The following is a 72,089-nucleotide window of genomic DNA, read 5'->3' on the forward strand; positions in this document are numbered from 1 at the left end:
TCACCACTGGTCCACAGTCCTTCAGAACAGAGTTTTGAGCTTTGGAACAATGATTCTGTGGGAGGAATGGAAAAATGACCTCTTTGCCTTTTACCTTCCGCTCCTTTGTGAGCAATCTCTTTGCAACTCTAAAGTTTACAAACCAGGAAGTTAGAATTTAAATCTTTGTAAGAGTTAGACAACTGAAGAGCACCATCTAGCAATGTCCTCAAAAAGTAACGTCCACAATATTCAAGCAGTAAGGAGTGGAGTCGGTGTAGTTAAACTATCAATGAAAAGTAGTAACATTAAGGTCTGTCTGTGCATGACTTGTGGCATTATTTAAAAAATCCCGTTGAACTATTTTCCTTGAAAAGCAGTATTTATTTCCTACAAAATGGAAAAAGAAATATTCTGAATATTGAAATTGTTCTTTGACAATGGCTGTTTCCTGTTTTCACTTCTGTCTGACTGCAACTCACAGAGATATAGCTTGATACAAATAAAAATCTTCATCTGAAAATGGATGTTATTTTGTGTAACTTAGCCATTTTAACATTAGACAAAAATTGCTGCTGTAATTCTATATAGAGCCCGATTATCTATCCTAGTTTCCTGATGCAGTCATATAAAGTATTTCATAACATACTGGGGTGTATCTATTCTTGGTGTTGGTTTGTCATCTGTTTTTGATCCTTATGTGATCAATAAATACCCTATAAACTTGTCATGGTGAACCTATGGCACATCTGCCAGCCCAGTTCAGTTCCACTGTACATCTACATGCGTCTCCTGCCGGCCAGTTAATTTTTGGGTCCCTGCCGTGCATGCGCAGGGGGTGGTGAGCATGTGGTAGATGTGAGCGCATGTGTGGGTGGGGGAGCCTGGGGGTCACACGTGCATGGGGACAGGGCATGCTCAGGGGTCACACATGCACGCAGGGGGTTGTGCATTCATGGGGTGGGGCACATGCGAGAGGGGTCATGCATGCATGCACAGGGGGCAGGGTGATTTTACACACAGGGAGCAGGGAGTAGGGAGAACACGGTGTTCATGCACAGGGGTGTGGTATGCATTGCATTATGGGTACGGGCATATGTATGCGCTTTCAGCCTGCAGCGACGAAAAAATGAGCCATCACTGCTACAAACCAACGTTTTTATCTGCCCATGTCTAACTTGTGAGCGCAGATAATTATCCTGTTATTTTCAATCAGAAAGTTGAGACAGAGAAACCTTTAGCTCAGTCTGTAACACAGTAAAAGATGCAGTGTTTTTAGTGGTTCTGAGTAGAAAATTAAGAATTCAACTGTACTTCAGAAATATAATTCTGAAAGCAGCATAAGCAGCCTTAGCACCCATGTTGCTCTTTTGAGTTGTGGGAATATGACTATTGGCACTGATTGCTTGCAATTCTGGGACCTGTAGTTTCAAGGCGGCTGGGTTTAATTGCACCATGGTGTCTTTCAACTGTATTGGAGGGTTAGATAAACCTGGTTTAAATATGTCCTATACCGCCTCTTTAATACTAGTAATATTAGAGCAAAAGGAAATCCCTCTTTCAACCAGCAGGTGCCTCTCCTCTCCTGAAGTATCAAAATTACACAGAATAAGGTTGAAAGATTCCTTGGATGAACTTTCAATTGTAAATTATGGTAGATAGAAAATTACTCTGTAGTTTATTGTATATAAATTGAGAGCATAATGTTTGATGCGTGTTTCATTAAAAAAAATAAAACGTCAATACTCATTTGTGAACCATTAATTCATTATTTTAACAAAACAAGATATAAAATTATTTATTGTCAGAAAAAAGAAACATTTAAACACACAAAGCAAATATAATATTTCTGAAAGTTTTTCATCCAAAATTTTAAAAAAACACCTCCAAAATGTTGGCTGGGTTTATTTATTTATTTATTTGTTTGTTTGTTTGTTTGTTTGTTTGTTATATTTCTAGGTTGCCCAATCCCGGAGGACTCTGGGCGGCTTACAAAGAAAGAAAAAGAAAAAAAGAAAAAGAAAAAGAAAAGAAAAATTTAAAAATTCCCAACATGCATACATTCTAATCGGGGCTGGACCTTAACAATAAGGTCAACAGCCCCAGGCCTGCTGGAACAGCCAGGTTTTAACAGCTTTTCTGAGGGCCATGAGAGTGGGTAAGGTCTGGACCTCTGGGGGTAGCTGGTTCCACAGGGCCAGAGCAGCCACAGAGAAGGTTCTCCTCCGGGGGGCCGCCAGCCGACATTGTCCGGCTGATGGCATCCGAAGGAGGCCCACCCTGTGGGATCTTATCGGCCGTTGGGAGGTGTGTGGCAGTAGGCGGTCTTCTTGTTAAAAAGTCATCTTAATGGACCTAAGATCTAAAATGAAGAAGAATAATTTACTATTTGAAATGAAATGAAATAAGAGGAGATCAATTTTCCTCAAATGGATCTTCTCACTGTTTTGAGTTCTGTTTCTCTTACAGAACCAAATCCACATTTTCTAGTATATTCAGAACTCATTTCCTTTTAGAAAGAAGATGGGTATCTTGCAAACTTTAAAGTTAGGAGCAAATTATCCCCCTTGCCTCTCTCTGTGTGTGAGTGAGAGTTATTATCAGCTCAAATCAATCTATCATCATCTTCTTTTAACCACCCCATAATCCCTTGCAGGGTAGAATCTGGGCAACTGAATGGAGCTAGTAGACTGTTTTAATGGCGGAATGCCCTTTGTTAGGTAAGCTCCCCGTTGGGAGAGCGAGTGCGTTCAGAGAAGCGTTGTGAGAGTTGTGTTGGAGAACACACAAACCAGCATACAGAGACACTGCAGTTTAAATAGGCGTTTACTTTCATGGAAATAGAGGTATCAGAGTCCATCAAACAGTCCAAGTCATACACGGATAAGACAGTCAGTCATCAATGTCTTTCAGTTAAGGGATAATCCAAATAACATAGTCCAGTATCATATAATCAGTCTGGTACTCAAAGTTTGCTAGCAGTTGCAAAACTTACAATAGCTCATGGCACTTTATAACAGCCAGCTTCCAAAACACTCAGATCAGATCAGCCCAGCATCTAACAAACAGAGAGCTAACAGTCATTCTGGCTCCCTCTTATGGCCGATTGAGGAAAACAGCAACCAATCACATTTTACAGCATGATTTAAAGAAACAGGTGCAACATTGTTACATGATTTATATATTGCCAACCCAACCATTAGATTATATTCTTCCTAACACTCTTCCTGTCACCAATGTGGATGTTTGTTCATCAGATGTATGCTCAATATGCCCAGAGGGAGAAATATCTGCCTAGGATCGAACTCACAGCCTCCTGATTGTGAGGGGTCAGCTCCACAGCTAGGCCACTCCCAGCTCAAATCAAGGATTCAATTTTTTTCACTGCAAGTTATAGACCCATGATGGGGAACCTATGGCACTGTGTCACAGGTGGCATGCAGAGCCCTCTCTGAGGACACGTGAGCTGTCACCCCAGTTCAGCTTCACCATGCATGCGCACACTCCTGCCGGCTGGCTGGTTTTCGGCTCTCTGCCACGAATGCATGAATGGTGGGGTCATACAGGGGTCACATGTGCAGGGGTGGGGCATACATGTGGCTCACGTGCGCATGCACAGAGTACATGTGTGGGTCACGTGTGCATGTGCATGCATAGGGGGAGTGCAGGGGTTGCACGTGCATATGCAGGGGTTGGGGCACATGTGGAGGGTCTCACACGCATTAATGGGGTGGGGCACATGTGCATTGCATTATGGGTGCGCATGCATGCGGTCGGCACGCAACAACAAAGAGATTAGTCATCACTTTTATAGACTACGACAGCATTCAAAACAGTAATATAAGTTCCCCAGGATGGGAGCAACAGCACATTAATTAACTACCAGCATTGCCTTAGCAAGAGATTCCAAATGATTGTCAAATTGTCAACTATCAAGTAAACTCACTAAGAATAATTTAGTATTATTATGTATTTATTACACTTACATTGCTGACATCTAAGATCAGTTGGCAGGGTGCAGTGCTAAAATGACTATTCTTGATCCAATATGTGCACCTCTTGATGTTTTCACAGAGGCAATAACACTGGAACTATTGTCATAACTACCTGTTCCATTGTGTTTATGACCCCACTAGAAACATAGATTCTCTGTTGCACTGTAGTATTTCAAGCTTCATCAATTTCCAATTAGTTTTCTTTCTGCCTTGGCTTAAGAACTGGGGTATTGATTGACACTGGTTAAGGTAAATGAGAGCAACAGCCTGTTCCTAAGAAAAGAATATCTTCAAGGAATTGCCTTCTCTTACATGACATTTAGCTGACAGTCCAGCGCACTTTGGAATGAATAATAGAAGGTTACTAACAAGAGAGCAAGTAAAGCATTCAAAGTTTCAATACTGAACTCTTTTGCAATCACTAAATGCTCCACAAGGAACCCAACACTTACGTGTGTGTGTGGGGGGGCGATCCCAATGAATTACACAGCTTGAGACTTATATAGTGCGTTGAAATATTTTGTAACAATGTCACAGTTAATAGCAACTCCAGAAAATCATGATTAGTAGTACCGCCAGAAAATGGAAATTACCAGCATGTTCACCACCTAAATGTAAAATTGGACAAGCAGCAACTTCTATAATACGCAAACCAAAATTTCATCTCTTCAAATAATGACAGCAATTCTCTCCTCACTGCCTGTGCATCTATTTGTTTGTTTCCTACCTATAGCTTAGTTGTACCATGGAAACGAACATACGCAGATTAAAAAAAAAACAGTACTATCCAGAAATATCCTTCAGGCAGATAAAAGCTAAAAATTATGACGTTGTTTCGGCAGGTCTCACCTATTAATTTAACTTTTCTCACCATTCTGTGGGACTTCAATGAATGTGATAATAACTTTCATCAGAAGAAAGGCATGCTTATAGGGAGCCCTGTGGCCCTAAAATATTCCTTTCATTTGCAGGATTCCTATCCTGCTGACCCATGAAGAAATTGCACAGGTAGCCCTCGACTTACAACAGTTCATTTAGTGACTGTTGAAAGTTACAATGGCACTGAAAAAGGGACTTAAGACCATTTTTTCACACTTATGACTTTTTTAGCATTCCCATGATCATATGATCAACATTCACTGCTTGGCAACTGACTCATACTTAAGACTGTTGCTGTGTCCCAAGGTCATGTGATCACCTTTTGCAACTTTTTGACAAGCAAAATCAATGGGGAAGCCAGATTCACTTAACAACCATATTATTAAGTAATGAACTGTGGTGATTCGTTTAACAACTGTGGCGAGAAAGGCCATAAATGAGGCAAAACTCACTTAACAAATATCTCATTTAACAACAGAAATTTGGGGCTCAATTGTGGTTGTAATTCAAGGACTACCTGTATAGCATCAGTCACAAATGGAATATCTGATATTCCCATTTATCTCACCCATGTTTGCCAAAACAGGGTTGGGCTGAAGATGTCAAGATGGTTATAATAAGGGGCACAACTACCAGTTCAAACTGCTTTAAACTTCTGTGCTTCTCCATCTGCTGAGTTTGACAACAGAGTCAATTTCTATCTCTGTTGCCATGTAACCCAAATCAGACACTGGGGGGGGGAGGACAAAGAGAGAGTGGAAGATAGGAGGGAGAGGGAGAGAGAGAGAGAGAAAGAGGGAGAGGATTCAATCTATTCTTGCCTTCTTGCCTTAAACATTGGTTGAAATAAAATGAATGACAAGTATTATTCATAGAAATATATTTAGGTTACTGAAAGAAATATATGAAATGCCATCCTCACCACCATACCAGACTTTTTGCTATTCCACTAGCTGCAAATAAATAAATAAAATTAGCTGGACACTCCAGGTGCAGAGCCACACAGAAAAGGAGGGAGGCTTATTTTGCCTTTTTCAACATTTATTTGTCTGAGGGACAAAATAACTATTGCCCAATTATCAAGAAGGCCTCCGGGAATCTGGAATGTCCTGAAGCCACTACACTTGGGCTGTGTAAGTGATCAAAACATTTGCCAACTGGCAGAAATTCATAAAAGTCAAAGAAAAGTTGTTATTATCGTCATCATCTCCTCTAGACTACCTTGATGCTGCCATGATGAAAATCAGCTGTTTCACCAGCTAATCACTGAGAAATATCCAGGATGCAGTTATATTTTCATAATTAAAATCATAATTAAAAGCAAGGGTAGTTAGCAAGTTAGGTTAAATGATTAAATTGTGTAATTGTATGTGTGTGTGTGTGTGTGTGTGTGTGTGTGTATGTATGTATGTATGTATGTATATATGTATGTATGTATGTATGCATGCTGCATTAGAAGACATCATCAAGTAGAGGAACTATATGCCATAACCAGCATCTAAAATCTTTTGTACATATTTAACATCTTATAAAGCATTTTAATGTATTGCTGTAGGTCTGAAATAGACATTGTTTCTTTAAAAATGCTTTCAGGTTATAGAATATGCAATAGCAGAGTTGAAGGAACCTTGGAGGTCTTCTAGTCCAACCCCCTGCCTAGGCAGGAAACCTTGTACCATTTCAGACAAATGGCTATCCAACATCTTCTGAAAGACTTCCAATGTTGGGGCATTCACAACTTCTGGAGGCAAGCTGTTCCATTTGCCTAACTCCACCTCCTCTTTTATTTGGTCTATTCTTTTAAATAATTTAAATCCTTCTAGCTTCCATTTGTGGATTTTATCCCACCAAGTCTCTGTAATGGCAACAATATCATATCTGCCCTCATTTACTTGAATTTCTAATTCACCCTGTTTATTCCTCATACTCTGTGCTATTAGTTACTATTTTCACTATGCAATTAGCACAAAAAGTCTAAATAATTGACATTCTTTTTGGGGGGGGGTTCAAAAGTTTTATTTTCTTTTAAAACAAACATTTCATCATTCCTCAATCAGTAAGACATCGGAGTACAATTTTTTTGTGTGTCAAAATAGTTCTAGTTTACCACCAAATTCTTGTCTAGCCTAACGTATACCCCTCCCTCCCCCCTCCCCCCTCCCCCCAACCCCCCTCCTCCCCCCCCGAATTCCCAGAACCCGTACACGGTATGGATTTTTAACAAACACAGTCTAAAATCTATTGAGAAAAAAGAAATAAAGAAAATAATGACATCTCTACATTGATCTTAGCTTCTTCTTGCTGAGCTAACTTTAAACAATTTAAATCATTTCTGATCTTAAGCATAGGCTAACTGGAATTTCTTGGTCCCGTATTTATTTTGTATATAGTCAATCCATTTTTTCCAGTCTCGTTTATATCTCTCATTTGAGTGATCTTTAAGATATGCCGATATTTTAGCCATCTCGGCTAAGTTTGTAACTTTCAATGTCCATTCTTGAATTGTAGGCAAGTCTTCCTTCTTCCAGTATTGCGCCACCAACAGTCTTGCTGACGTTATTAGGTGCAGAATCAAGTTAGTCTCTACCACTGTAAAGTCAGTACATATACCTAGTAAGAATAACTGAGGAGTAAACTTTATCCTTCTTTTAAAGATATTTTGCATAATCCACCATATTTTTATCCAAAATGCCTTAACCTTTTGGCAGGTCCACCATATATGAAAATATGTAGCATCGAGAGAACCACACCTCCAACATTTAGGCTGTACATTCGGATACATAGAAGTCAGCTTTTTAGGATCTAAATGCCATCTATAGAACATCTTATAAAAATTTTCTCTCAGGTTTTGAGCTTGTGTAAATTTCACATTTGTTACCCATATTCTTTCCCATGTATCCAACATTATTGGTTCTTCAATATTTTGAGCCCACTTTATCATACAATCTTTAACTAATTCTGTTTCCGAATCCATCTGTATTAATACATTATATATCCTCTTTATATGCATTAAACTTTGATCTCTTATTTGTTTAAACAAATTATCTTCAGCTTGGATAAAACCAATTTTTTGATCTATTTTCCACCTGGCCTGTAATTGCCCATACTGGAACCATGTTTGAACTACCTTCTCCTCTTTTAATACCTCTAAAGATTTTAGTTGTAGTACCCCCCTTTCCAAAATGAGAAGCTGTCTATAGGTAGTTCTATCCTGTTTTTGTGCTATGTTCATATTTTCAATTGCATGTCTAGGAATTGCCCACAGGGGTATCTTGTCATTTAATTTATATTGGTATTTTTTCCAGACCCGCAGTAAAGCATTTCTTAAAATATGACTTTTAAACTTCTTATCCAATTTTTTGTTGAATAATAGGTAAGCATGCCAACCATATACCAGATTGTGTCCCTTGATATTCAGTATTCTATCATTAGTTAAATGAGTCCAATCACTAATTACAGATAGCGCCACTGCATCGTAATATAGTTTTAGGTTAGGTAATTTCAATCCTCCTCTCTCGCATACATCTTGCATTATTTTCATCTTTACCCTCGGCTTCTTTCCTGCCCATACAAATTTGTTGATACCCTTCTGCCATTCTAAAAGATTCACATCTTTTTAAAGTATAGGTAACATTTGGAAGAGAAATAAAAATTTTGGTAAAATGTTCATTTTCACTGACATTCTTTTCATTGACATTCTTAATGTTAATATATTTATCTCACTGTATCTAACATCTGTGATCCATCCTACAGAAAATATATTAGTTCTTTCTCAAGCTTCTTTATTGAAACACATTTGTTGTCATCCTTGAATTTTTTTGTTGAAACATATTCGTTATTCATTTTTTTTAGGGCCAGAATTTTTCTTTGTATACTGTATTCTCATATTTTTCTTGCTGCTGCATCATACTAAGGACAGATTTCCAATTTTTCTTTCTTTTTCAAATGTCTCTTAAATAAGCCGGGAAGAAAAATGGGAAACTGATTATTCACCCACTTTAAAAAATCATTTCCTTTTATTAATAACTCTTACTTGAAGAGTTACTTTAAGGAAAATATTTTTCTTTTTGACATTTCCATAAATTTTTGTTACATTTCTTACATTATTTAACTATTGTTGGTTGCCATGCACTGAATAAATAAATAACATTGTTGATTTAATACTTATAGGCATATCACAGCATATTAACATATCACCCTTGAAATTATCCAAAAATGTGCCTAGTGAAGTGGTAACATGCTATTTTTCTCACCATGCTTTTTTAATGCTGGAATTGAGAACAACTTAGTGTAACTGTTGATGTTAATAGGATCTGGCTTTGGCTTTTTGTAAAGTTGGGAAGGTTTTGTATAACTTTCTGATAGGCAATTGTTCAATAGCACCACAAATTATGCATGAATTCAGAAAGAAAAAAAGAATAGCGTTTATTTAAAAAGCAACTCTACAGCAATTCTGTCTGTTCAAAAATAAATCTCAATCCTAGACAGTCTTTGCCCCCCAGATGAATACACTTAGAATCATAATCTTAAAAATCCTTTATTTTTCTCAGACTGGATCCCATTGGCCATGCTTCCTGGTGCTGACTGAAGATGGAATCCAGCACAGTCTGGAAGATTCTGTATGTCCCAGTGGTTGTTCCAATGCAAATTTAGTTTAGTTTAGTTTAGTTTAGTTCAGTTCACTTTAGGTTTTAGTTTAGTTTAGTGTCATTGCACCTCATACAACAAAATTAAATGCCATCTTCAGTGTATATTAGACATCTATATAAATAAAAATGTAAATGTTCGTTTGTTCAAAATCTTAAATCTCCGAAAGTTCTTCACCGATTGCTTTGAAATTTTGACACAACGTTGCATTCGAATACACACGTGTTTTTATATACCTGTATTATGTAGATGTCATAGCTGTGACAGGTAAAAACATGATTTGTTGAAAACCAGCGCCATCTGTTGGACATAAAAGCAACACACTCTATACTAAATATTTCACGATTCCATTTCAATGTTTCTGATTGCCGCAGCGGCGGTGTCAGCCTGAGGTGCAGCAGGGCTAGGGCGGCCGCTGGGTCCCCCATGAGGTGTGGCAGTGCTGGCAGCGGCAGCAGCATCTCTGGATGGGGCCATGGCCGGCTGAGGCTACTTCGCCTCTGCATTGCCCGGGGCAGCTCCTTTCTCCTCCTCCTGCTCCTCAGGGGATGCCGGCTGCCTCTTCTCACTGCTGCCACTGAGGGAAGCCGGGTCGGGGGCAGCAGCCTCCTCCTCCTCTCCTCCTCAGCCCGCCCGGGCCAGCGCCTAAGAGAGGCGTTGTCATCGTCGGTGGTGGCGGCAGGCCTTCCTCCCGCTGGCCTCAATGCAGCAGCAGCAGCAGCAGCCTGACTCAGCGGCAGAGGCGCGGGAGAGGAAGAGGATAGCGTAGACCGCAATGCTGCCTGGGTGGGCCGGCAGCAGCTGCAGCAGTGGCGCCGGCTTGAAGGACTTCCCACCCGGCCTGCTGGCCCAGCCGATGCCGCCTCCCCTGGCCTCCGCCAGCCTCTGCCGACGCCTCCATCTCTGTCTCCTCCTGCCCTCCCGGGGAGCCTCCAACTTCTCCTCCTCTGAGATCCTGGACGTCTCGCTCTCCTGGGCCACCGACTTGGGGAAGCCCAAGTGCAGCTCCTACGAGGAGAACAGCCCCGGCGCCATCTTCCCCAACCAGCCTCAACTGGCCCAGCAGCCCCGAGGCCTGACCAACGGCAGCACCCACCCGCCGCCCCACTACGCCCATGGGGGACACCCCCAGCCTCCCTCACACACTGCCCCCCGCCCATGTCTGGAGGCAATATTCCCTCTAATTTTTTTTCAGTGTGTATGGAAAAGTATAGTGTTTGAGAGGCATATTTTCATGCCTGAGCACCTAATTTTTTTTCACAGATGTTTCACAGAGCAATTGATTTATAGGATCCGAATTGGAATGGAGAAAAATGGTTTTGTGCGTGTGTGAGTGTGAGTGTGTGTGTTTGAGTGAGCGAGGGATCCGGTAAGGGAACTGCACCTATATAGAAAAGAAGGTAAATTATTGCAAACATGATCAGTCGAAGATAAGTATGGGGACAGGTAGTGCAGTAGAGAGAAAGTGATAGAAGAGTGGGAGAGAGGGAGAGAGGAAGAAAAAAGAGGGAAGAGAGACAGAAAGAGACAGAGAAGGAGAGAGAAAGTGACAGAAGAGTGGGAAAGGAGAGAGAAAGAGAAGAGAGACAGAAAGAAACAAAGAGGAGAGAGAAGGGAGGAGAGAGAAAGTGATGGAAGAATAGAAAAGGAGAGAGAAAGAGAAGAGAGACAAAGAGAAAGAGGATGAGAGAGACAGAGAGAGAAGAGAGGAAGAGGAAAGAGTAAGAGAGAACATCTCATTTCAATCCTGAGGTGCAAATATTCTCTTTGATTGGTAATTTTATTTGTCCATTTACTATCCAATACTCTCATTTCTCTTTAAATTCATCAAGAATTCTCTTCTTTTTATTGAATTTATCACAATACCTTAAGAACAACTTTTTCAGCATAGCTTTACAGCTATTTAAAATATATAGTAATTTAGGTCAGGTTTTCAGAACATTAGTCTATTTATAAGTCACTAAGTGCAAAGAAACAGAATTCAGAAAGTTGGCTTCCCTTTTTGTAATTGTCTATTGCCTGCTTAATTTTCTACCTACATTTTTGATAACTGATATTCACTGTTGACCCAAGAAGCCCATCATAGAAAGAAACCCTCCCTATGAACTTTGTTGGGTTTCCATGGAATGAAGTTTGATCTTTTTCTCAACCATACAGTAGCATATTCTTTCTAAGGAGGATATAATCAAGATAGTCCATAATTGCTTATCAATCTAACAGTATGGCAATTGACAATCTCTTTATATTTCAACTCTAACTCTTTCAGTCTTAAAGGTTTGGTGAGGAGAAATCCAAAAATTCTTTTAAAGAGGAAAAAAAATGCTTGTACAATTGCACCCATGGAGACATGTATATATACACAACACACAGAGAAACAAACTTAACAAAGTGCTAAGTCTGCCCACCAACTAACTAACCCTCCTTCCTTCAGCCCAACACTCTCACTGGCATCCCGGCCAGACGAGAGGGACTGCAGAGGGTTTCCTAGATTCTAGGGCAGCGAGTCATTCGATGGGAAAGTTGCCTTTTGGAAGGAATGACCTGGCTTGGCTCTCGCTTTCGATCTGCCACCCAACGACCAAACGGAGAAGCGAAGAGGCAGGAGAGATGAGGCAGGAGAGACGAAGTGGAGCCAAGCTGGTCATTCCTTCCAAGAGGCAACTTTCCCATCGAATGACTCGCTGTCCTAGACTCGAGGAGACTCTCTGCAGACTCTCTCGTCTGACCAGGATACCAGCGAGAGTGTTGGGTTGAAGGAAGGAGGGATACACACACTTGCGCTCTCTCTCGCTCTCTCTTTCTCTGTCTCTCTTTGGCAAATGGCAAATCTGAGCAGCCGCTGCTCGGAGCCTGTCCCATGCCTTCTCCCAACCCCCATACCCCTTCTCTCAGCTTCTTTCTGCTTTGTGGACCTAGAACTGATTGCTGTCTCCAGGCTGGCTCTCCTCTCCTATTATCGTGGAAGGCATCTCACAAAAACCACTGCGCGGCAGTTGGAAACGGCTGTGCGATGTTTTGTTGCCACGTGTGCAGCCGCGCAGCTGCGCAGCTTAGAGGGAACATTGTCTGGAGGGGGCCCATCCAGCCCGTCATTCTGGAGGTTGCCCATTGTGGGGAGCATGGAGGGCGCCAGACCGGGGCCTGTGGAAGCATCCTCCATGGCAGCTCTTGCAGGGGCCACTGAGAATCTCTTCCATGTGGGGGCCGGCTCTGCTGAGAGAGCCGTGGCCGGTGCAGCGAGTGGCAGGGCCCGCCAGGTGGGCAAGACCCTCATGAACCTTGTCGCTGCTGCCCGGAGGGAACCACCCTGGGAATGTTTCTTTCTTTGCATGCTGTTGGTAAATGTACCTGGTCCAATGCCTTTCCAGCAATTGAAAATTGTTTCTCACATGGACAATTATATGTTGCGTGTTCTAGAGTCAGCAAACCAGACAATCTCTATATCTGCACAGACAATGGAACAACAAAAAATATTGTATACCCACAAGCATTGTGAAATTAAACATATTAGAAACTTGAGCTTTCTCTTTTCTTTCTTTTCCATTTAACCAGACTGGGCCACAGCAACGCGTGGCCGGGTACAGCTAGTAAAAAATAAAACAAAAACACACATCCTTCATATTCTATACAACTGTATTGAAAACCCCTGATATTACATTAATATTGCACTATACAGTATATAGTTACTGCTTTGGAGTAGAAGCAGTATTTCAGCCTATTTATCCTTTTTATTGACCTGTACTGTCTGCCAGATGGTAATAGTTCAAAAAAAGGGTGCCCAGGATGAGATGGATCTTTAAGAATGTTTTGAACGTTCTTAAGGCAGTGGGAGCTCTTCCAAAGAGGGGAGAGGGCAACCAATGATCCTCTGGGCAATGATATTAACCAGATAAACATCTGCAAAAAAAGGGTACCAACTCATAACTAATACTACATTTCTACTACAATACTACACGTATGTACGTGTTCCAGGATAATGTTTCAGGATCCAAACTGGGTCAGTCACTGGGACCAGAGCTTCAGTCTTATGAGCTTCTGGACTCATGCTGAAGCCCATCTTCAGACCAGACCAAACCTCTGATCCCAGTGACTGTTCCAGATTGGATCCTGCAATAATCCTTCAGTTAAGCATATGGGCATAGAACCCTACTTCCCTGGCAAGTCCTTCTCCAAATCCGATCTCCTTACAATACCTTTGAAAAGCCACTTTCTTTTACAAAGCATCGTTCTGTTCTTCTGCTTCTTCAAGAGATTGGCTGGCAGAAGGATTAGCATCAAAGACCTGCCCTCTTCTCGCTGTTATGTTTACATCGCTGTCCCCTCTGCCACTATCGGTATCATCATAGTCGTCCTCTTCCTCAGCAGCACTGTCACTGTCACTCCCAAGCCTGTTCTGTTCTAGGTCACTGTCCTCGTCAATAATTACATCATCAACTTCTGTCACATCTTCTTTAAACCACACTGCCTTGTAGCCATCGTCTTCCATTTTCCTGTCTTTTGTCAGGATGGATCTCACTTCCTTTTCACTGTTTATATCAATTTCTTCCTGGATTGTTTTAAGAGCTGGCTTTGTTTTCTTGTTTCCTGATTCCTTCTCTGCATAACTCTTGGAGATAAGGCTTCCGGATGATTCCTCATTGTTTCCATCTGAGTTAGGGTTCTCGTCATCCTGGAAGTTGATATTAGAAACGCTTTTCATCAGCTGCAAAAGAGAGACAAATGTTTGTGCAATACTGCAAAGATAAAGGGAAGCTGATGATCAGATAAGACAACTAATCAGCTTAGAAATTACATTATTAGATCTGTTCCTTTCGTAGTTATATAGCTGGGTTATTTCTGAGGTAAGGGAATTGCCAGTGTCCTTTCCCTTTCAAGATACATTGGAAACATACTATCTGCAATTCCCAGCTAATTTCTTCACTGGCAATGCTGTTTTGCCATAATTACAACTTTGCAAGTTGGAAACAACCTAAATGTTCTTATAAAGTCCACAGCATTGGGTTTTTTTAATTTAAAAAAGTCCACTTCCTGAAATAGAGAAAGAAGCCCAACTTACTTGTGAATTCTCTTTTTCGAGTTCTTTTTTTAATTTGTAATACTTGTAGGAGATCAGGGCAAGCAAGGCTAGTGCAATCGCCAATAAGGTCCCCAGGGTGGCTCCCAGAGCAGCCATGTCTTCTATGCTGTAGAGTCCTTCTGTCAAGAAAACAAACAGACCTCCTGATATCCCCAAGTACATCAGATGGCTATTTCACAGCAGCTAAAAAGGAATCCTTTGACTTTGAAGAAGCAGGGTGGAAAGTATTGACACTTTTAAGTGTTGATGTGGCAGAAGCCTGCTGAGAATGCCATGGAGAACCAAGAAAACAAACTAATGGATCATCAAACAAAGCAACCCAGAGTTCTCACTCAAGACAGAAGTCACCAGCTCAAATTAACCCATGACCTGACAAATGCGCGCCTGACAAATGCGCACTGACAAAACCGCGCCCACAAAAAGCGTGCCATCCACAAACAACATACTGGGACACGAAAACAACGTTTTAGGGTTAGGGTTATAAACATTGTTTTTGCGTCCCACTATGTTGTTTGTGGATGGCACGCTTTTTGTGGGCGGTGGTTTTGTCGGCACGGTTTTGTTGGTGCGCATTTGTGGGGCGCACATTTGTCAGTGAACCAAATTAACCTACTTCAGACACATTATGTGAATGCTGAGTCCTCTGGGGAAAGTTCTAATGCCAGGAGAAGTGGAAGGAAAGAGAAGAGGATGATCAACAATAAGGTAAATAGACTTAGTGGTGGTTCACCATTGGAAGATCCAAAGGATTAGATTAGGGACAGAACATGATGGAGAAAATCTCTGTGGTTGACACTAAATTGATGGCACATACAGGTCATCCACAACCTTACAACAGTTCATTTAATCACCATTCAAAGTTTCAACAGCACTGAAAAAAGTGACTTAACGACTGTTTTTCACAGCAGTAACCCCATAGTCAAGTGATCAAAATTCAGATGCTTGGCAACTGACTCATATTTATGATGGTTGCAATGCCCTGGGGTCATGTGCTCACCTTTTGTAACCTTCTTACGGGCAAAGTCAATGGAGAAACCAGATTCGCTTAATAGCCATGTTACTAACTTAACAACTCCAGTGATTAACTTAACAACTGTGGCACAAAAGGTCGTACAATGAGACAAAATTCACTGAACAAATGTTTCATCTAGTAACAAACATTTTGGGCTCAATTGTGGTTATAATTCGAGGACTAGCTGTAATCCGTCAAAGGTGAATCTTGAGGGAGCCATGATTTGGTTTGATAGAATTTCCTGTGCCCCTTAAATTTCAGCATGACAAATTAAGAGAATAAACTGAGTAACATTTTTCCTGGCAGGGAGATAAAACTATATGGAAAAAATATGTATACGTAATTTCTCCATCAGGTTACTGTTAAAGACGTTATAGACAATGAACAAATGAAGATTTATTTTTGGCTTCTGTGGTCATTTTGTCTGTATAATAAACTAAAAGCCTTTGCATTAAGATACCTTTCCACAACCGTTATAATTCCCCATTAGCACAGCCAATAGTTATACTGTCAAGCAATTTTGGAAGCTAAAATATTAACTCGTCTTAAGACCACTGTTTTGGGAGACTGAATTAAGACCCTGAATGCTAAACCGGTCATCAAATGGCCGTGCCACAAGTTTTCATCTTGCTGGAAGCAAAGGTCAGTGCTGTTTTCTACAGAGATTTGTACTTTCTCATATCACAGTTCACATCTCTACACTATAATTACAAGGCAATTTTCCTGAATGTTTTATGGTATTAATAACAATATGACTATAATACCTTGCAAAGTGAACTCTGAAATAAGTGCAAGTTTCAATTACTCCTAAGAGTTTATCATTAACATGAGCTGAAATAATTAGTTCGTAGAGTCATATTCATTCCAGAAATAACATCAGTACCATCATATCATAAAAGGATTCTCTGCTGCAGAAGTATTAGCAACAAATAACAGCTCAATTGGATTAAAAATGTGATATATTGTATTAATAATTACATTAACTTGCTTTCCAAGTCCTTGACTTACAACCACAATGGAGCCCAAAGTTTCTGTTGCTAAGTGAGACAGTTGTTAAATGAATTTTACCCCATTTGACGACCTTTCTTGCCATAGTTGTTAAGTGAATCATTGCAGTTAAGTTAATAGCATGGTTGTTAAGTGACTCTGGCTTCTCCATGAACTTTGTTTGTCAGAAGGTCGCAAAAGGTGATCACATGACCTTGGGATCCAGCAACGCTCATAAATATGAGTCCATTGCCATGTGTCTGAATTTTGAATCGCTCTACATGGGGCTGCCCTTGAAGAGTGTTCCAAGACTTCAGCTTGTCCAGAACGTAGCTGCGCGAGTGATTATGGGCTGCATTGTTCAAAGACATTTCCATGGTCGTACAGCCAGCATAGCTATATGCTGAAGTGCACCGCACACAATGCTACTACTTTCCCACCGAAGTGGTACCTATTTATCTATTTGCATTTGCATGTTTTCAAACGGTTAGGTTGGCATTCAACATCATATCACAGTAACCACAATGTATACAGGCATACTCTATGCAGATTGCAATGATTCAGATTAATACTAGGTGACTACAGACAGTTTTCTAACATCCCTTGGTTGCCCTCTAATCATTGTAGGGATATTTTTAGCCTAAATATAATATGCCTAGATTAGGACATACAGTACTTCTATTTTCTTCTTACGAACTGAGGAGAAGTTCAAGGATATTCTTATTTCTATATGCATGATTTACTATGACCCCTCAATGTACACTTAATAACATAGACTCTACCTTCTGAATTAGTTGTGGGAGACATTGAAGGTCTGCCAGGTTCTCCTGGGTTATTTACTGATGGAGTTGTTTCCTCTTCAATAATAGGCTTTGTAGAAAACATAGAAGTTGAAGTTGAAGTAGAAGAAGTTGATCTACTAGACTTAGATGTAAGGCTGGTTGCAAAAGTATTTGCTACAGAAAGTGTGTTTGTTGCAGTTGGGGAAGATAATGAAGCAGAAAAAACATAGTCACTTTTTGTTGTAGAAATACCTGTTGGGGAAGGCTTAGTGATTCCAGGTAAGGGAGTAGTAGACTGTCTATCACCATCTGGTATTGAGCTTGTAGTGGGAGTCTTCGTGATTACAATTTTGGAAGAGGTTGATGACTGGACACTCCCACCAGTTGTTGCAAAATTACCTGGTGGGGTAGGTTTGGAAGCTCCAGACTGAGGAGGTGCTTGAGTGGTGGTGGGGCTTGAGGTCTTGATGGATTCCACTGTTCGTTGGCTTCTCTCTGTTACAGGAGAATTTGTGGTCAGAAACTGTGTAGAATTACCTGGGATGACAGGAGGTTTTAGTGTAGTTACAAAAGATGGAATAACGGAGCTAGATACAGAAACAGTCACAGGATTTCTTGTAATGTCTGTAAGGTTATCCTTCCCAGTTGTACTTGAAAGAGGTGATGTGGACTTTGTGGATCCAGAAGGTTTAGGACTACTTATTCCAGGTGGCAAAATGGATGGCTTTTGACTAGTGGTCCCTTTCCCTAGGTTGGTAGTAGAGGTTTCAGTGAAAGTAGCGGTAGTTACAGGTGGAACAGTTGGAGTTGGAGCTGTAAATGTAATAGGCAAAGGGACTGTTAAATGTGATGCTTCTATATCATCTAACAGTCAAATCCTTCATGCTTTCAAGGCACCAAGACCTAAGCACGGCAATCATTATGCAGAAATAATAACATTGGAAGAGTTTTACAATGCAAGAAGCTGCACAGACCCTATATAAACTGAATTGTGTGAGCAGAATCTTTATCCCAGGTGGTACAACATCACCCCAAGACAAAAGAGGGAGTTGATTTAGTGTAAGAGCTAGATTGCTCTCCCACAAACCACCAATGAATTGAGTAAAAGCCAGTCTCTCTCTAACTCTCCCATCACATTTCTTATATTAGATTACCTTTGACAAATAATTCTGTCTGCTTCTGGACTTTGTGCTCAAGGTGGAAAAAAATGAAACTTTGATTTTGGGTTTTACTGATTAGATATGTTTGTTGTTATAGAACTGGTGAGTTTATACTATTATGTAAAAGTAAAAGATTGAGGTTTGATGTTATTATCTTATTCTACTGCACCAAAGGGAGTTGGAAGTCAATGCCTTTTCTTTCTTTCTCTCCCTTTTTTACACTTTTCCTTTCCCTTTTTCCTCCCCTATCTTTCTTACTAGTTTCTTTTTTATTTTTGTATCTTATATTATTAATAAATAAATACATAAACAACAAAAAAAGAGAAATAATCATGCCTAGCCTGTTCCTATAGAAAAGAGCATTTCTCTTAACCCTTGGGAATGCTCTGCCTTTGAGCACAGGAATGGGGTGTGTGCAGTGGTGGGTTTTAAATTTTTTTAGAATCTCTTCTGTAGGTGTGGCCTGCTTTGTGGGAGTAGCTTGCCAGCCATGTGACCGGGTGGGAGTGGCGTGCTGGCCCTGTTACTGGGTGGGAGTGGCTTGCCAGTCATGTGACTGGGTGGGTGTGGCCAACTTGTAAAATGTGGTAAAACTCACTTAACAACGCTCTTGCTTAGCAACCAAAATGTTGGCTCAGAAACTCTGGCATTTGAAGCATGCAAGTCTTAAAGCTGTCAAGTTACAAGACCCTTGCACCCCTAACCCTTTAGAAAAAAACCCCCAAGGGTGTTCAAACTTGACAGCTTTAAGACTTGTGGACTTCAACTCCCAGAGTTCCTCCTCTCGCTCTTCATTTTGATGATGTGCGGACGGGCAGTGGGAGGGAGCTGGAATCGGTTCTAAACGGCACTGTAGATTTGTGAAACCTCTTCTATAGAAGAGGTTAGAACTGGCAGAAACCCACCCCTGGGTGTGTGTAAAATTGCTTCAAAGTGCAGAAACAGAGCCTCTCCAAGCAGGGATATATAATAGAATAGAGCTGGAAGGGACCGTAGAGGTCTTCTAGTCCAGCCCCTTGTTCAAGCAGGAGAACCTATACCATTTCAGATAAGTGACTGTCTAGACCAGAGTAGTCAAACTGACGGTCCACAGGCTGGATGCATCATGCGCTAGCTATGCCCATGCCCAGCTTAGCAAAGGGGGGGGGGAAGTCATGATACGTCACGTGATGCCGCCATGACGATGTGAGTTTGACACCCCTGGTCTAGAGTCTTCTTAAAAACATCCAGTGATGGTGCGCCCACAATTTCTAGAAGCAAGCTGTTCCCCTGGTTAATCGTCCTCACTGTTAGGAAGTTTCTCCTTAATTTCAGGTTGCTTCTCTCATTGATTAGTTTCCAATTATTGTTTCAATGAAGCATAGTAGATCACATCCATGGCAGACATATATTAGGATCAGGGGGAAAATATCGCTTTGAAATGGGAACAGCCATATGCAACTGCCAGCTGCCTCAAGTATAGTCAGGTATGGTATGAGAGCGAAAATATCTTGAAGACATAGCATCGTGATGGCAAACCTATGGCACACTGTCAGCAGCTGCTCTTCCAGATTCCATCACGTGCATGCATGCTGGACAGCTGGTCTGGTGTGCATGCGCACCGGCCAGCTGCTCTCCTAGATTCTGTCACACGCATGTGCACTGGAGGGCTGGTCCAGAACGCATGCGCACCGGCCATCTGCTCTCTTCTGGCCAGCTGGTTTTTGCATGCAACGGAACCCGGAAGAGCAGCTGACTGCCGCACACTCCAATTTCGGCATTCGGTGCCAAAAAGGTTAGCTATCACGACATAGCACATAAGCCATAGGACATGGTTGTGCTGAGGTTAGAAGGATGGACCTTTTGTTTAATGTGCTTCAGGAATCTCTGCAGTTCCTCTACAATCTCTAAATTTTATCTGCATCATATAAGACATGAAGAGAACGTTCCCAACATACTTGCCAAAGGTGTGACATCTATTGAAATCAGGGTGTTTGCTTCTTCCAGAGTATTGATGTCGGTAGCAATGGCCTATGCAAACAGGAAAGGAGGTGTTAGCCTTGCACACATATGTGCCCAATTCTATCAGTCCATTAAAAAAGGCAAGATATTAATTTGGATCTAGTTATATATGGCAGAGATGCCCCCCCCCCCTTTATGTACAATACCTGGGCATTACAAAGGAGACTTGCTGAAAGCATGTTTATGAATATGGAGATCAATGCTTCTCTCGTTTATCTATGTTTTGCACAACCTATGCAGTGATATCATTCTACTGCATGCAGTGGGAGTACCTTAATGTTCATTTCAAGATTCAATCTCCAGAGAAGATAGATGTTTAAAACCAAAGGTGGTTCAACAAAAGGTTGAAAAAATAATAGTTTAGGGTTTGTTTGTTTTTAGAATGATACATTTTTACAATACTTTTTGAACTCAGTAATGGCACTATTTATTAGAGCAATGCAAAGCTTTAATTTGGAGCCTCAGTCTGAACACAAACCAATGCTGCTTCTTTCAAATTAATTCAGAAAGCTGAACTGATATGACTGATTCAAATTTCCTTCCTATTTACTACAAAGCCAAGACAACTAAAATGAAACTTGATTGTACTCTGCAGAATGGAATGAGAAATATAAATCTTCACTGTGGTTTTGCCAGTGTAGTTTAATTGTTCTTAGAAGTACATCTGATAAAAGTCTTTTTGTTTGCTCTGTTTTGTTTTAATTGACTACTTAACAGCATTTAAATCCTTACTGAACTCTTTAGAATTGTATCTTTTAATCAATAATATAGGGATTTCAGCCTTTTGAAAAACCTTTTAACAGCTAATGATTAACATTGGAGTAAAAAACTCAATGATAGAATAATGTCAGCCATTAATGTTTCCTGCAGAGTCTTTGTTATTTCAAATATTTGACACATCTGCATATAATAGAATCATATTATTTACCCATAATGTGGTCAAAGTTTAATTTTACTCAGAAAATCTACATTGATCAATGTTAGATCATTAGATTGTTGAAAAATAAATAAAACTCCCTGGTGTATAAATTGTACTACACTTTAAAGAGGTTTGTTTGGTTTTGATTTAGTGCATTGTGTTAATGGCTGTCAGATTATTTTCCTCTGTCGAGTCACAGTCTTTCATCTATTTTAAATCAATTATTTTGAAGTGACAGATTATAATGAGAGAGACAGTAAAGACAGGAACTCAAGACAACAGTGTCATCTGGAAGCCTCAAACTAAACAGAAATGTTCAATAATTTTAGAAAAAGTTACTTACCAGAAGGGTAATAGGAGATGATACATTCAGAAGCTTAGTGGTCTGGATAAATCCTTCTGCAGTAACTCTGAAATCTGAACTGTTTTGTATTCTGTATCTGATATCTGGATTGATTTTCTAAAAGCAGTGAACAAAAACCTACATCAGGATTTAGTCAAACAAACAGCTTCACTAAATAAATTCTGTTTCTAAGAATTGATTATGTAGGGAGCATCCTAAGTAATATCCTAAATATCATCTGGATTACTTTCTGACTTTCCTGAAACCTGTTTTCTGCAGAAATAAAGACGTTTGATTCTCATAATCCTCCAGGCGGCATTCACCAGCATGGTTTAGACAATTGCCAAATTTTTGATCATCTGAAAACTGAATAACAGGACAACAGAATTGGAAAGGACCTTGGAGGTCTTCTAGTCCAATCCCCTGTTCAGGCAGGAAACCCTACACCACTTCAGACAAAAGGTTATCCAACATCTTCTTAAAAACTTCCAGTGTTGCAGCATTCACAACTTCTGGAGTCAAGTTGTTCCACTGATTAATTGTTCTAACTATCAAGAAATTTCTCCTTTGTTCTAGGTTGCTTCTCTCCTTGATTAGTTTCCATCCCTTGCTTCTTCTTCTACCCTCAGGTGCTTTGGAGAATAGCTTGACTCCCTCTTCTTTGTGGCAGCCCCCTGAGATATTGGAACACTGCTATCATGTTATCCCTTTCACAAAAGGCTGTTCTAGTGGAACTATGATTACTAATACTTGCTCCTGGGACCCTACCAGTGCAGTGGAGTTTGCTTGAGAAGCTGAGATGATTAATAATTAGCTCAGCTCCTGCTCCAGGGGATATATTGCTAAAGTTTTGCATTGTAGGAATGTCTGCTTTGTTCTACCCTTTGGCTACTGAATTTTTTCCTTCTCTCTTGGAAAGGCCTTAGTGCTTTTTCACCAACTCTCTCTACTTGGTGTACATTTGGTGGAACAACATATATGTTCCTCTTGTTCAATTACCAAGGTTAACTTTTTTCTCCCACCCATTATAAAGCAAAAACAATGAGAAAATACTGAGGTTGACTACTGGTGCCATTTTTTTTTCTGTGCCCACGTTTCTGACCAGGATGTCCTTCTTATCTTTTTCATCTTCCTAAGTCACAAATTCAAAAGGCAGCACAAAACTGCAGGTAAGAAGGTTTGACAGGTACCAGAATAAAAATGCATTATCAGAAGGGATCTGAAAATAGGTACAACACTCTACCCAGATATAGGTTTCTCACACAAATCACACACAGAAACTGACTTCATAACTGCTATCTTAAAAGGCTTTGCTCCCTGTAATATTCAACAGATCCTGAAATGACTAACATCTGGCAAGAAGTCATCATCTGCTGCAAATATCTGCAAGGGTTCTGATGATGTGTTGGCTTTCATGATCAATGACTTTGCAGGCTGGGCCTCAGATATTCTCCCCAGATAATTGGTTTCATTAAAGTAGGGACGATGATCATTTTTCCGTACAACATCAATTTTCACCGTGGTCTGAGAGTATCTGAATGCATTGTTTTCTTGGGAAGCCTGCAGAAAGAGAGAGTGAGAGTACAGATCTTCTTAAGGGCTAAAATGTAAAAAATTAATGGAAGGTAGATGAGGAGGTTCTCTGGAACAAAGATGGGTGAAGGTAGCATGTCAAAAGGCTCCTCCCAATGATGTGGGAAGGAACAGCAGAACAGGACTGTGAGGAAAGTCTTAAGGATCCCCAATTCAGAGCTAGAGGAGCCCACCCACCATATCCCTTACACCCAGAACTCTCAACACTACTACTACTACTACTACTACTACTACTACTACTACTACTACTAACAACAACAACAACAACAACAACATGTTTCCCCAAAAATAAAACAGAGTCTTATTTTCTTTTGACACCCAAAATAGGCTCTTGGCCTTATTTTTTGGGAGGTCTTATTATTTTTCAGGTGCTGGAGGCAGTGAGTGTAGTCACTTCATGGCTGCTGCTGGGTTGCGCTGCTGCCACTCATCAGCTGTTCACCCATGAGCCTGTGTACATGCTTCCAGCCATGCTTCCCTGGACTCTGCATCATGCCATTGGCCCATCCATGCCGCTGCATGTCCCAACACTGCCATTGCCTCCCTGTTCTTTGCTAGTGGCTTTTGCGGTGGCCATTAGCATGACAGAAAGGACGCGGTGGCTAGGGTTGCGGGAGTGGCTGTTAGGTAAGGGCAAGTGGGGTGTGTGGGGCATGTTCCTCCCTCCCTTCCCCCCACCAGCCTCATCTCCTCACCTCACGTTCTTTGCAAGGCAAGCAACCAGAGGAAATGGGGAGGACTGGCTGTGCATGCATTTAAATATTTTTGGGGAGGGCTTATTTTTGGTTGAGGGCTTTTAGCGCATGCGCTCAAAAACCTGATTGGGCTTATTATCTGGGGAGGTCTTATTTTCAGGGAAACAGGGTAATAATAATAATAGGATGGAAGCTGCAGAAGATAACAAAATACAAAGACCTCAAATAGAAATAGAATGACTATGGGAAAGGCAAGCAAGGGTAGTACCAATAGTAATAGGCTCCTTGGGTGCAGTCCCAAAACAACTGGAGCACTACTTGAATACCATAGGCATTGACAAATTTGCTTTCAGTCAATTGCAGAAGGTAGCTTTACTTGGAACTGCTTTCATCCTGCAACGATATCTGTAACACTGTCAAACATCCAGATCTGTCTCTCCCAGGTCCTTGGTAAGGACTCAATAGGTAGACAAAAATGCCAAGCCCAGTTTGAACATCTGGCTGACTGTGCAATGAATAATAATAATTTGGTAATTTGCCCATTATAAAAACCGTCAGAGATATTCAGGTAAGTTTTGGCTTTAAATAGATCATCATTAATTTGTTTCATTGTGTGTTATAGCAGGATATGGCAAGAACTCAGAGCTGACAAGATCTTCCCAGCAGTTTCAGGAAACAGCAAGTTCTAAAATTTATTTATCTTGGATATAGTTAATAGGTATGACATCTATTTCTCACTGCCTAGCTTAGCCTTGCCAAATCAAGTGCCCTTTAGATGTGTTGGATTTTAACTGTCTCTGTTCCCAACCAACACAACCAACCAACCAACGCTGTGGCAGCATATTGGGAATTCTGGTCTTCTTAATTATGTCCTCCTGGCAAACAAATATTCAAGAGTCATATTTTATTAACAACATACTAATGTTATCAGGAGCTTACCACAATATACAACATGAATGTCTTCAGAATGTTTGCAGGCTGAGTCATGGTAATGTTTCCAGAATCTCTGTTTATTTTGAATGTGTCATTATCATTTCCTAAGCACAATTGGAAAAAGAAAATACTTGGCATGCACGATTACTACAAAAAGAGTAGAATGAAGCTTCCTGACTGTGTCATGCACAAAATTGTGAGATTGTACATTAAGATACCTCCACTTGTTAACATTAAATCCACTGCAGTTCCAGGACAGGCAAAGAATCCTGCTGTCAGGGTTCCAACCGGTGCCCTAATTTTTCATGTTAGTTTTACATTTTATTTGGTAGGTATTTCAGTTTTATCTTTATTGTAAGGTACCCAAAGAACCTAATATTATAGAATGGCCAATTATTTATTCCTTCATTTATTCCTTTTTCTCAAAACTTATCTTTCTTCTACTGAAACCTGGCTTGGAAAAACAATGCAAGGATATATATATAAGTAAAAAGTAAAATGACTCAGATGCTATCACATCAATGGCTGCATTTTGGGGCAAGTCATTCTACTGTTACTTTCCCCAAATGCAGATCTATGGTGATCATCAGTTCCCCCATTGTAGCCTGGTGCCTTTATCACTATATCAAACTGGCACCAATTATATATGGACCCTAAAAATAATTACACAGATTCTGCCTGCCATTTTGTGTATTTAAGTCCTGGGAAAATCCACATTGGTATCATTCTGCTGGTGTTTGTACAGTAATAAATGCAAAATTTCAAACTAAAGAAAAAAAGGGAACTAGAACTCATACATGAATGTCCTAGATGTATCTAAAACCTAGAAGTTGAATAAATGCTTGCTTTACTTGTTGATTTGTTGGGTTTGAGATATTATCCAATGTATTAATATTATTTCTAACATCTTTTGCTGAATTGCTTCCAAGTACAGATTGAAGTAAATGTAATGTATAAGATGCTTGAACCGAATTAAACACATCTATCCATAGCTATTTATTTATGTGGTTCACTTCCAACACCACATTCCCAGCTATAATGTAATGTCTTTGATTTGTCTTAGTATGATAGTGTGATCCTAGTCATTGCAATTGAAAAACAGGAGTTATTAATAGCATGTTGTGATAACTCAACCAAGTACAGTTTATTCAACTAAAAAGATTAAATACACCATGGGTAAAAACATGGTGTGGCATGTGGTATATTACAGTGACCCAAACCATGGGTCACACTTGACACCCTCATTCCATCTGCAGAGAAGGTGCTGCTGAAATTGGGTGCCAAAATGGATTTGTCAGTTTGCGGGTTTGGGGGAGACAGTTAATTAAGAATAAGGGTGGGAATGCGGTCTATTTTCAACTTCTAAAGTCCAAATCCTTCCAAAAATATCCTGAAATCACACTGTGGAATTCAGTCATTTGGTTAATAAAGTTCAATAAAGTCACTTCAATTTGGAGGCATTTAGAGGAGAGGATTTAAGAGTTTTTATGAGGATAATCTGACTCTAAGTAGTTGGATTACAAATCTTTCCCTAGTTTATACTTGAGAAACTCAATACATATATGTAGAATATAAGTAGAAATGCGGCACTATTATTAAATAACTTCTTCATTGTCCCTGAATCTGGATGAAGCTTGAAAGTATCAAGCCTAGAAAATCAGTAGCTGATTTTTAAATTACTTTTAAATTAATTTTAAATTTACATTAAAATGGGGCTTTTAATCTACTCACCAGCAACAATTTCATATATCACTTTCTCATTCAAACTTTTATCCCCATCAATAGCATAGAGGGGTCCTGGCTCCAAGATCAGTGGCCCACTCTGCAATGGCAATAAAGATAAATAATTTCCTGACAGTTCCAGTAATTTGTTCATTTTCTTTCTTTATTTATCAAATGTAGTCCTTGTCCTTCTCTTCATAGACAGTATACAAGTAAAATAGTAAAACTGTATTTAAAAGTTATAGAAGAGGTGAAGAAGATTAAAAGTCAATGTTAAAAAATAATGAAAAGACAGAAGGAGAGACTTTAGGATGCTAACCTGCCCCATGGCTATATGTTCCTCTGTGAACCCTAAGCAAGAGAGCAGAGCCAGGTCTTCAGATATTTCTAGAAGGCCAGGTGATTGGGCCCCTGCCTTGCCTTTGGAGGGAGAACGTTACAAAGGACAGGGGCAACAGCAGAGAAGGCTCACTTCCTGGACCCACCAGTTAAAATTCTGCAGGAAACCCTCCCTGTCTGACCAGGTGACATGAGGATTTAATGATGCATTATAGATTTGTTCTCAAACTCATGTTGGAATCCATAGAGTGATTCATGAAATAAGACAGCCCAATTACATAATTTCACAGTGAGAAAGCGATTGTATTTCTTGACTCTTTAGGAAAAATAGTCTTCGAGAAGTCCATGTTCAGCCTGTTCTTTCATGTCAACTTTCTCTGTCACTTTCCAGTCCATTCACCCCTGCTTTCTGTCTTATCAAAGAGACCCCATCAGATACGTGCCCTGCCCTGAACCTGCTGGTTTGAATGCTACAACAAGTCACAATGCAATTATGGGCACACAAGCAAAAATTCATCTTGGCCTCCTGATGAACTAATGTGGCGAGGAGAATAACAACAAAAGTAATCAAGTCTCAGATGGTTGAATTGTAAACGATGGAAACATTCTGTGTTCACAAAGTTTAACTACATCAAATACCTCTCTTACTAAAGGTAGTACATATCTTTCTGGTTGTGGTCCTCTTTGGACTCTGGGTTCAACCAAGCAGGCTGAGTACCTGTGCCCAAGTCACAGCATTGCTATAACGGGAATTCTTGGAGGTTAAATGAAAAGAGCAACACAAGGCCAAGGAGAAACAAACCAAAATTAAACAGGGCAACTTGGGGTAGGGGACCAGTCTAAGCATCTTGCTAACGTACCGCTTCTTCTGAAAGATTGACTTTGCTGGTATAGCCAAGACTGATACACACTTTGCTGCCTCCAACGGCAGTACATGGCTGAAACCAGGGAGGCTTGAGATCAGACTGTACAATCTGTATGGATATTGTGGCTGTGGCTGTGTGTGTCCCTGCCGCACCAGCATTTCCATCCTATGTAACAGAAAAATGGAGGAGAATAAATTGGAGAAGGTTCATAGGCTAAAAAGTATCTTGAAGTATTAGATCAATCCCTTCTAGTACATTTGCAAAAGGCAGCAGGCTGGATGATGATCCAAGAAATGGTACGGTTTATACCCATTATTTTGTAAAAGCTAACATTGAGTGATAAAGAGCCTCATATGATCCATAGTGTGGATGCACAATTCTGCAATCACCATCTTTCAATGGGGAAATGTTTTCTGTTTCAACATTTAAGCTAAATGTCTCGGAACTGGCAGATATCATGATTGGCAGTTTCAGCTTCAGAAGGAAAATTAAGCAGATGATAGAACATGCATTGCAAATATTTTGTTTGCAATAAAACTCACCATGGCCCTTAAAGTAAATCTCATAAAATTAATTGCTTCATAATCCAGGGCTTTACGCAAGTAAATTTGTGGGTTGTTAATTCCTTGTATATTGAAATAGTCCATTGCTTCCTATCAGTTAACAAGAGAGAATGCCAATTTTAATTACAGACATAGGAAATAATGCATGACACATACAATTCTGAGCTCAGTATATGTTTGTCCTCTTACTTCCAACCTCATGAAAAGTGAATCATGGAGATTCTATACTGTTTTTCTTCCTTTCTACAGACTAAATATAATTGTCCATAAATTGATGAATTTTTAAAATCTTGTTTATGACATTTCTTCTGCTGAGAGATACTAATTATAGTGATTAGCAAAACAATACAGGGCAGGGAATATATTGGAGGGAGAAACTCTGTCCAATGTAAATTCATTTTACAGTTGGAGTTTTCTTAATTTTTCAGGCGAAAATAACCTACTCTCTTCCAACACACCCCCCCCAAACCTTATTTCATGGTTGAATGCTCTTATCGACACATTCCATGATTTATCTAATATGACCTTTCTGTAGATTAAGCCTGTTTTCAATTGACAAATGCTTCTTTTTACTTCCACTTTGTGGAGAAATGAAACATGCAGGTGAACGTGTGGTACTGTTCTATCTGATAATGTAATTACTAAGCCGTTTGGCATAAGACAGTTTTTCAGTTCTGATTCCCTCACTTCTCCAGTCTAAGCAGAAAAAGAGGCAATCTGCAGAGAAGAGGGAAACAATGTGTATCCTGCTTTGGAAGACTGCTTGTCAAGAAGAAGTTAGCCTTTGAATTTATACTCTACATCTCAAGAGTTCAGTTGAACTATATACTAACTTGACTTCCTTCAAGGCTGTAGTACACTGGATTTAAATCAGCATCAGTAGCAGTTACGCTTGTCAGAGGTACGACAGTCGTGTTCACTTTTGTATCCTGAAAAGGGAAAATGTATCTTTAGAGGTTTATTGGATTGATCCACAGAAATACACATACAACACCCAGGAGCTCCAATCCAAAAATGTAGCCCAGAAAAATAAAAAAAGAGCAATGAATTCAGGACAAAATTAGGCCTGATCTTAATTTCATTAATTACAATCTACATGAGGTAAATAATACCCAGGAAGTGGTCTGAGCAAAAGATTGGGTGGTAAAAAGTCGGTCTTTTTCTATCTCAGGAAAAAAAATCGGTATACTGATTTACATTTTAAGATAATCTCCATTAATACCACGATACCTTCTAAAGGTTCAACTTGCTGATTGGGACAATAAAATTATCATCAGATCTGCTTTGATTCTGTAAATTCAGTCACTTAACAGAGAGCCAAAAGTCAGTTTCCAAAAGAGCTAAGTTCTATCTACTATTTACTTTTTCCACAGTAGCCTTATTTTAACCTTAACATTACTTTACTGATCAGCCATGGAGCTGAATGACTGGATGGATTTTCAAATTCCAAGTTTCAAGTTCTAGGCCTGCTCACAAACCAATATAAAATACTGTGCATTTCAAGTAAACAAGTTACATACATACATACATACATACATACATACACATACCATGTTTTCCCAAAAGAAGACAGGGTCTTATTTTCTTTTGACCCCTGAAATAAGCACTTGGCCTTATTTTTGGGGAGGTCTTATTATTTTTGAGATGCAGGAGGCGGCAAGGGTGGTCACTTCATGGCTCCTTCTGTGTTGCAATATTTTCAGGGAGGGCTTATTTTCAGGGGAGGGCTTATTTTAATGCATGCACTCAAAAACCTGATTGGGCTTATTATCCGGGGAGGTCTTATTTTATGGGAAACAGGGTATATGTTTTTGTAGATTTTCATGGGTACAGGTATGCAGGTCTTGGCGTATTCAGGTCTTTTCCTGTGTAAGATTGAGAATATCTTGGCGACATTTCGACAAGGTCCCACTCACCATCTTCAGGCTGGTGCCTTCGGTTTCGTGCTTGTGCGAGCAAAGTGTGATCGGAGCTGCCGTTTTTCTATAAATATTGGTGGAGGTCTGTGGAGTGCTGGCTTTGTTGCTGTAAGCAAGTTGGTTGACTGTGTTGTTACATCTTGATTAGTTGATGGAGTTGAGGTATGCAGATTAGTCGGCTGTTTCATAACATCCTGTGTGTCAGAGGTACTAGCTGTGTGCCCATTAGTCTTTTGTATTGTAACGACCTGGATAATGGGCTGTGTGATGACATCCTGAGCTCTAGTGTAGTGATATCCTGAGTCCTGTGCTGCAACATCCTGGGAGGTTGGCTGCATTGTAACATCCTGAGCCTTAGTGTTATAACCTCCTGAGTTCTGTGATGTAATGTCCTGAGCAGATGGCTGTGACGTAACATCCAGGGCTTTGGCTTGGCTTCGAGTTTGCGGTCTGGCCATGTGTTCATGGTGTGTGTCAGTTTGCTGTTGACAGTTTTTGAAACTAGCCCTAGTCAACAAACGAGTCCCAGCCATGAAAACCGACACCGGACCCAGAACAACACAGGACGCGACCACCAATCACCCTCGCCAGACTCAAACCCAAACCCATCCCATAGATGAAATGCAACCACCACCCAGAAGCCAAACATGGATGCATCACCAACTGCTGCACTCCCCTCTGACCCCCACACAAATCAAACTGACACACACCATGAACACATGGCCAGACTGCAAACTCGGTGCCAAACCAAAGCCCTGGATGTTACATCACAGCCATCTGCTCAGGACATTACATAACATAACTCATGAGGTTACAACATTAAGGCTCAGGATGTTACAATGCAACCAACCTCCCAGGATGTTGCAGCACAAGACTCTGGATATCACTACACTAGAGCTCAGGATGTCATCACATAGCCCATTACCCAAGTCGTTACAACACAAAAGACTAATGGGCACACAGCTAGTACCTCTGACACACAGGATGTTACGAAACAGCCGACTAACCTGCATACATCAACTCCATCAACTAATCAAGATGTAACAACACAACCAACCAACCCGCTTACAGCAACAAAGCCAGCACTCCACTATTTATAGAATATTTATAGAAAGACCGCAGCTCCGATCACACTTTGCTCGCACAAGCACAAAGCTGAAGGCACCAGCCTGAAGATGGCGAGTGGGACCTTGTTGAAACATCGCCAACATACTCTCAATCTTACAAGGGAAAAGACCCGAATACGCCAAGGCCTACATGTGTGTGTGTGTGTGTGTGTGTGTGTGTGTGTGTGTGTGTATGTATGTGTGTGTATGTATGTGTATGTATGTATGTGTGTGTGTATGTGTGTGTATGTGTGTGTACATACATACATACATACATACATACATACATACATACATATATATATATATATATATATATATATATATATATATATATATATATGATTTCTGAGGTTTTCGTGGGTGTTAGTATGTAGGTCTCTAGTTATTCGGGTTTTCTCCCGTGTAGAATTGGAGATGTCTTGGCGACGCCAAGGTTTTCTACGTGGGAGAAAACCCGAATAACTAGAGACCTACATATATATAGACAGAAACCCAACGGCTAGCTGATGAGAGCTAAATAGCTTGAAATAGATCTATACCAGTCCCTTTATTTATTTATCAGCACAAATATAACAAATGTAACAAAAAGGCAACAGTAAAAAATATTGGGTTTTTGTCTGGATGGTCTCTTGTGACGAGCCGAAGGATAGAGAATGGAAGTGTGACCTCCCTCCCATATTTGGGCATACCAGGGGTTGTTACTTTAAATATATACCTTTCACCCTGGCCTGGCTGATAAGGAGTCGAGTTCTGTAGCTCAATGGTTAACACATCTGCCTAAGAGGCAATAGAGCACAGGTTCGATTCCCAGCAAGGGTATGGCTAGCTGATGAGAGCTAAATAGCTTGAAATAGATCTATACTAGTCTCCCTTTATTTATTTATCAGCACAAATATATATATATATATATATATATATATATATATATGTATGTATGTATGTATGTATGTATGTATGTATGTATGTATGTATGTATGTATGTATGAATGAATGAATGAATGAATGAATGAATGAATGAATGAATGAATGAATGAATGAAATGTTAGCAAAACGGAGACATTGGGAAGGGCATAGGAAAATTTGTTATAAGTAGAGGGAAATCTGAGCTGTGATTTAAGATAAACATACTTTTCATACATTTTAGAAGGTAAGCAGTGTGAAGGCCCGTTAGAAATAAATCTTGGAACATTTTAAATGTGTTAAATTATTATGCCCATTTCAATTAATGGTGGAATTGGTTGCATTTCAGTAAACTGATTTATAATAAAGAAAGGCATTAACCTATATTTTATTTAATTTGGAATTGATTTTTTTACATTGTATCCACTAATCAGATTGCATACTTTGGCAGAAACATTTCTCCAGCCTGCTTCTGGCCCTTAGAAGCAAATTTGGAGGGTGAAGAAGGCAGGCAGGCAGGCAGGCAGGCAGGCAGGCAGGCAGGCAGGCAGGCAGGCAGGAAACAGTATTTAAACAGAATAATTTGGATATCACTTTCTGAAGTAATCCTTATTTTATGGCCACAGTTGGGATTGGAAGTTTCATTATATGGTCAGTGCAGCCATAAGTTGCATCGCCACATAACTAGACCAGATTTTATTATCATTTTACCATGCTGATAAAGTGAATCACATAGTCAGTAAACAAATCAAGTTTTCCAATTGACTCTTTTGTTAGACACTGTTTGGGAAATTCACAAACTGCAATCACAGGACCACAGAACACCACAACCAGGCATAAATGTAAGCTGGTTGCCAAGTGCCGGAATTGCAATCATGTGACTCTGGATGTGATGCAAAGGTTATAAGTGTGAAGATATAAATCACTTTTGCTGAGACCATTATAATATTTTGAACCATTGTTAAATGAATGATTGTAAGTCAAGGACTACATATGAAAGGGATGGGACCTGATATTTTACAGAGACAAAAAATTATCAGCAAAGGATATGTATTTTACAAATAACAGCATATGATTTTGTGATGTTATTCTTTTGGAAATTCTGCTAAATAAAACAAAGTAGGCATATTAAAATAAAGACATGCATAAAATCCTTAGAAAGAAGCAGAGCTGCCTAGAAATTTGAATTGTGCTACAACTAGTTCAATGATGAAGGTGTGGGATATATCACAAATGTATATGGTATCTTGAATGCTTTTTTCCAAACTATTGTCCTAATTTCCTGTGATGATGCAACGCCTAGTAGCAATGCCCATTCAATAATCTTTCTTAGCAGGAAAAAAAAAGCTTTATACATTTGACGAGTGTAACTTTGTGAGTGGAATTTTTCATCTTCCTTTACATTAGTTCACCGATACATGTATGTATTTCTCGTACAAAGTGATCATTCTCTCAATGTCATTGGCTCACTGGAACTATAATCATGTCCTTATTACTACATCCTGAGGGGACATATGAATACAATGGTTTACCTCAGGAACATCAACGGTGATGTTAGTTTGCTTGAACACCGGTCCATTATCATTTTCATTTTGAATTAAAATTAGAACTTTGATATTTTCTATCTAGGGGTAAATAAAGCAAAAGAAGGTTATCGGTGGATTTCAAGCTCAAAAACTCTGAAAAGCAAGAGCACATTGATTAGCCTTCCCCTCCCCCCCACCCCATTTGCTTCTTCATAAGTTTGGCTCGGCCCCTGCTAAGGTCTTGACTGAATCCCTGTTACCTGTGCTCTCTCACAGTCAGAAGAAAGTCTTTTGGGATCTATTCCTACTAAATTGGATCAAAACTACTTTGGCTAGATGTGTCTCTGGAAAAAGTATTTTGTGACCCAAAAGAGGCACAGCCTTGCATTATAATACACACTTTTCATTCAAAGTTTGAAGATAGTGATTTCATCACCCTATATTCTATCTGCCCCTTTTCTTTGTCACTCTGAATTCTGATTTAACATCTAGCCTGTTTCCCTGAAAATAAGACCTATCCAAAAAATAAGCCCTAGAGAGGTTTTACACATGCAGCTAATATAAGCCATACCCCCAAAATAAGCCCTACTTAAGAGACGGTGCAGCTGACTGCTTGCCCATTCTATCGGGTTGCTTGTGGTGCCATGGCCCCAGAGTGAGACTGGGTGGTGGTGGAGCTGCTGCACACGCCCAGCACCCGCTTACCTCAGGACCCTGTAATCAGGCCACCCATGCCCCTACACCTGCCTTGCAGTGGCAGCAACACCAGCAGCCATGTGCAGTAGAAGCCCACCGGCTCACTTCTTCTGCTTTCTCATGGCCGCAACGGAGCAGAAGGCCAAGTGGTGTGCTGGTGCTGTGGCTGCAAGGCAAGACAGATGTTGGGGAGTAGACAGCCTGGCTTCAGGGGCCCTGAGGTAAGCAAGTGCAATGCATGTGGGGAGCTCCAACCCCTGCCTCGTCTCGTGGCCATGGCACCAATGCATCGCTTGGCCTCCTGCTACGTTGTGGCCATGAGCAAGCAGAAGAAGTGGGCCAGCAACCATGCGGGATCCTGCTGGATGGGGCTGTGAGAGCTGCCACGGTGAAGCAAGGCATGTGTCAAGCCTTGACACACGTTTCAAGCCATACTTAAGAGCCTGTGCAGCCAGCTGCTTGCCCATTCCGTCTGGGTGCTCATGGTGCTGCAGCTATGAGGCGATGGGGTGGTAGTTGAACTGTCCTATAAGCCCTGAACCAGCTTACTTCAAGTGCCTCACAGCCAGACTATCCACGCCCTGACACCTGCCTTGTGGTGACAGCACCAGCGGCCATATGCAGAGGAGCCCACGTAGCTGCTGGCCCAGTTCTTCTGCAATGGAGCAGCAGGCCAAGCAGTGTGATGGTGCTGCAGACGCGAGGCCAGGCAAATGTCAGGTTGTGGATGGTCTGGCTTTGGGAGGGGGGGGGCTGAGGTAAGCCAGTCCAAGGCACGTGGGGAAGCTCCACCCCCCCACTCATGGCCATGGCACCAGTGTGTTACTTGGCCTCCTATTCCATTGTGGCCACAAGCCCAGCCAGCAGTCACGTGGGGTCCTGCTCGACTGGGCTGCCAGTCATCATTGCTGCGAGGTGAAGCAAATATCAAGCCATACGTGGCCCACATCCTCCTGCTCCACCACGAGCAAGCAGAAGAAGTGTGCCTCCTGTATATATAAAAATAGACACCCCAGTCTTATTTTCAGGGAAACCTGAATATATTCACATTTTTTTGGACAAATACTCCAACAGAGAGGTGTTAGGGAAAGGAACTCACAAAGCAAACACCCATTATTTCTCCAAACTATCATTTTTCTACACTTCTTGCATATTCTGTTTCCTTACAATTATCCCATGCCCCCACTTTCTAAAAGAAAGGGACTTTAAAAATCAGCAATTCTATTCAAAAGAATCATGCTTTGGTAATAGAAGAGATGCTTTATTTCACTATCCATTTAGGGCTAAAAAAACCCTGCTTGAATCTCAGAAAAATTCTGTTACTCGATGGAGTTAGGGCAGATCCAAGTGAGTCCAACTCTTAGTCCATCTAGATCAGCTATGGCTCTTAAACAATTTCTAAATCAGAAAACTGGAGGAGGATCTTTTCTTTGTGGGCAGTATTAATGCTGTACAAAATTCTATCACCCGAAGGCCAATAATACAAAGCATAGATGAACTTCACAGAAGAGAAAAGAAATTTATAATAGACTTCTTAACACAATAAGATATGGTTTGCTGTACATGTAATTCTTGATACAAAACCTTCTTTAATTTGTCTTTTGTATGTGCTAGACTTCAACTCCCACAATCCTCAGCCAGTATAACTGTGAGAGTGGTCCTATAGGACCACTATCAACCTTGCAAAGACATTTCTTCCAACATATTATACTTTGGTAGGACTAATAATACAAAGGGAAATTTGAAATATGACTCACTTGCAAACCTGCTTTCCAGCATATCAATTCTGGCTGAAGTAATTTTATCTCCTGCATTAAAAATAAACATTTTAATTTAAAGCAACCCTTTATGGCACAACTATTTTTTACACATATAATTCCTAGCAAATGCTGGTTCCCCTGGGCCTTGCAATGGAATCATTATTCTTTACATCAACACAGCCATTTCACCAGGGCTCAGAATAAATAAAAGCAGCATAGTTGTAGTGAGAGAAAATGCTTGCTAATATCTAGCATCCTAGCACTCTAAAGAGCCTTCCATCTGATATTCCAAAAATCTATTGACCCCTTGCAGTCAAATAAAGGTCCCTGGGAGCTGGTATGCCATGCATTTTGTTCAGCACTTTCTGTCATCTGCTGCCACCCACGAACAACTTTGAATGAGAAAATGCTGTCTTGGGAAAATATGTCCCACCCTGTTTTGTAAAACATACACAAAATCCAGCAGTTTCAGATCTTTCTCCCCCCTTGTTTTTGTGAAGGTAAGTAAAATCTGCTCGGGAAAACTGGCATTTTTTTCAGTGCAACAGAAGTGGAAAGATTGCTTAACAATTGAACATGCATCTTGATATCTCAGAAAGGAGATGATTCATTCACACCTGATCCTAAATTGAGCATTTGAGATTAAAGCGATTAAAAGATAAGCCCATTTCTACTCTTCCATTCAAACTAGCAGCTTCCAAAGTATTATTTTTACAAGCATTTGTATATGTATTTGTGTCCATTATCTGTCTTACTCCTGGCATGTGTGTGATAGGCAATAAGGTTTCAGCAGTTGTTTTAACTGTAGTCTTATTCTAATGGAAAACAAGTGGATTTTCAATTGAGGTATGGCAACTTAAACACATCTCTGACAGAGGAAAGCTGATGACTGCAGCAAAAATTGCAGTAAATAGATTAACTCTTCAGAACCTCTCTGGATAAGAAGAGGATGGGATATCACCCACATGTGCTCTGGACAGTTGCTTCTTATGAGGATACTGTAAGACAGTGGTCCCCGTGGGTCTGAGAACCAGGAGATGAATGGACCAGTTATGCTCTCAATCGTAGCAGAACCCTTCAAAAGACGTTGAGTCCAGGGACCAGAAGCTGATGTCACGGTGACACAACGGTCAATCTCGGGGCTATGAGACCGCCACCGAAATTCCAGCCACAGGACGGTCTAACTGGACCTAAACCATCCTGAAGAGATGGTGATAGGAAGGGTCATATCCTGCCGATTCCAGAGACATCCACAAAGTCTCTGGTGATCCAGGAATAGCCCCCTTGCCAGCAGCTAGGAAGCAGCCATTAAGGCTGGCGAAACTGCTGACAGCTTCGGAAGTGAAAGTGCAGGAGAGAGCATGTCGTTCATGGTGAAATTTTTACCTTTTTTCTGATTTATGAAAACATCCTAAATGAAGAGAACTAACCTAAAATAAAGACTGATAAGAGAGAGTAAGCGGCGAATATAAGGCTACAGTCAAAGTGAAAGTTTTTTTCCTCCTTTTTATTGTCGGAAGACCGACTGGACTTTCTATTCAGCATAGTGTTAAATGGAGCGGGCTTTTTTCTTTTCCGTTTTTCTGCCTTTTACTTTTTGCATTGTTTGATAACTAAGTTCTACTGTTCCACTGTTTAAGAGTCTTTTTTAATATACAGTGATTTAAAGTTCATGTACTATTTTCCTTTTCCTCTTTTGGCTTTTTATTTTATTTTTTATTTTCTCTTAATAAGGCAGAGAACGCAATACAGAGAGGGAAAGTTTTGGATAAGTAACACTGCCACCTAGAGGCTCTGAAACTTTGTTTCTATTTTTTGTTTGAATTAATGTTTGGAAAAGGTTGCTTTCCAAGGTTACTGGCTCAGCCAGGACTGATAGGAGAAGAGTTATTTACACAGATGCTTACTCTGAAATTTTCAGTCCTTGAAATTCTGCCTGGAGAGAATAGATAACAACTGTAAGAGTAAGCCTGGAGTGATCTTGAAAGGCTTTCATTTTATAAAAGTTTTGAATTTATTTTTTCTTTTGTTTAGAGAGCTTTAACTTTACAAGAAGCCTTGAAACTATTTCTTTTCTTTCTTTCTTTCTTTCTTTTTTTTGCTGGTGGCAGTGTTTACTTCTTTTTGCTGTGAAGTTGGGTCCTTTGTCTGGTTGTTTTCAATTTTTGGTTTTTTTCAATTGGATTATGGCATAGAAAAGATTAAAGATTTTTATTCTTTTATGGGTTTTTCTTTTTCCTTTTCACATTTTTGATAGTAGATTTACCTACTGTCTCCATTTTGCTTTCTTGTTTTACTCTTTGCTTTTTCCCCACAGAATCTTCTTCCCTTTTTTCTCGGCCTTTTTGTTTTCTTTTTCTTTTACCTTTTTACTTTTTTTTTTTTACCTTGGACCACCCCATGACCATTTTGGATTATAATTGACATTTTTCCTTCCTCTTTTCTTTTTTTAAACCTTTGATCACCTTATGGTCACTCTGGATTACAACTGACTTTTATACCAAGTGGTTATAACCACCGGCTCTGCAACAACAACACTCTCCTCCTCACCAGCAGGAGGACAAAGATCATTACAGACAATGTTGCAACAGGAAAAAGAAAAGGCAAGAGAGAAGGCAATTACCTTAGAGATGATTATGCAAGGAATTCAGAATTTACAAGTAAAAGCAGATACCAATCGCAAAGAGAAAAGAAAACATGGAAAAAAGAATTGAGACAATAGAACAACAAATGGGAAACATTGAACAACGAATGTAGAAGATGGAACAAAAAGCAGTTAAAACTGATGAAAAAATGATAGTATTCAACAAATGGTGATGAAATATGAAGATAGACTACAAAAAATTGAAGAAAAAAGTGACCAAAGAGAGAAGAAAATTGGGGAGATTGATAATAAACTGAGTGTGGTCAAAAAAGATAATATTGGAATACTGAATTGGGAGATGGAAAGCTCAGGTTTTTTTTCTAAGATTCCAAAACATAGAAGAAGAAAAAGGTGAAAACCTGTTAGAAATAATGATAGAAATTTTGACGAATGTCCTCCAGTTAACCCAAGAGAATATGGCTGATGCTATAGATGAAGCATTTTAAGTTTTTACAAAATATGCAGAGAAAAATGATTTGCCATGGGAAGTTCATGTAAGGTTTCCCAAGAAAGCAATTAGGATGCAAATACTTCAAAAAGAAAGAGATAGACAACTGGAGTGCAAAGGCAAGGAGATTGTAATTTTGAAGGAAATACCAAGAAGAGTGAGAGAATCGAGAAGAGAATATCAATTTTTGACTAAAATTCTACTCAAAAAAGGTGTTAATTACAGATGGTTGAAACCAGAAGGTTTAATGTTTGTATGGCAAGGACAAAGATACAGAATAGATTCAATTGAAAAAGCAGAAGCATTTTTCAAAGAACATCTCAGAGGGAAGGTTGAGGAGACTGGAAGAAAAGAATCAGTGACAGAATCACGAGTGGTGTCTTCAGCTTCGACTGGAAAAGAAGAAGGAGCAGTAGGCGGGATCGAGATAGTAGAAGGTGCTGTAGGTGGTGTGGATATTAGAGAACTATGAGAACCTAGAGCCACCAGAGCAATAAATCCTATGTATAAAACATAAATATGGAAGAGAAGAAAATGATCTCAATGAACATAAATGGACTTAATTCAGCAAATAAAAGAAAAAAAATATTTCACAAACTAGGGAAACTAAAATTGGATATAATTTGTCCTCAAGAAGTACATATTCAAAAGCAACATGAATACTTATTAAGGCAATCAAAGCTGGGGAAAATGTTTACCTCATTGGCAACCTGTAAGAAAAGAGGATATTAAAGATATTATATTAAAGATACAATCCCAGTGGAACAAATTTAAATAGATGATGATGGAAGAATTTTGATGGTGGAAATTATGGACAATAATAAGAAAATGCTCCTAATAGCAATATATGAGCCTAATGATAAGCAAGATGAATTCTACAGAAAATTACTCAGGAAAATAATGGATTTGGATTACTTAAATATTTGTATGATGGGAGATTTTAATGGAATTGTAGATAAGAATATGGACTATAATTCACAAAAAACAACAAAGTCAAATAGAAAGATACTCCCTAAATCCTTTTTTTAAATGATCGATGAGACAGGTTTAAAGGATGTTTGGAGAGAGAGAAATCCTACTAAAAACAATATACTTTTTATTCAAACAGACATTTATCTTATTCTAGAATCGATATGATATGGGCAGCAACTGAATCGGCCTATAACATACAGGAAATTGAATTGAAATTTCAATTCAATTGAAAGTACTTGAGCAGACCACAACCCAATGATAATTAAATGGAAAGGACAAAGAAAAAGATCTAGGTGGACATTAAACAACACTATATTAAAAGAGAAAGACTTTGTACAGAAAATGGAAAAGTAATTGGCCTTTTTCTTTAAAGAAAATAGAAAAGAGGAGACATCAATGCAGAATCTCTGGGATACAATGAAGGCCTACACCAGAGGCCTGATAATTGACTATACAAGGAAGAGAAATATAAAGAAAAGACAAACACTTAAAGGACTTGACAATGAATATAAGGGTCTTGAAAAAGAACTACAGAACTCCCCACAAAAGAAGGACATTAAAGTAAGAATGGATACGATTAAACACAAAATTGGGTTAATGGAAAAAGAGGAATTAGCCCAAAAAATTAGGGGTGCTAAACAGAATTACTTTGAAAATGCTAATAAACCAGGCAGATGGTTGGCATACAAACTGAGAAAAGAGAGAGACTCAAAGAAGATATTGCAGTTAATGGATGATCGAGGGCAAACCTGTTATGGGAGTGAAGAGAAGAAAAAAATTATACAAGGCTACTACTGTAACTTATACGATCATGAGAATACAGAAGAGGCAAGAGTGAAACAATACTTACAGGAAGCCAACTTACCCCAGATACCAAAAGAAACTGTAACAATGCTAGAAGGCAAAATAACTAACTAACTAACTAATAATTCCAGTCTGGCTATCAACTATTGAAGCCTTTTCATACGCAATGATATACAAAAAGGAACAAACAGTTAGATATGGTGAAATATTGAATGCAGAGGGTGAACTTAAATCTATGCAAGAACTGGCAAAGGAAGGTATAAAGATGAACTGGTTTTCATATGTGTAAATACAATCTAGATATGACAAGACCGTAAAGAGGAATGTTTTTATGATAAAATGACTGAATTAGATAAAATTTTGATGGGTACTGATGAAAAAGTAATTAAAAACTTTATGAACACTTACTAGAGGTTACGTTAGAAGAAGAACAAGTTAAAGGAACTATGCTAGCTTGAGGAAAAAAATTTGGGCATGAGATTGAATTAGAGAAGTGGCAGAAATTGTGGTCCCAAAGTTACAAAATGACAATGTCAACAGCATATAAAGAAAATTTGTCTAAGATGTTTGGAAATGTCATCAGACACCGGGTTCGTATTACCATATGTGGTGGACTTGCATAGAAGCTAAAAAATATTGGACTAAGAACCACACGTGGTTGGAGAAAATGACACAAAAACGTATAGACTTTAAACCAGAAACTTTTTTATTGGGAATTATACCAGAAATATATAATAGAGACTTGAAATATTGATTGTAAATGTTTTAACAGCAGCTAGAATTGTATTTGCAAAATATTGGAAAAATGAGAAAATGCCAACTCAGGAGGAAACTATTCAAAAAATTATGGAATGGGTGGAAATGAGTAAATTGACATTTGAAATTAGAGAACAAGAAAATGAACAATTTTACAAGGTTTGGGATTTGTTTTATCAATGGTTAGATAAAAAATCATGGTAATGGGAAAAGTGTGAGAACTTTTTATATTTTAAGAATAATACAATGATATATGCAATACTGTAAGGGTTTAGCACTGTTAAATAGATTAGAACGATGTAATGGAATGATATATGTATGATTTCAATATATAGAATATTTTGTTTAAAATGTAGGAATAATAATTGGAGTTGAACGATTGATGCAAAATGATGATGTATGTATGGATTCAATATTTAGAATATCTTATTTAAAATTAAGGAATAATAATTACAGCTGAAAAATTGAAATATAACAATAATGTACTTATGTTTATCTAATGAACAATTTGTGATTCGATATATTATTGTAAGTGGTGACCATGGAAAGGACACACAAAATCTTGTAACGAAATGACACGCTATATGAAATAGAAGAAGGTTGTATGTGTTTTATGTTTTTGTTTGTTTTTGTTTGTTTAAAAATAAATATATATATATATATATATTAAAAAAAGACATTGAGTCCACTAACCTCACTTTCTAATCAAAAGTTGCTTATTCAATGCTCTATTACAGATCTTCGGATCAACGGTTTTGAAAAGCTACCTGGATAGTTTACTTTCTTTTTTTAATAAAAGAAAAATTAGCTATAAGTTTAAGAATTTAAAGAATTGGAAATAAATGGAAAAAAGTTAGATATGTTTTTGATGTAAAGGTTCATACAATTTTAGAATTTAGAATTTTATATTTTTTATACTTGTATATTTTTACCATAAGATTTCAGAAGTAATAAAATAAAATAATCAATACTTCATTAGGAATCAGAATATGTTGGTTTTTTTAACTTAATATAAAATGTATTTATTATTTATTGAAAATATATTATTTCAGAAATTGAACATTGGTGGGGACTAAAAAGTATAGGCAGAAAAGGAAAAAGGAAAGGAAAAGAAAAGAAAAAAATGTATGAACAGCAATAGCAATAGCACTTCAACTTATATACCACTCCATAGTGCATTACAGCTTTCTCTGTCAGCGTATTGCTCCCAACAATCTGGGTCCTGATTTTACTGACCCAGGAAGGACTGAGTCAATCTTGAGCTGGTCAGGATTTTGAAGAATGGGCCAAACATTTAGTAGTTACAAAATCAGAATTGTCAGCAATGATGTCTGTTTCTTTATGTCCAGAAGATATTAAATCTGATGCATTGAAGAAATACTAGAACTAGAAATATTGAATAATAAAAAAGGCATGGATTAGAGAAGGCGGGCCTTTATGGAAAATATGGCAAATTGACCACTACAGCATTGCCAACAAGCAGAGCTGCCATTTGCAACTTTTCAAAATGGATCAAAGAGTGACACAAGATTGCATGAACTATTTCTCCTGATGGACATTCCTTTTTCTCACAAGTGAATGCAAGACAGCGATCTCCTGTATGTGAGGAGGGGATGGGGGATTGAGAGATGATGGGGGAATCCACCATTTTGCTTCCATTACAAATGGAACCTTGCAAAGGACATTAAGTTGTGCTAACTTCCCTTGCTAACGATTTTCCAAAATTGCCTATTCATTGTTTAAAAACAAACTTTGACACCTTCAAAGTAATGAAGCTGGAAGCATCAGGTGAGTGAACCTTCAATCCTCAATATAAGAATATGGACTAAATATTATGAAAGTAGATCTTAAAACAGACAGCAAAATGTAAACAAAGCTTTGGCAACAGAAAGTTTTAAGGACTCAGAAAATGTTTTGGACCTTACATATTAAAATTTTGAAATGATTTTTTTAAAAAAATGCTTGTGGAAAAGAAAAATTCTTTTTGAAATTGGAATTATAAGACAAGCAATCTATAATGATATTTTAGAGACATCTTTGAAGAGTTGCATAGAGTTTTGTGTCAAGAAATGACAGTTATGTTATGTCTGCCAGAGAACAATTTGTTCCAAAATGAAGATGTTACCAAATGAGACATGCAGCAAAATCTATTTGAGGAAGATATGAACAAGACTTTGAACAAAAATTTGCTATCAGATATACTGAATGAGGTTCTAAAAATCAAGAAGGAAAAAAAAATCCCCAAGAATAATTGGAATCATTTCATTTCAATCATTGGTGGATTTATAAAAGAGACTATTTAAAGCGCTAAAGAGTTTTTAAATTTTTTGTTTATAGTAGGATATTAGCATCATTTCAGGACTTTAAAACGGGATTTTGTTATAGCTAAGAAGCAATGATGAGTTTTATACATATTAATTAATGTTAAAAGCTCTATTTAGATGTTTTCCCGATTACTGGATTTAAAGAAGATGCTACTTATTTGATTTGCCTATTGTTAAGAGAGGGTTGATGCAATGAAGAATTTATATTGGTTAGCTAAGGGAAGGTGAAGAGAACACAGACTTGTTTATATAGTCAGCCACAAAGAGAATAGGAAATCCTTTTCTTGTGGGAAGGAGGGAGATATATATATATATATATATATATATATATATATATATATATATATATATATATATATATATATATATATATATATATATATATATATATATATATATATATATATATATATATATATATATATATATATATATATATATATATATATATATATTTACAACCCCTGGTAAGCCCCAATTATGGGAGGAAGCTAACTGCTTCCATCATCTGTCAATCGGCTCATCACAAGAGTCCATCACGACAGAAACCCAATGTTTTTTACTGTTGCCTTTGTTATATTTGTGGTTTTTTTTAATTTGTGCTGATAAATAAATAAAGGGAGACTAGTATAGATCTATTTCAAGCTATTTAGCTCTCATCAGCTACCCATACCCTTACTGAGATTTGAACCTGGGCTATATTACATACTAGGCAGACTTCTTAGCCATTAGGCCACAGGCTCTTATCCGTTACCAGGCCTAATGGCTAAGAAGTCTGCTTAGTATGTAATATAGCCCAGGTTCAAATCCCAGTAAGGGTATGGCTAGCTGATGAGAGCTAAATAGCTTGAAATAGATCTATACTAGTCTCCCTTTATTTATTTATCAGCACAAATTAAAAAAAACACAAATATAACAAAGGCAACAGTAAAAAAACATTGGGTTTTTGTCGTGATGGACTCTTGTGACGAGCCGATTGACAGATGATGGAAGCAGTTAGCTTCCTCCCATAATTGGGGCTTACCAGGAGTTGTAAAAATCTAATAGATACGTTTCACCCTGGCTTCGCTGATAACGGATAAGAGCCTGTGGCCTAATGGCTAAGAAGTCTGCCTAGTATGTAATATAGCCCAGGTTATATATATACACACACACACACACACACACACACACACACACACATATTATTTGATTTAGTTCTTTTTTAGTCTATACTAGCTGATAACCTGGCATTGCCCAGGTATTTATTTATAGGGTGGAAATGTCCAGACCAAACATAATTTCTAACATTGGTTTTCCCCTTACAAGAGGGAGCCCCCTTGTAGAGTACTGTGAAGCCGTTATCATGGCAACTCCATTGGACTGCACAGTTTACGGCAGTACAGTAGAAGCCATTATAATGCACAACAGACTGTAACTTAACAGAACACACACCCAGAAAAGTTTTAGGGGTGTCTTATCCCCACAGTATTTGTTTTCAAAGAGTGTCATCTGTGTACCAAGTTTGGTTGAAACTGCTTGCGGTGTTCCAGTTATGCTGGAACACACACACACACACACACACACACACACACACACACACACACACACCTTTTATAGCTTTAGCCAAAGTTTAATAAAATTATTTGGAAAGAAGATAGGTTAAAGGAGAATTACAAATAATAAAGGAAGAGAATAACTCTGATAAGGACCTTTTACTGGATACATAAAATAAGCTTGTTAAAGTTTTAAAAATCCAGGTGGAAATACAAAAAAGTGTGAATTGCAAGTTGGAGAAGGCAATTAAAGTGGAATTACAAATGGCAAGACAAGTGAATGACTCTGATAAGGACTTTTTTGTTGGATACTCAAAAAAGGCTGGTTAAAGCTTTGAAAATCAACGGGGAAATACAGATGATAAATCAAGACAATAATGTGGATAATTTTTTACAAAGGAGGTTTGCTAAAACTTTAAAGAAGGCTCTGTGATGGGAAAAAGAAAAATTGAAAAGAGGCCAAGTCCTACAACAACATCTGAGTTTATTAGAAATCAAGGTGGACAGAAGTAAAAGAATATAAAGTTGAATGTTAAAATAAAACATGAAGTATAAAACTCTAGTAGTCCTTTATAGCCTTTTTGCTGACAGAAGGATTGAAAAGTTGATGATTTATAATTTTGCATATAAAAGGCATGGGTTATGGGAAGATGATATATTTGTTTGCAGTCTTATGGGAGTGAAGAGTTATCAAATGTGTTACTTGTTATGATGAAGATTGGAAGTCAATTTTTACATACAGTATTTATTTTCTTTTGCCTTACTTTCTTCTTCTTTTCTTTCTTTGTACCTTTTATTTTTTTCCCCTATTTATTTTTCTAAGTTTAATTTGAATTCCCTTTCCAACAGTAGTAAATGAAACAAAAAATGTACTCTAATGGTATTGCATAGATATAAAGGAAAATATCTTAGGTTTCTCTATTACTGTATTGTTCTTTAAAGATTTATACTTAGAAGAGTGAAGTCCATCTAGCAATTACTCCAGGTTTCAAAGTCTCTGAATCTTTGTTCTTTATTCTTATTCTATTTGAAACCTTCAAGAGTGGAAAGCAGAGCCTATTGATGAAAGGGAAAAAGATTTCCATTTGGCCCGCCCAGCACACTGGGAGCATTGAAAACTACTGCTCAGAGGTTGAACTAGTACAAAAATAAGCAGGTTCGTGACTTATAATATCAAGGCTGGATAATGTTTAACTCTGCTTGAGAATGAAGAGCTTTCATGCCGCTTAGTTTCACATTTTCATACAGTATATATTTCTAGGGAAATTCAGTGGTCTTACATACACCTAACAAGCACATGGGACACTTTTGGTATGCAAAGTGGTTTTCATTCGACTCAGGCAGCAAAGAGAACAAGAGGTAGTGAGCATCTTTGAGATCTTCCACTTGAAGAACAGGCAGTCCTCGACTTACGACCACAATTGAGCCCAACATTTCTGTTACTGAGTGAGACAGTTGTTAAGTGAATTTGTGCATTTTGCGACCTTTCTTGCTACAGCTGTTAAGTGAATCACTGCAGTTGTTAAATTAGTAACATGGCTGTTAAGTGAATCTGGCATCCTCATTGTCTTTGTTTGTCAGACAGTCGCAAAAGGGGATAGCATGATCCCAGGATACTGCAATCATCATAAGTATGAACCAGTTGCCAAGCATCTGGATTTTGAGCATGGGGATGCTCAATGGGGATACTGCAATGGTCGTAAGTGTAAAAAATGATTATGTCACTTTTTTTACTGTCATTGAAGCTTCAAACTGTCACTAAATGAACTGTGGTAAGTCGAGGACTAGCCATATTGCCTCCTTTCCACTGATAAGTTGTGTTCATAGAGCATACTAAAACCATTTACTGGATTAATTCGTCTTCTGAGCTCCCAAAATCGATAGATGGGTTGGAGTCGCCAAAGCTCAACCAAAATTAACCTTAACCAAATTTAGCATGCTGTGAAAATAGAGCCCCCAGGTTTTTAACCATCCTAGCTAAATGTATTAGACTATCTCACATCGCCCCTGCTTTACAATATTGGAATCAGCTCAGTTGCGAGGGATTTTCTTGCACATGAGTCATTGGAGAAGTCTTAGGAAGGCAGAGGCCTCCTCACATTATAAGCAGGTGAGGCTCGGGACTGCCATATGTCTTCCAGAAGAGCTAAACTCTTCCTTGGGCCTCTCCACTTTCTTTAAACTTGGTAGATTGTATACCTGTAAAGAGAGACTGGGAGTTTTCATCTAACTTTACCAAGATACATTGACACCTACACAATCTTTAGAATAGGAAGGAATAACTTTGGGGCAACTGATAAACACAAAGCATGTGCTACATTATATTTACTAATACCTATATATTAATTACGTCTATCAAATAGTTTTACTATGTGTCCCTTGTGTCAATTCACTTGCATTTTACACAGTCTTTATATACATCCACCTCAATCCAATCAAAGTGACCATCCTTCCACAAGCTTGCATTCCCTATAAAAGTTACACTACAGTTCCCACCAGGGGATTAAATATCCAGTGCATCTGGAGAGAGCTAGGTTGGAAAGGCTTCCCTGACATCCATTTGCTGCTGGATTTAAGGCTTTCTGCCCCCGCTCCATTGTATTACCTCAAAATCCACAGACTTTTTCAGGATAAGTTGTGAGTCCTTTATTTCAAACCATTCAGAGGGAGAACTTGCTTCTGTGGAAGATTTAATTGTGACTATAATGCCAGGATTAGCATGAATGTTAGTCACCACCAAGCCTGGATTATTATTCTCCATTATTTCCACCAAACGTTCGTTTACCGAACATTCTGATAAAAGAGAAGAAAATAGATTATATTGGCATGAATTTAATAAACAGAGTCATAAGAATTCACACTTTGAATAGAGCTACTATTTCATTAGGGGTATTAGATTGAGATGGCAGCAAAAATAATGTGATATCTACTAGATTTTAGAGTCTTGCTCTGGAAGCCCTAATTTTGTTCCATTTCAGTATATCACTTGTGATGAATTTATGCCAAATTTCACTGCAATGGGAAAGTTGGTAACAGTTTTCTAATAATCATTTTATCCAACATGAGATCCAAATGCATGCATGTCAAAGCTTATGTAATGTCAGAGAACAATTCGCTTGTCAACTTCCTTCTGAAAACATCTACTAGCTTGCAACGTGGACATTCTAAAGCTAAGAAAAGAACCAATGTGGACATTCTTTCATCTTTTCAATGCAATTATTTTAAATTAATTGTTTACATAACTTGTTAAGTAAACATAAAACAGTCACCTTTGAAATTGAGGTGTTATTTTAAAATGTTAGTCTAGACTTTTGAAAATTTTTATTAAAGTTTAAACTATTAACCTAACCAGTTAACATGTCTGTTAAAATATTTACAATATTAGAAATAATATATATTGGAATATTCTTGGCATAACAAAGTACTGTCTCTATGCTATCTTTCAAGACAGTAAACTCTTGTGAACATGATCGGCATTTCTTTTAAGTAAGTCCAGATGTGTGCGCATGTGAATGTGTGCTTGTTATATATCACATCCAGATTTGCACATTAAGAGTCCCAATTGTGTGTTTGCAGGAATAACTTAATGTATGCAATTCCCAATCACCACATTTAAACATTTGATTCTATAGAGAAAACTTTGCCCATCCGTAGCAACTTACCTGCACTCTGGGTCTCAACCTGTGTTACTGATAGCAAGAGGAAGAGCACAGAAGAACAAAATGGCCTGAGAAAAGCCATCAAGCAGACAAGAGACAGTCCATCCACTTTTCTTCATGTATTGTCACAATGCATCTTCCTTTCACTGTTCAAGGAGGAAATAATGTTGCAAATTACTGTGAACTGACACTGTAGTTTAACCTTTGCATCCTAGTTTATTGATTCACTTATTTATGACTTATTTACTGCTCTCATTTGCTGAAAGCATTTGTCAGTTTGCCCTGCCTTGCAGGGCGGATTATTGCTGCCATCACTGGCCATCTGCTCAGTAGGCAGTTCTCCCAAGTTCAATGATTACACAATCACAATCGGAATAGAGCTGGAAGGGACCTTGGAGGTCTTCTAGTCTAAGCCCCTGCTCAAGCAGGAGACTCTACAATTTGAGACAGGTTACTGTCCAATCTCTTCTTAAAAACCTCCAGTGATGAAGCACCTACAACTTCTGAAGACAAGCTGTTCCACTTGTTAATTGTCCTCACTGTTAGGAAGTTCCTCCTTAATTCCAGGTTGCTTCTCTCCTTGATTAGTTTCCATCCATTGTTTCTTGTCCTGCTTTCTGGTGGTTTGGAAAATAAGTTGACCCCCTCTTCTTTGTGCTGGCCTCTCAAATACTGGAACACTGCTATCATGTCACCCCAGGTCCTTCTTTTCCTTAGACAGGCCATTCCCGCAACAATTCTTCATATGTTTTTGTTTCTGGGCTCTTAATTATGTCAGATGCTCTTCTTTGCACTTATTCCAAAGCCTCAACCAGTGGTGGGATTCAGCCAGTTCGCATCACTTCGGGAGAGCCAGTTGCTAACTTTCTGAGCAGTTTAGTGAACTGGTTGTTGGGAGAAAACATTAGGGCAGAGAACCGGTTGTTAAATTATTTGAATACCACCACTGGTGTCAACCCTGAACCTACAAGTTTAGGTTTCTGCCCCCCAGCCTTTTTTTTTTGTATTACCAAAACTGGGGCTAACAGATCTAGACTGCAAGCATCCTGGCAATGCAAGGCAATGCAAAATACAGAGATCTGAACTCTTTGCTGGCCTATTGCAATTGCAGGGATTTTTGCAACCATAAGTAAAACAAAAAAAAAAGGGGGGGGGATATTTATACTCAAAGTCAGTCCAGGAACTTATAAAGTAATAGCAAAGATTGACTTTAGTTTTAGCATGTGCTGAGTACTTTAGCCTAGAACTATTAGTTATGAGCTACACAACCAGTAGATGGGCAGCAAAGTGATACAATAAACACTCTTTGCTAGCATTTCCTGTAGCTGTCTAGAGTTTGCAGCCTAGACTTGGCATCCTAGTTTAAAAATAAGAAAGCATAACTATCTCTGGAAGATACAATCTCAAAAAAGACTACTTTTTTCTGTCTTTTCTAAAATCCCTGCTATTGAATTTTTTAAAAAAGTTCCCCACTAATTAACAGCTAGTTGAAGCAATGAGACTTTTGGGATGGCGTGAACATATATCCCTTTGTGGTTTGAGATACTGCAGATAGAGAAATTGAGCTAATTGTCATACATTTGATTTCAGAAGAGCCAATATCAAGAAGTTTCGAGAAGGACTGTGAGATCTCACAGATTGAAATCCCCAGGTCAAAGAAAGCCAAGAGAGTTGAAAACTTATCAGAAATAAGATACTGGCAATACTACATCCCTGACGCTATCATACACCAGTTGAGTGAGAGAGAGAAATGAAAACTATTATGGATTCATAGGGACTACTTGACTTTTAACTAAGAGTTAAAGGGAACATATTTATAGAACTTAGTATAAAAATAATCTTAAGTGTATAAGACTTTCAAGATATGGAGCTAATCATCACACCCTGCTTAGTCCAACATGATAAGGGAGCTGTCTTTATGACTGTGGCAGAAGCAGCCTGACGTCTTTAGTCCTACCACTGGTAAAATGTTTCCTCCTTCTTCTGATATACCACAGATATAGAACAGGTCTGTTCATTTCAACTAAGAAACCAGCTATCTTGTCTATGCAGCTTGTTTTTGCTTTGTTTTCTTTTGCCATGGTAATATTGCTCTCCTGGAAGAGCAGAGTTTCCTGAAGGAATGCCGGTCTTCCAGGAGACCAATATACCTCTTAGAACTCCCACCTCCCTCAAAAAAAAACCATCCACAAAATCTTCAGAATTAGAGGTCAAATTAAAAACAGAGGTGGGCTTCACATAATTTAACAACCGGTTCGCCTAGTATAGAACCAGAAATGTGAGCGCATGCACACATGTATGCTTCACTCGCACATGCGCCTCCCGTGCTTGTGTGTGGCATGAAACACACAGTGATTTCATGCACATGGCTTCCAGCACACCTTCTTGGGCAGCTGCAGTGAGTAGAGCAGGCAAGGTGTGGAAATCAGCTGGGCTGCGTGGGCAGGGAGAGCGAGCCAGAGAGTGAGATATATAGGACGGGATAGCACTGGGGCGGTGGGGGAGGAAGCTGGTGGTTGGAACTATCGGTATAGGCGAATCAGTCGGAGCCAGCAGCAGCCCACCTCTGGATAAAAAAGAATTTGTATAATGGACAACAAGCTAGTTTGCTTCTGTGATCATTTCCATGCATCTCCAACATATTACCAGTCAGTTGGAAAGACTTGTTTTTTCTTTGACAAGGGTATAGAATACTCCTGTTTGTTCTGATACAGATTTATCAACCTCTTTTTCTTTGATAAGACCAGTCCTAGGAAAAAAGTGAAAGCCATAGGTGCTGCCATATAGAAGTCATTCAGATTCATGCAGCCCAGTTCATATATACAGTATGAGTGAAGGGTTTACAGGGAAGTAAGTACAGAATTGCAGCCTAAAAGGAGGAGGAGATTTAATTCCAGACCACAGAAAACAGCTCAGCACAGCATATTCTTCTGAAGTGTTAATGTTCAGTAAATGGAGGGGAAAAGATCACTCTTCTTAGAAGGGAGACCGGGAAGAGATAGGTGGCATTTCTAGCAAAAGAAGTTGGACTACAGCTGTGTCTTCCACTGTGCTGCCTGTCCTACAGGGTGGGATCAAAGAAAGAAGAATCACACAGACTTCAATAAGGAGGTTTAATGCAAAAAATTAGGAGCGAGGGACAGAATCTCAGAAACACTTTTATTAGTGAATTCATTTAGGCAAAAACTCTTTGAATGTTTTGAAGTTCTTCCTGGATTTTTTGCATCCCAGGCTGAGCTGCTATTTATGAGATAAGCTACTAAAAGGCCTCTTCTCCCAGCTGTTGGTTGTTGATACCCAATTTCTTTCTTAGGCTCTTCACAATCTCTCACACCTATCTGGTGAAGACAAAGTTCTGCAACTACCCGCCCCCCCCCTCCAATTTTTCTCATACTGACTAGTATGTGCGCCCAACTCCATGCTTTCTTCTTCCTTCTCACCCCATTGAACTGCAACTTGGGAACCTCTGTTGGAAGAAATGTCCATCTGGGTTCAGTTCCAAGTGGGGGAAAAGACACTGGAAACATGGAGACTGTTTGGAAAGGTGGTTTTAATGGTGGACAGGATCACATGCCTTGAAAATGTTGGGTGAAGAAGAAAAAAAGAGAAGACATGCTGAGAGTCGCTGAGTTTTATACCCTCTTGGCTTTTTGAATTTGAGCTTGAATTCTGATCGGTTGTCAGACTCCCATGCAGGGGTAACTTTGTAGGTTTTGAATCCCAAGCTTGGTTGAACCTTGCTGGTGCTGGGTGATGATGTAAAGAAAGGGCTTTGGGATTCCTATTATGGTTCTGCCTGAAGGAGGTAGATCTTTGTTATGTAGATCTTCCTACGAGACTGAGAGTTCAATAGAAAAAGAAAATATAAGTACATCTCTCCCTCCCTTCCCCAAAGTTGACCTCTCAATCAGAAAGGTTGATTGTGATACTCTCAAGAATCCTGCTAATAGATCAGTTGGGGGAGGCGTTTTCCATAGACTATCAATCTTATAGAAATCTCCACTGTTCAAAAGGCTTGTTTCTAGCAACAGTGGAGATTTCTATAAGATTGATAGTCTATGGAAAACTCCTCCCCCAACTGATCTATTAGCAGGATTCTTGAGGGGAGGGGAGGGGCGTATCACAATCAATCTTTCTGATTGAGAGATCAACTTTGGGGAAGGGAGAGAGAGATGCACTTATATTTTCTTTTCCTATAGAACTCTCAGTCTCCTGGGAACTGATATTCTCATAACAGGCACCTAGAGACTCCCAAATTCCAATTCCACTCCATCACATATTCTGAATGGAATGATCCAGATCTTGTGCGAAGACAGAGCTGTTGTCCCCAATTCGGGTCTGAGCCTGGGGCCAAAGCCCATGATGGACGCCAGACACGAGGTGCAGGTTTTCTGATTGCTTTTTATTGGAATTACTCAAAGGAAAAAGGTTCCTGGTCAAAAAGCAAAGAACCAAAAACAAAGGATTAAGAAAGCTTTATACATTTTCATTAAAGGAGAAGGCGGAACAAGGTGAAATAATAAGAAATATAATCTAATAAACATTTTAGTAATAATTCTACAATTTGTTCTATTGGTCTATAGCTGTCCCATTCCTAAGCATTGGCTAATGAATGCTGCAAGAGTTATCTAATACACATTTCATTTGCTGCCAGCCATCTCTATTTCTAACTTTTAGCTGAGGTCTGCAAGTTGTCTAATTCTTTTTTTTTTAGTAGTTTTATTAGAATTAGAGGGGACTCAGGGCGGCTCACATAAAACTGGGAAGGGGGGATACAAACAACAAGATAGAGACATATAATAAAATGGTAGGCAACATACATTCATCATTCGGGAGGGGTAACTATCCTTATCCCCAGGCCTGACGGGCGAGCCAGTTCTTCAAGGCTGTGCGGAAGGCTTGGACGGTGGAGAGGGTACGAATCTCCACAGGGAGCTCGTTCCAAAGGGCCGGGGCTACTGCTGAGAAGGCCCTCCTCCTAATTCTTGTTACTCTTATCATCTTTCTAACCCATAATTGCTACAAGTTTTTCACATGCATATTTCCTGTTGATAAGCATTCTTTGTTCTTGCGAGACAGATCCCCCCCACAATTACAGTCTTCCTGATTTACTTTCAAGTATGTGCCATGACCTTGCTTTAGCAGCCACCCCATCAGAGCCTTCCTCCTTTCATTAAAGCAGCCAATTCCCTCCACTCCACACAAGCATTGAAAAGTTGCTGCTTTTTCACGAAACAAACCATTAAAGCAATACGTCTTTATTGCACATCTTAAAGCAGCTGCATCTTTTTTCCCCGGCTGCCTTTTTGAACAACAGTCAGGTACAGTGGTCATGTGAGATCTGGTACAATTAATCTGAATAATCTGGAAGGGTCACAGCTGTATAACTTTTAATCAGCTTTTGGCAGGAAAAGGACTTAATGATGTTGCTGGTGGAATATTGGTCTTGTAAAAATACTCTCAAAAAAGTAGCTCCCATAATTAACCGAATGAAATCTATCCACTCTAAGGGATTTCCACGTTTCCCATGGTAATGTGGCTGGAGTATTTCCAATCATTCCTTGGCATTTCCATGCTAAGATTCTGCTTCAGTTGAAGAAAGCTAAGAGCAGCAGCAGTAAAAAAAAATAACATCCCCCAAACCCCACGATGGCAGCTGGAAGACAGTACATACCAGGACACCCTTCTGCAAAGAAGACAGTGTAACATTTTCCTCATGATATCCGACACAAATATTTGAACTGAATTATTTGTGCCAAGATGTGATGATGCATAGAAGGTCAGTAGCAGTGGTGGGATTCAGCCAGTTCGCACCTATTCAGGAGAACCTGTTCTTAACTTTCTAAGAGTTTCAGAGAACTGGTTGTTGGAAGAAATCTTCTTTTGGTTTTTTTCCACTTTACAAGGCTAATCCTGTAAGGAAGGCAGGAAGGAAACATTCTGGTGTTGTTTCTAGCTTAATCTTTATTGCCCTGCTTACAGAAACTGCCTCTCCGGTTAACCCTTATTACATTGTAACAGCTAAGGCAAAGTGCCCATTGGCCTGAGTGACATTGAGTTGGCCACACCCATGCGGTCACATGACCACTAAGCCCCACCTACCTACCTGGTCATTAGGACAGAGAACCGGTTCTTAAATTATTTGAATCCCACCACTGGTCAGTAGGGGTGGGGTCCTACCGGTTTAACAACCGGTTCGCTGAACGGGCGCTTTGTGTATATGTGCTCACTTTGCTTGCGCACACGCCAGACGCACACTGCACATGCGTGCGCAGTTTAAAGAAGACTTACCTTCCGGATTACTGCTTGGTAAGGAAAACAGCTGAGGCACAGCAATTCACTCCATCGTGCGACTCAGCTGTGAAGATAAGATTAGGTAAAGCGTAGGGGCGGGTGGGCCCACTTGCAAGTGGGAGCAAACCGGTTCACTCCCAGCTGATCTTCAGAGCTACCGGTTTGCCCGAACCAGTCTGAACCGGTAGAATCCCACCCCTGGCATCTACCCACTTCCTTTGCCTCCACAAACATTGTGGCTGAGAACCTCAGTAATTGAGCAATGTTAGCTCCATTCCACATTTGCAAAAACTCTTATTTTGCCACATTTTGCCTCCTGAGCTGCACATCTTTTGTGAGGAAAGGTATCTTGATAGTTTTGCAGATCCAACTCATAGGAACCACTGACATTTCTTTTGGGGTACATAATCAAATGCCTGTGTCCAGGCTGATGTAAAGATATATACAGGGGAATGCAAACAACCAACTGTCATCTTTTTGCTTGGAGTTGGAACACATGGGCTGTGAAATGATTTTAGTTACTATGAATTCTAGTGTGAACAGCCTGACTTTCGTATTGCAGTGTTGGGAGTTCAAGGGAGTTCACAGATGATCACAGTCTTTGAAAGATGGGAAATGAAAGTGATGGGGATGTTGGGAGGATATTGAGGAAGTACCCACCAAGGCAAGTGGTTGCAGATTAGGCAAAGGTTTTGGATTTGTGCTATGACATAAAAATAATTTAGCAGAATTGTTGCTTCTTGGAAGTGAACTGAAACTCAGGCTAATATTCCTATGCAGCATACAAATAATCATAGTATAAAGATATTTTGATGTTTTCTCAAGATAGATTAGAATTATTTAGCCTATTCATTTTGCCAGGGTTTTTATAAGGCCAAGCTATATCTACAAGCAAACTGGAAGCCAGAGGCCACAGAGGGTTGTCTGCCCCCTTGTGTTATTTTCTTCAAGATGTCTTTTAAATGCTTATCTTAACGAGAATGTGCCCAGTTTACAAATAGACTTTATTTTGCTAGGTTTGGTAACTAAACATCACAAACAAAATAATAATAGAGATTCTTTTTGTTTCTTGCTATCGTTATTTTATTAGAATTTGGAGAAGCTGAAAGAAGCTGAAAGAATGATTGACATCTTTGATTTCTTCTAAAATCTAAATCTATTTCTTTCCGTGTTCCATTCTCCTTAATTTACAGAATCTGAACAGCATTATCTAAAACAATTTCATATCTTTAGCAATTTGTCTCTTCTGAAACTGTCTTCTTTTACACAGGACAAATAGAAGTAGCAATTTCCTTGGGTGAGAATTCTCCCAGTATTGGATACTTCACTCTTGATTTCCATGAACTGCTGCTCCTTCTTTCATTTTTGCAATCAGTTGGCAAATGGACTGTATCAAGGTCTGAACTCCATCATTGGCTGTTCTGTCTAAAAAGCTGTCATCAGACAAAACAGAATGCAATTATGACATTCTTGCAATCCTGGCCTCTGCCTTCCCATCATTACTAAACCTAGAAGCTCATCTACTGGACAACCTCTCCTCCACCTGCCTGTTTGTTTACTGAATCTTCTCTCACAGTCTTAACTCATGGGAAACCAAACAGGGATAGCTATATGCCAGGATTCCCACAGTGTGGTAGGCCTTAGGAAACTCTGATTTGTTGACTCAAGCTCTGCTCCAGAAGGAATAGAAGTAGCACTTAGACTTATATACCGCTTCACAGTGCTTTACAGCCCTCTCTAAGAGGTTTACAGAGTCAGCATATTATCCCCAACAATCTGGGTCCTCATTTAACCGACCTTGGAAGGATGGAAGACTGAGTCAACCTTGAGCCTGGTTAGCTTCAAACTGCCAAACTGCTGGCAGCTGGCAGGCAGCAGAAGTAGCCTGCAGTATTGCATTCTAACCACTGTGCCACCAGTCTTTATACTGCAAAGAAAGATCTGTAATGTTCCCACCTGCCATGGGACAGGCGTCCACATGGTAGAAATTTCTAGCTCATCCTGCCTCTCAACCCCTGAGAATTTCCCCCTCGGGACTTAAGACACTCAAACATCACTCCTTTATGACCCACAATTGCTGCAAGTTTTGCCACATCCCTGTACCCTGGGCTGTTGAAAGTTGTTGTTTTCTCAGGGCCACAAGGAAATTCAGTGAGAGCACAGAGCAAAGGGCAGTGGGGCAGGGCTTTGACTGGGGAGGGAGTGCTGACTGACTCATCGGAAGATGCAGCCTTACAGGGAGGACAATTGCAAAGTTGGCATAAAACTAAAGGTTAGTGGCTGAGGGGAAGGGCTATTGTTTGTTTTTCCAATGTTTCTGCCTCTACCGGCCTTTCTGAACCATCTCCGGCTTCACCCTCACATTGAGAAGCAGGAGATGAGATATCCCACTCCTCATCCATTTTTTTTTATCATTTCCTCCTGCTCTGTAACCTCAGACCCTCCATCTTCCTGAAACCCTACCGTAGTCCCTAACATGAATCCCAGCAGCAGACCTACACTTCTTTGCCACTACAAACAAAATTCAGAGAAACGGCAGGATAATAAAGGATACTTTACACAGGTGACTAGCCAAGTAATGCCCTGTGTTACTTAATGCAGAACTAGTAGCTGAAGGTGCAAGTTATTTATGCCCTTACATGCTCATCTTCTTGCAACAGCAATAGCACTTAGACTTATATACTGCTTTACAGTGCTCTAAATGGTTTACAGAGTCAGCATATTTACCTTAACAATTTGGGTTCTCATTTTACCCACCTCAGAAGGATGGAAGGCTGAGTCAACCTTGAGCCTGGTGGGATTTGAACTGCCAAATTGCAGGCAGCCAGTAGTCAGCAGAAGTAGCCTGCAGTACTGTACTTTAACCACTGCGCCACTGAGGCTCATAGGGGAGGATTTTTTTTTATTACACTGCAATGAATTGAGAAGTTCAATAAACCCCCAGTGTTGACCAATGGTGGAGGGTTACTTAATTATTTCCATATTGGCTATTGTTCCTATTCCAGAGCTCCGTACCTTCCTTTGTTGGGATTCTGCATAACACTTCAGTACAATGTGTCCTGAGACAACATGACTTCTACTTGCTTTGATGTCAATCAAGGTGAATCAATAGAGTTGATTCAGCTTTTGTACCTTCCTTTTGGCAGGAAAATAAAAAGCATTTTTGTTGACCCCAATATTCCTGGTTTGAGATGTTACTAAGAAGGCCTGGGATCAGGCAGTGTAAAAGAGCAAGGAGAGATGATGTGCTTGGGGATGGATGGGAAATAACATTAGTCTATTTGTAGGACAAGAGTAATGTGCAAGTATATTGTGGCAAGTGAAAGTTCTAAACTGGTTGCATAGAATGCAAAACATATTATACTTTAACTCAGAAAATTAATCAGTCAAAGAGCAAATACTGGTAATCCTTGTTGAATGACCACAGTTGGGACCAGCAACTCTGCTGTTAAGCGAAACCATTGCTAAGTGAAACCACAACTATGCTTATGATCATCATTCTGCTATCCTTTGCTTTATAGACCAATGAAGATCAAAAATGCAAGGATTGGTTGCAAAGTTTTTTTCATCACCGTCACAATTGCGAATGGTTGCTTTACGAGGCTACTGCTAAATGAGAGCTACCTATACAATACAGTTGCAGTTACTTCCATGGATGTTTGATAAGAATGGGGCAATTTGATATTAGTTTAGTGGCTGGTTTCTAGATAAAAGCTGTCATGTACCATCTCCGCAAATTTGACCTTCCTAATGTTACAAAAACATTCAGTCTCATGATTCTGGTTATTTCCTTCCTAATTCTCAATATTTTCAACTTTCAAGATCAGCAGTTGCCGAAGGCCTTCCATTGCTCTTACCTTGCATCAAGATTCTGTACATATTGCAAACAGCTCTTCAGCTTAAGAAGCTTGTCTTCTGAACTCCATGAATCTCTGGCATCTTTATCAAAGAAGTCAAAGTCATCCTCTGTTCCAGATGTACTTGGGATGCTTGTGTACAAGGGAAGAGCCACAGGTGTGTTGTCAAAGCTAAGAAAACCCACTCTGCCAATATGTACCCATAAAATGTAACCCTAACCCTTAACTTATGATCGCAATTGAGCCCAAAATTTTGGTTGTTAAGTGAGATATTTGTTAAGGGAGGTTTGCCCCATTTTGCAACTTTTCCTGCCGAAATATTAAGTGAATCACCACAGTTGATCAGTTAGTACCCAATTGTTAAATGAACCTGACTTCCCCATTGGCTCTGTTTGTGAGAAGTTTGCAATGGGTGATCCAAGACCTTGGGACATAGCAACGGTCATAAATATGAACCAGTTGCCAAGGATTTGAATTTTTACTCACACTATCATGTGATTAGGTTGCACAGGTTGTAACTGTGAAAAATGGCCCCAAGTCACATTTTTCAGACTGTTGTAACTTTGAACGGTCACTAAACAAACTGTTGTAAGTTGAGGACTATCTATATGTTGTAATTCTTCCTTCTTCTGTAAAAACTCTCTCCCCATCCACCCAAAAGCAGGTGTAAATTTCAAGATAATGCATATGGGTTCACGTCAGAGAAATAATTCCTAGAAAACTATTTAATTAAATGTGCAGTTTTCCCAATCCTCAAAGCTAAGGATACTCCTGATTTTCTGAAGCACATTTCTCTAGCTTACTGTCCTTCACATATTAGGTCAAGCTCCCAGAATTTCTGGCATTCCCTACATTAATTGATTCATCTGCTATTGTTTGCAGAGTTCTTGCTCAAGGATTGAGAGAGGGAGGGAGGGAGATCCATTTATCATCTTCTGTAAGAATCATAATAATGATCTAAAAATTTGGGAATGTTACATTTGAGATCCTTCATACGTCTGTCAAGTAAATAGGTACCTGTCTATCATTATGAATAGTTCAGCAAGTTTGTATTTATCGTTCTTTTTTTTTCTTTTTTACCTGCGCTTGTAATTCATCAATGTTTCAAGTAACTTGGCAGCTTTTTCATATTCTCTTCTCATTCCTGCATCATGCATCAATTTGAGTTCAATTTGCCGCTGGTGTCTGGGATTGGCAAAGAATAACTCTGAGTTACTGTATACTTTGTACTTGCAATGTTCACTATCTCTGTGATAACAAACATTATATATCATACATCTGCTATATAAAAACTAATGCACCAATGTTTGGACTTTTGTTACTCCCCAGATTTTTACAAAAGAGGGGGAAGGGAGTTTAATGTTGACTCCATGCAGAGAGAGGGAGAATAACCTGTCAATTTGGAAGATGGATTGTTGTTCATATGTTCATCATAACACTTCCCTTTCTGCAGAGGTTTTTAACTGAAAAACTTTAGAACTACAAAATAAGTACTATCTCAACTCGTTTTTATTTCTCTGATAAAGTATTGTATTTATTCAATACCTTTATTTTTAATTAATTGAACTGCAATATATACTATAGAGCTTCAAATACAGCAATCTTCTTCCTGGACTTTTAGTTATGCAGGAAAAATTTTAATCAGGTAAAAAATTTAACCTTCTGTTAATCAGCAACTGGTTTGGATGTGAAGCACAGGAGAAAGTTAGAATTGGTGACTAACACACCTGGCCCAATATATAATCTGAATATTCAATTGTTTTCAGATGGTGAACAGATGATGAGTATTCAAAAAATCAGATTTCAATATGTCTCATATCCTGTCTTTCCTCTCCTTCTGCCCTCTTTTTGCAAATTTACAGAGATGATATGGGTGATCAATCAAGCATTTATTAGACTGTCCAAGTGCATTATGAACAATGGAAAGTATCCCATTTGAATGCCAACATTGCTTGATGCTCATCTGTGGAATTAAGGCAGCCACCCGAGTATTTGTGAAAAGGTTACCTATCACTTTCTGGCTTAAAATCAGATCGTCTTTGAATGGTTAAACAAACTCTAAAATCAGAAATCTGGAGCTATAGAAGGGATTCATAGAAATGATTTTACCTTTCCAATGAAGGAAGCGATGCAGAGATATGAGCCAAGATTATCATTGCCACAGCAAGTTGCCAAAGTCCAGTCACTGCTGATGTCATGATGCTTCATAAAAATCCAAAGCGACATTTATGAGTAATCAAAAATTATTGTCTTTTGACTTCTGAAAATTGCATGTTGTGTCAATGCATTTCTCAACCAACCAACCAATAAATAAATATATATAAGCAAAGGACCATTGGGGGAAAATGCACCCTACTTCCAGATATATTAGTCTGTCTTCCCATGAATCTCACTCAGAATTCTGGGAGCTGGAGTCTGGTACATAGAGCCGAGGTGGCACAGTGATTAGAGTGCAGTACTGCAGGCTACTTCAGCTGACTGCTAGTTCGGCAGTTCGGCTGTTCAAATCTCACCGGCTCAGGGTTGACTCAGCCTTCCATCCTTCCGAGGTGGGTAAAATGAGGACCCGGATTGTTGGGGGCAATATGCTGACTCTGCAAACCGCTTAGAGAGAGCTGAAAGCCCTATGAAGCGGTATATAAGTCTAACTGCTATTGCTATTGCTACATATTGAAGGAACTTTATCATGCTATGGATTCATCTATTGTATGCCTGTCCAATGCCCATAGCTCTCGCTGGATGAGATGGGCAGAGACAGCAAAGGATTGTATAATAATCAGCTGAATTATTTTGCAAACCACCTTCAAAAATGATGACTCCTAAAGATCTCACAGGATGCTGGTGACCCAAGTGTGAAATCCTTTCCCCATCGAGGCTTATGAATTACCATCTGACTTTACCATTTCCCCAAGTTTTAGAATTTTGATGAAACCTTTTATTCTCCATCATGTTATTTTTAAGCGGCTCGTATATGTGTGCTACTTTATATGATTTGCTAAAACTTGTATTTGACATAGATTTTTTAAGGTGCAATGCTAATGGGATTGAGGGAAGATGAAAGCCCTACTGTTAACAGCAATGCACCTATATAATAATAAAAAAATAACTGAAAAGACAAACCAAGCAATGCTCAAATTATCTTGGAAACATCATGAATAAAACTAAGCACCAACCCTACAACCATCTTTTTTCCCCCATTTAATTTGCAAGAACCTCTGGTACAACTCCCTCCCGTGGAGAAGAAGAGAGATTACAGAACAGAAGGCGATTAATAAATAAAATTAGACATGTGGGGGGGGGGAGGCAAAAAAGAATGCAGAAACACAGAAGAAATAGAAATTCTATTAGACTTGTGATTACATCCCTGCATACAATGAATGTTTGCTAATGCCTCTTTCAGATGCCAACGTAATTTGAATATTTGCACCATGCTGGCTTTCCCCTGGAATAATCCGGTGCTCGTTGAGGCTTGATTTATAGTTATATAAGAATGAGATAGTAAACTATTCAGACAGCACCAGTTCAGATAGCAAATGGGGCATGGCTTGAAAATAGAGAACCTTCACAAAACGGAGAAGAATGTATTGTTTAATATCTTCTATTTCCAGGGAGCTTTTAATTCAAGCATGTCTAAGATTTCCTATGGGATTCCTAACTTTCTTATATTCTATTCTTTATTATATTCTGAACAGAACTGAAGAGGCTTCATGGATGAGAAGCAAAAGTCTTCTCAAAGGAAAAAACAAGTTCAGCTGCCTTTGGAAAAAAGCACCTTTGAGATGTGTAGCCTTTGCAGAACATCTTAAAAGCAAATTAAACCAAAAAATAAATTAGCTATTTTTCCATACAATTGTCTAGGATAAATTTAGTGCTGGAGTCCCCAAGTATCCAACCTGACTAATACCCTGGTAAAGTTCCCCAATACTTACACTGTTCAAAGATGCTGCTTTGGGCCAAGAAAAATGTCTGCTCCTCAGTTCCTGCAATGCCACAACACAGCTTTGTTCCCCTATAAATACTCTACCCTTATCAGCAAACCTTAATTGGTTAAAGATTGAAATAAGGGTAATGCTTACTGGCAAATAAGCTAGAATGAGTTTTTAATTTCCTAATTTATCTGGCAAACATCCTTGGGATGATAGCAAACATAATGAAAGTGATTAATTTCTGGAACCATAGTGCTATCTATCATTCCTTCCATCTTCATATTATTCTGTTTGATAGGAACCATATATATATAATATATATATATAACGAATGAGACTTCGTCGAAACGTCGCCAAGACATCTCCAATTTTACGCGGGAGAAAACCCAAATAACTAGAGACCTACATACTAACACCCACGAAAACCTCAGAAAATATATATATAGACAGAAACCAGACAGAAACGCAATATATTTTTTATTTTTTTATTGTTGCCTTTTTGTTACATCATTTGTTACAGCACAAATACAACATATATATTGCATATATATATGCAATACAGCACAGGTTCGATTCCCAGTAAGGGTATGGCTAGCTGATGAGAGCTAAATAGCTTGAAATAGATATATACTAGTCTCCCTTTATTTATTTATCAGCACAAATACAACAAATATAACAAAAAAGGCAACAGTAAAAATATTGGGTTTCTGTCTGGATGGTCTCTTGTGACGAGCCGAAGGACAGAGAATGGAAGTAGTGATCTCCCTCCCATATTTGGGCATACCGGGGGTTGTAAATCTAAATATACATATATACATACATACATACATACATACATACATACATACATACATACATACACACACACACTCACACACACACACATAAAAGTTCTCGGCAGAGTCCAGTTACACACATATTTATAGCTTATGCTTGAATCCCAAGCAGGTGGGGTTTGAAGCAAGTTGAATGTCCACATCCAGATTCAAATGCCCCAAGGTGTAAGTGCTGAAGGACACTCTTTACAAAATTGGACAACAGGGCCTTTTGGTAGATTTCTAATGAAAAAATGGATAGGGGGAAAAGTCTACAATATTACTAGTATTAATTGGACTGGAAAGACCCATTTTATGACTTATTTAAACCTTACCTTGCGGTCATATATAGTTTTCCCCAGTTTTCTTGGAAACCATTTGGACGCTATTTCTATCAATAAAGCTATCTCCTTAGGTTGAGCTTGACCCTTGATCAACTTGGTACATTGCATTACCCCTTTGGTAGAGGTGATTTGTTGTTGCTTTCTTCTTGTTATGATCCATTGGGTCAATCCTCACTCTTGGTAACTATAAAAACAAGTCCCTTCAATTTTCTTGGCGACATTTTCAGAGCTGGCTTGCCAATACCTTCTTCTTAGGGCTGACAGAGAATAAATAGTCCAAAGACACGCAGATTACTTCTATGAGTAAGGAAGACTTGAACTCATGATCTCCTGGCTTCTAATCCAGCACTTTAACTACTAGATCTCTTGGCTTTGCCATCCTACAGGATTTTTCTCCCACCTTCCTATTCCAACGTATAGCTCTTGGGATATCCTCCTGGTCCATTCAAGCCCAACTTGGCTTAGCTTCTTTTATCATCATTTCAGTAAATAAAAACCTGGATAGCACAAGGCTCGGAAAATAAATTTAATAAATATTATATATAAAACTAATTCCTAATCCCTTTAGGCCATTGCATATTTTGTCCTGGGAATAGTCAGTTGCCAAGAATCATTGCTATGTATTAAACCCGTACCTTAATATGATACTAATGTCGCACTGTTTGTTCAACTGCAACTAGCAAGAAGTATATTTCCTGACAACAAGCAAGCCACAATAGTAATTTTTCCCATCTGCTCCCTCATCAATTTTTCAATTAAAATCCATTGGAAAAGTAATCTTGTAAAAAATATTTTATCTTGACACATTAAGACAGCCTGGTACCAACAGGAAACATTGATCAGGGAACTAAAGGAAAAAAACTATCATGTTTGTTTACATGGTTTTAGGCAGGAAGAGATTGGAGGTGAGTTGATCTTTAAGGAAAAGATGGTTAATATTATAAGTATATGAGGGGAGGCAGACAGGGAAGACGGGAGAGAAATAATGTTAAAAATATGGGGGGTCAAATTTGAAAATTGCTAAATTTGATTTTATACGTGTTTCAATATATTTTCTGTAAGTCTATTTCATCTTGTTTCTGTATTGTTCTGTAATCTTAAAAAACAAACAAGCATTTTTATTGTAATTTCTAAATATTCTTTCCTTAAATTACATATTTTCCCAAAAGAAAGTATGTTTTCTGAAAAAAGGAAAGCTTTAGGATGTGCAAAATCCAGTGTATACTTTGCCGATCTAAATGTTAATAGAACAGGGAAAGATTAGTTTGCTTTCTACTGATGCTGGTAGAAACTGAGTTTCATAAGAGTTTCTGCTTGCATTCAAAATACATTTGGTCATAGATCATCTCATGCTGTAAGTGGGTCAGTTCCAGCAGCGGGCTCTTGTTGAGATAAATTAGTGTGAGGCAGAGGGAAACCATGCAGAGATAGACATAGCTTGCACAATTATATTTCTGTATCGTTATCCATATGTATTTTTTTTCTTGGTAGTGCTTTTCCGCAAGTGCAGGATCTGCTTTTCTCAGATCAATCGAATGTTGATCCGTTAGTTGCAGTGGGAATTGACCAACTGGTTTATTATCTAGGCCAGGGGTGTCAAACTCGATTTCATTGAGGGCCGGATCAGCATTGTAGTTGTCCTCTGGGGGCTGGGGGAGAGGAGGAGGGGTATGATCAGGGTGACCAACTGGGCAGTGCCCAGGGGCATAGCCTGTTTGACGTCCCTCGTGTAGGTTGTGCCTGTGGGGACCGGGTGGGGTTGAGGAGGGAATCCAGGATCTCTGGTGGGTGGGAGACTTGTCCTGCAGAATGAAGTGAGGCGAGGCAGAGGGCGGGGCAGCTACAGAGTCTCCTGGTTTCTAACCTGGTATCTTAACCACTAGACCAGGGGTGTCAAAATCAAGGCCCGTTGGCCAGATCTGGTCTGTGGGGTGCTTAAATCTGACGCGCAGGGCCGGCCTGGAAATAGCAAAGGACTGGCCTAAGGTTTGATTTGACTTGATTTTATTAGGTTTGTATGCCGCCCTATTCCCGAGAGACTCAGGGCGGCTAACAATAAAAAGGGAGGGGATACAAAAAATAAAATAAAAAACAACAATTTAAAATTCTACAACAGCCATAACCTCGAATGGGGCTGGATAGTTCAACAGCCCCAGGCCTGCCGGAACAGCCAGGTCTTAACTGCTTTGCGGAAGGCTGGAAGGGTAGTAAGGGTCTGGATCTCCACGGGGAGATCGTTCCAGAGGGCCGGAGCAGCCATAGAGAAGGCCCTCCCCCGAGGAGTCGCCAGCCGACATTGGCCGGCAGATGGAATTCGGAGGAGGCCTAGTCTGTGGGATCTGATAGGTCTTTGGGAGGTGACTGGCAGGAGGCAGTCTCTCAAGTACCCGGTCCGATACCATGTAGGGCTTTAAAAGTAATGACTACGGTGCTTTGGCAGACAAAATTTGGCATAGGGGAGGAGCCTCCTGCAACAGTTTTCTGGCCAAAATGGGGCATGGGGGGCATTTTTGGCTGGCAAAGTGTCGCAGGAGACCATGCAGGCCAAACATAGGCCACATGCAGGACCCCTGCACTCCATTTTGGTCCACAAAGTGCTGCAGGAGGACTCTGCCCCCCCTCCCCCTCCCTCCGACCATCCTGCAGAGGAGAAATACAGTGCTGATCTGGCCCTCAAAGACACCCAGTTTGACACCCTGCACTAGATCAAACCCACTCTTTTTATCATTGTTCATATAATCGGAAGCTACTATATTTTATTACTGGATTTTTAAAAAAATAAACTAAGTCTGTGAGCAACATGGCATTTTCAGGTTTAGGCTCTGCAGAGCAAATACTGGTATCATCACTGCTGAGAACAAGATTTGAAAATGAGATTAAAGTTCACCCTCTGGGGACTATGGGACCTACCTGAAGACTACCCATTTAGGAAAGGTTGGATTACTATTAAACTAGATGAAATGATAGTTTGTCTTGGTAGGGCACAGCAGCACAAATTAATCCTTTGGTTTTAATGTAGTTTAACAGTGGATAGGCATTTTATTGCACAACTGCTCTACTCTATAATCATATTTCTGAATCATTAAAACTGGTAGAATGCCATCTGGAGACAATCATTTTAAGAGAACTGAAAATCATATGATGGAAGACTCAGTATTCTTACTCCACAGAGCTTGCGTTTGTCTTACTCCTTGGAGACTTTGCTTACCTTTTTAGAACTGTCACTATGAGCCTTGGCCTGTTCTGAATGACAGCTAATGTTTTCCATCAACTTCTCCCTCTCCAAGCAAAGTGACAAATCAATCATGGCATAAAAGAGCAGCCTTCGGCTCTTAAAGTGATTCCTGCAAACTGGGAAGCAGGTGAGATATTTAAACAGGACTTTTGGAAGCATGTTAGGATGCAAATCTCCCTTAGAAAGCAAATGGAGGAGATATTCATTTAATACTATGAATATATTTTGCAGTGCACACCCTGGTTACCTACTTGCAAATAAGTCTGCATGGGTGTGTGTCAAAAAGTCAAGATGCCGGCAAAGCAACAGTGCAATCAAAGCCCACAATTTTTATACTTGTCAAGCTGAAACACCACATGTGGAAATAGAACAGGGGTTTGAATGTGTGATCACAGGTAGCATCTTGATATGTTTGACACATCCACCTTCTGGAAGATTTTACATGCATAATAGGAATGCGCAATGCATCAGAGTCAAAGGGCAAAAGTTTCTTCCCAGGGGGCAAAGACCCTGCATGTATCAATTCTTTCTTAAATAAGGCATGTCTGTTCCTGGGCTTGTATAGTAGCCATGCAAGCCCAGGAGAACATGCTTTTCAGGTAAAGAGGTGCCACCTTCAGCATGTGCTTTAATGACCTCAAATGTGTATTTTCCTGGAATTATGCAGTTGCATTCAAGCTCAAAGCTAGAAACATCTTCTTTCAGGAAATACAGACAGGAATGCTTGGCGTGCCCACAATCTCTCCAAAGCCCCTTTACTGGACTGGGTCCAAACTGCAGTAAATCCACAATACTACCATAGCATTCTCTTTCCAGGCACACACATTTTGCAATAGTGGCGAATATCTGTAGCTCAGGTTTAGGATGTGGGTAAAGGTTCATTCTCTGAGCTTATGGATTGGTTTCTGAAAGTTCCCTCACCATACTAGGTAACATCCTCAGTGGATTTTAGGGTATGTCAGTGTTCTGTTTATAAGGGCTTCAGGTGTGGGTGTGTCAAGTGAGGGTCTTGTGACAGGTCTTGTGATGGGTCAGCTGTGAGTCACCAATGAGTCTTGCAATGTGTCTTGTGATAAGGAGATTACATCAGGTCAGAGTCATTGGGAGGTGAATTGCTGGTGGGAGGGGAATTGCGTGTGTTTATTGAGGGTCATTGCTATCCCTGGTTGGCTGTACGGTTGATTTGGAATCTGAGAGGCTCGTAAGCTGGTTGTAAGTCAATGTGTCTGTTGATGGAATTTCTTGTAGAATGCCAGGCTTTGATGAACTCACGCGTGTGGTGGGTGGTTGTGTGGCCAATGATTTTTGTGTTGCTCCAATCGAACTGTTTGGTATTGGTGTGGATAGAGATTAAGGATTTGGGATCATGCTTTTTGACTGCCAAATGGTGTTCATGGATCCTGGATGTTATCTAGCCTGGTAATGAAATGTTCGGAAACCAATCCATAAGCTCGGAGAACAAATCTTTATCCTGGACACACATTTCTGCCAGGATGCCACAAGTATAGCAAAAGTTTTATCCTAAGATTGCCCTCCCTGTTTCATTCGCACTGATGTCTAATCAAGACAAGACCTTGAATGTTAATACATAATTGGCCATATAGCCCATCAGTTTTCAGGAAGGGGCAGCATTCTGGGCTACATTGAGGCTACAGGTAAAATACTTGGGTAACTAAGCCATCTACATTCAAAAATAAGAGTCTAATAATTCAAAAGAAATTAAAGCCTTGAATTGATGCATGTTCTGAAATTCTCACTAATATATCAACAGAGGTGGCAAGAATGAAATAGTAAACTGCCGCGGTGTTTCCTTGTTGCTGTTTAGCCATATACTGTATACAATGTCAATCCATGAGCAAGCACATAAAGCGATGCATGCTGAATTCTTCCTATCCCCACTGGAAGATTGTTTTAATCACGTGAAGTTAAGGATTGATTTAAACTGCCTATACAAGTACCCTGCTGATCTCTCTTCTTTGAAAATATAAGTCCTTTAAAAAAAGAGGGGGGGCGGTGGACAAATTAAGCCATGGTTGTGTCTGTTAGGTAAGCTCCCCATTGGGAGAGCGAATATGTTCAGAAAAGTGTTGTTAGAATTGTGTTGGAGAACACACAAACCAGCATTCAGAGACACTGCAGTTTAAATAGGCTTTTACTTTTGTGGAAATAGAGGTATCAGAGTCCATCAAACAGTCCAAGTCATACATGGATAAGACAGTCAGTCATCAATGTCTTTCAGTTAAGGGATAATCCAAATAACATAGTCGAGTACCATATAAACAGTTCGGTACTCAATGTTTGCTAACAGTTGCAAAACTTACAACAGCTCACGGCACTTCCAGCTTCCAAAAACACTCAGATCAGATCAGCCCAGCATCTAACGAACAGAGGGCTAACAGTCATTCTGGCTCCCTCTTATGGCTGTTTGAGGAAAACAGCAACCAATCACATTTTACAGTATGCTTTAAAGAAACAGCTATAGCATAGTCACATGATTTATATATTGCCAACCCAACCATTAGATTATATTCCTAACAGTGTTTCACTGAATTTAGAACTCATAAAACACTTGACAAGTTTGTGAACTGGAGGATCATCAAAGTAAATATTGCATACCATTTAATGAAGAAAAGTTCACTTAACAACCCAGTTAGGGAAATTAACGATCCACTATACCAATACCTGCAGTGGTACATTTTCAAATGCAGTCATACATCAAGTGGTTAAGAAGAAGCCTCACCCAGATAGAATGCCGTCCTTTGGAAGATATTACTTGATGAAACTTCTTCCAGAAAGACAGCAGTTGCCTTATGGGTGAAAGCTAAAATAGTCAGAGCAAATGGAATCTGCATCCTGAAAAAGAAACACTGGGCTGACTTTCAAGTTAACAACCCTGCACACTTCCAGGACATCCAAATTTAAAGTTCAGATGGGACATTCATCATCCAAACCAAAAGGCTAAGTATTCATGCATCTTTTCATTTCTCAATATATTGGAAAGATTATGAAGAGAATGCTATTATCTATCCCCCCTGGTTAAAACCTCCAAGGCAACTGTTAGATGTAACATTTAAATATTTTTTAAAATATTGAACATTGTACATCAGCACACCACGTGTACCTCCAAGCTGGTGAATTGCGAGCAGTATGTTCTTTTTCTGGATCTTTTGATCAAGGGGGAACAAGATTTTTCCTTGGAGAGTATATAAAATCATCAACAGCTGGAGATTGACTTATTTATGTTTTCTCCTATTTCACATATGGCACCTTTTGAAATTAATTTCAGAATAGCTCTGAGGCAAACTCCATGACCAATCAATGCTGCAGGCTGAGACTGAGAAAGTCAATTATTAAGTGAGAAAGTGCTGATTTAAGGGTCAGGTTTTGCTTTTCTTATTAGTACAACCCGGTGTATTTATATATGCAAAGTTTAGAGCTTTGCATTTCGAAGCTTAAAGCTCAATATCACACATCACACATCACACATCAGATATAGCTTGGTTTTGGTTTAAGAGTCAACTAAATTCAAGAGGCATGGATGCTGATTATTATTAGCATTAATTAGGAATGTTAATCAGGCTTATTAACATTAACCGGGAATCTCTAAAAATGTTTCCTTTAGCAAATGGAAAACCTGTGTTGACAAGGACAAACAGGAGTCCAGACTCAGGTCAGAAAAGAGCAAGATGATACTTGGGAACGGAAAAGAAGAAACTAAGTTGTGTGGGGCCAAACCAGGTACTCCTTCTAGAGCAGTGTTTCTCAACCTTGGCTACTTGAAGATGTCTGGACTTGAACTCCCAGAATTCCCCAGCCAGCATTCGCATTCGCTGGCTGGGGAATTCTGGGAGTTCAAGTCCAGACATCTTCAAGTAGCCAAGGTTGAGAAACACTGCTCTAGAGTTAAGAGAAAGTCAACCAACTTAACCACTTTTATTAAGTGTGCAAGGAGAATACTGTCATGGTGTCCCAGAACCAGTAACCTTAAGCCACATTTTGACAAAATAATGGCCCTGTAAGAGCCGTGGTGGTGCAGTGGTTAGAATGCAGTACTTCAGGCTACTGCTGGTGACT

General features: G+C 39.4%; 2 protein-coding genes across 3 annotated transcripts; both read right to left on the reverse strand.

The window, feature by feature from the left end:
* Positions 1-12,295: 12,295 nt before the first annotated feature.
* On the reverse strand, positions 12,296-49,728 carry CDHR5 (cadherin related family member 5). Of its 2 annotated transcripts, none has more exons than XM_087716170.1 (15): positions 49,548-49,728; positions 48,491-48,678; positions 36,400-36,450; positions 33,953-34,045; positions 29,326-29,421; positions 28,472-28,582; positions 27,924-28,094; positions 26,734-26,824; positions 25,009-25,106; positions 23,132-23,341; positions 21,782-21,898; positions 20,456-20,528; positions 17,359-18,171; positions 14,557-14,693; positions 12,296-14,202 (listed from the first exon to the last, which is right to left on the reverse strand). In XM_087716170.1, the coding sequence occupies exons 1-15, from the start codon at positions 49,624-49,626 to the stop codon at positions 13,714-13,716; spliced, it is 2,817 nt and encodes a 938-aa protein (XP_087572296.1). In that variant the 5' UTR covers positions 49,627-49,728; the 3' UTR covers positions 12,296-13,713. The 2 variants fall into 2 exon arrangements, with proteins under 2 accessions (XP_087572296.1, XP_087572289.1); XM_087716163.1 differs by having other exon boundaries at positions 14,557-14,696.
* A 7,175-nt stretch (positions 49,729-56,903) lies between these two features.
* LOC148049566 (uncharacterized) lies at positions 56,904-63,681 on the reverse strand. Its single transcript, XM_087719779.1, has 5 exons — positions 63,625-63,681; positions 61,805-61,897; positions 60,776-60,880; positions 59,696-59,827; positions 56,904-57,271 (listed from the first exon to the last, which is right to left on the reverse strand). The coding sequence occupies exons 2-5, from the start codon at positions 61,891-61,893 to the stop codon at positions 57,163-57,165; spliced, it is 435 nt and encodes a 144-aa protein (XP_087575905.1). The 5' UTR covers positions 61,894-61,897; positions 63,625-63,681; the 3' UTR covers positions 56,904-57,162.
* Between the last annotated feature and the right edge of the window lie 8,408 nt (positions 63,682-72,089).

The sequence above is a fragment of the Thamnophis sirtalis genome, unplaced genomic scaffold, assembly GCF_051295495.1.
Source record: "Thamnophis sirtalis isolate CommonGarterSnake01/CBP01778 unplaced genomic scaffold, rThaSir2_p1.2 scaffold_1, whole genome shotgun sequence".
In the NCBI taxonomy this organism is placed as follows: Eukaryota; Metazoa; Chordata; class Lepidosauria; order Squamata; family Natricidae; genus Thamnophis; species Thamnophis sirtalis.

Coding starts and splice junctions, on each gene's coding strand:
- CDHR5 (XM_087716163.1), bottom strand. CDS start 49,626: ATGGCTTTTCTCAGGCCATTTTGTTCTTCTGTGCTCTTCCTCTTGCTA. Junction 28,583..29,325: donor ACAGCCTTGAAGGAAGTCAA/GTTAGTATATAG, acceptor GTTAACTGATAG/GAAGCAATGGACTATTTCAA. Junction 25,107..26,733: donor GATATATGAAATTGTTGCTG/GTGAGTAGATTA, acceptor AATTGTGCTTAG/GAAATGATAATGACACATTC.
- LOC148049566 (XM_087719779.1), bottom strand. CDS start 61,893: ATGACATCAGCAGTGACTGGACTTTGGCAACTTGCTGTGGCAATGATA. Junction 60,881..61,804: donor TCGCTTCCTTCATTGGAAAG/GTAAAATCATTT, acceptor TGCCAATCCCAG/ACACCAGCGGCAAATTGAAC. Junction 59,828..60,775: donor TTGATGAATTACAAGCGCAG/GTAAAAAAGAAA, acceptor CTTGTACACAAG/CATCCCAAGTACATCTGGAA.